Source organism: Sinohyriopsis cumingii, chromosome 8 (assembly GCF_028554795.1).
Source record: "Sinohyriopsis cumingii isolate HCF-2022 chromosome 8, ASM2855479v2, whole genome shotgun sequence".
Classification (NCBI taxonomy): Eukaryota; Metazoa; Mollusca; class Bivalvia; order Unionida; family Unionidae; genus Sinohyriopsis; species Sinohyriopsis cumingii.
This window is the reverse complement of record NC_142968.1, coordinates 32,834,382-32,906,470: the sequence shown is the minus strand read 5'-3', so window position 1 is coordinate 32,906,470 and position 72,089 is coordinate 32,834,382. Positions and strand designations below refer to the sequence as shown.

Genomic DNA, 72,089 nt, shown 5'->3' with positions numbered 1-72,089 from the left:
TGTATGGGAAAATATGAACTCGTTTTGTCGGAAGGATATACTGCACTCTCAAGTTCGTTCCATCCCAAAACTCGTTCATATTTTCCCATACAAATACAGTAACCTATAATAGCAAAATATTTCTGATTTCTAATTGCCTGATTTCATGAACAGGTCTCACACAATTGTGATACATCGTATGTATCTATCCTCATACAAATTACCTAATGTGCTGGTGTGGTCACATATTTAAGTAAGTGTACTAAAGTAACTACAGACAGGCGGGCGTTTGTTTCGCTGTTAAACATCATCGGTTATATTCTATTTCAGAGCATAATAAAACACTGTATTGAGTTCAAATAAGAAGTCTTGAATCAGTACACCTGTCGATAAGGACGTGTCACGACATTATAACGTCACATACATTTTATATTATGACCCCAGATTTATCAATATCGAGGAAAATTAAGTAGCGATGGCATTAAAAAGAGAGACAGAAAGATCGCGTGTTTAATAATGTAGACGTGTTTGCTAACATTAATGTGAAAAGATCTTGTAATCGATGCTAATTATACATGAAGAGCTTACAATAAGCAGGTAATTGACGTCCTACCTCTGGTGAACTTGTTGTTCAGGTACAGCTAACACGCACGATGTTCGCCCGCATGACAAATCTATGTATCTGCTTGAAATATCAGACAGTACACATCCAGTAAGTTTATAAATGTCAATGTGAAATGTATACTTTCACATATAAATACATGCCACGTAGGTTTGCAAATGTAAACGACTATTTGTAATCACACCAATGTGTGACCTTAACGATAGCTTATAGACCTCGAAGTCATTCAAACCATTCATAGGTCACGCCATTAGCTGAAGATAAAGACAATCTCGGCTTCGTCTTAAGCACTGTGATCAATAATAAATGTTGAGCAACTGATGGAAAATCAGAATTAAAACTTGTTTGACCACAACAAACTTACTGCTCATGTTTTGGCGATGTCCGGTTTCAAAATACCTGAGTCTGCGTGAGTGAAATTCCAATATTTCTAGCAATATATGGAACGTTCCTGGTTTCGTGTGATACGATTTCGGCATACAGACTGGTTAAAGGTTATTATCCTATCAACCATGCCACATGAGAGTTCTTTCCTCATTTGGCAATATTGTAAATAGGACTGCAAGTAGGATGGGCTATTGGTAATTAACCTATCATCCTTTATTAGCAATCCTTGTACCCTGGTATCGTCCACACAATTTGCAAGTACACACACACAATTTGCAAATATACACACGTATATTACTTAAGAATGAAATATAGAGATATTTTAACGAAATAATTTTCATATTTTTTCTTTCCTATATTTTTACATGTACAAAATATTTACTCATATTTTCACATGTTAAAATTATGTCCAGACACATTAACTAATGTGCCCCTTAACTGATCAGCCCACACGTATCTACTAATACCTAAATCAACTTAACAACGAAATATGCGTACGTACTATAACCCTGTAAACCGTTGGCATACATACATACATACATACCTACATACGTACGCACAAACTTTCACTCACAAATATATCCATTTGTTTATATTGTACTTTGGCATAGGTCCTAATACGACAAACATGCAGACAATGTGGAATACAATGCGTGTATACATAATGTATTATTTGTGTAGAAAATAATTCACTGTGACAATGAAGCTAAAATAAAATAAATAACCAGTGTTATACGTCTGAATTAAGGTTAACAATAACATATAATGTAAGACAGCTATCCCAAACATGTTATGAAAATAGATTAATATTTGAAGAAATATGAATATGGTTCCCACCTCCATAATAAACATAATGAAAAGAATACGATTCACACAATCATATGATACAGAGGAATAAGCATGACTACGATTTACAGAATCGTACGATACAACTAAAATATAAGTATGCTTCACACAACCATATAATACAAAGAAAAGTAAGTATGGCTCACACAACCAGATGATAAAAAGAAAATTTAGTATCGTTCACACAACCATATGATACAGAGAAAAATACGTATGGTTCACACAACCATGTGTCCTTGTAAGACACAGAATGATTCGGAATTCACATCGTTATTCCTCTGCCTTCTATAGAATCCAGAATTCCTATTCAACACTTCCTTTCAGGTAACAGATTCACTGTCAGTTGAAATGGCTTTGCTATCACACTACAGTTCATGGCCTCACCATTTTGGTTCATCCATGCATCCATCCATCTGTGCAAAAACCAACCCATCCACAGACCCATTGACGCATCCCTATTGCTGTAGAAAGACATTAGCATATTAACACTCCTTGACAAGATGCAAGTGTATATTGTCTTGCGAAAGACAATATGTCTCATATAAACATGGAAACAAATTACACGACCAATGGTAAAGTACCCCTGCACAACGTGCTATATGAGTATTTCGCCGCGAGCGACCTACGGCGAGATGCATGTATTGCCCAGTAAACAAAATAAAATAATTCGAAATATATGAACTACCTTAGGTTACGCTGTATGCGTCTAAGAAACAAATTACCGATGTTGTTCTAAGGCATTAACAAAATATTTTCTTTATTCCGTGACAAATGTGTGCTAGAACGTTTGTCCACAATTGAGGGAAGTGTTTCGGCCTACATGCCTAATGTCGTGCAGGGGAAACATGTTTGTTAGGCTTGAGTTCTAGACACAATCTTGATTCTGACCTAAGGATGTTCTAGAAACGAATTTTGTTCACCGTTTGATCTAATATTCCATTGCAATGGTCCTTATCCTGATCTTCGAATTACGTCTTTGATTTTAACATTAAAGTAGATTATATAAGAATTAATCATTCCATATCTTAACATTTGTTTCATTGGAATCTATTTAAACTGTGTTTCAGTTCATGTTTTGTAGAATGTATCTAATTACATTTTTGACTGGAATTCCACTTAGTTCAATAACACTTTGCAAATCAGATCACTATTTTGGGAATATTGCTAATTCATTTAAAGACACTTTTATTACCTCACTGAGATACACCAAGACTGTTAGCACATCGGTATTATTCCAGGATGGTACATCGGCACTTCAATTGCTGAATGCATGCAGAACACCACTGGAAATTGTTTTAAACCTTCTACGTTTTGGTCTTGTTATAGTACTTGTATGACTCTTATGATTTAATTCGAACAACTGCAATTTATTTCTAATTGTCACTTTTTATTCAAGGAAAATAAATTACTGGCTCGATTTAACAAGTCTTGCTGGTTTTCACTCGATACTGTTATTTAGTTTAAGACAATGTATATGCATTTTACATGATTATACACTGACTCATGTAGACAACAACTTTTCCTTGAACTATAAACAATCTTTAACAATCACTTTCACAGATTTCAATAGATATCTATTGAATATGACTAAATAAATCCAACACAAACGCCAATAAATCGGTGCAACTAGTTTTGCATTATACTGTTTGCTGCTTCAGGCACAAAATGTTTTGGAAGAAAATAATGACGTCTTAATATTTTAAATAACAGGTACGTCATTGTCAAAGCTTATTATCAGTTTTAAGGTGCAAATATTGCCAAAGTGTACTGTTCAATGACTTTTGTATAGAGTTACTTGCCCTCTTTTGTTTGACTCTTTATCTAGTGTAATCAGAATATGTTGATGCAAACATGTACAGCGGCCCGTATCACTACTTACAATTTACATATCAATGTGGTGTACGGAAGTGTATTGGAGGGGTTGCACCTCTGGTGGGGAACTGTCAGTCGTGCCTCCTTTGTGGGGTAACTTGCCTTCCTTTGGTCGCCACATGCACACAGCTCTCACCTGTGGCTCCCAAACGCTGTAAAATGCGCTGCAGAAAAACCCTGGTAAATCGCTGACACTGGCGGGCAAAATCAGGTGAGGGTAGGCAAACGGCTTTAAACCTTTGGTGAGTCAGGGCTTGCTTACCCATGCATGTGAAAACTGGTTTTGGCAGACTGCGCGGAAGAAACCAATAGCTAGTTCAACGGGCAGAAAGGCGATTCCCAACAGTGCGGTGTGGAGCGCAAAGAGAAGTACGAGGCATGTATGTAGCACTTGTCATCCACTGCATTCGATTCCATCTCCAGACGTATTGATATTGTCGTTCCGCTGGATCCAGACGGTCTTGGACAAGGGAGTGAGATAGATGACGCGGGACTCTACCTCACTTTAAACCAAGTCATCACGCAAGTCACTGATGCATCCTTCCCCCCAAAGGCCCGTGGCGACGGACAAGCGACGAAGTGGCAGCTGTGAATACACTGGCAGCCGTAGTTTTAAATCTGCACAGGCGGCTAAGGCCATATAGTAGTTCTTCACTGACACAAAGCAGCAGTGGAGGTCGGCAGCCCCCTGAGCAACTGAGGGGCCCTTTTAAGAATTCGCACTGATTACATCCATAGTATGAGGAAGGGGCTAGAAAGGGTACCCTAAAATTAACCTGCTCCATCTTTTCCAAACCAGCTAACCGCTGAAGCTAGCCAGATACAGCATCAATACTGTAGCCTGGAGTGATACCCGCCGTGCAGGAGAGGACGAGATTTCTGAAATGGTTGCTGGCTACACCATGTTTCGTGCCGAAGATGAAGTGAGGCACGACGTGAGGCTGGAGTACGGGTTGCACTGAATACAGATTTTATTAAGAAACTAGCTGGATTTTGAAAGTGTGTGATCGACAGGCTTATGAACTTGAAACTCACACTTTCGAATGGAAGAAAGCATGGCACGATCGTCAGTATCTAAGCTCCAACCGTGGCCAATTCAGATGAAACAAAGGACACATTTTATAAAGTACTCCAATATATCATAACATCTGTCCCGAAATCTGACACGCTCATCTTCCTTGGTGACCACAGTGCAAGAGTCAGCTCTGACAACATCTCCTATGAAAAGGTCATTAGAAAACAGAGCGTCGGCCGCTGAAACAGCAATGGACTTATGTTGCTTCAGATCTACACAGAGCATGAACTATTCATCACCAACACAGTTGTCCGCCTCCCTACCCGCAACAGGACGACATGTATGCATCCTCGATCTAGGCACTGGTATCTCATTGAATACATGATAGGAAGAGGAACAGGCAGAATGTACGGGTGACCATGTCCATGGGTGGTACAGACTGACAACCACCTTGTCTTCTTCAAGCTGAACATCTGTATCCATCTTAAAAGACGCCCTTCAGGCAAGAAGATTCCAAAGCGGCTGAACATCTCCAAGCAGATGAACTCGAACACCAAATCGACTTTTGTCTGCACTCTAGAACACCATCTTCAGTCCACCACTCTGTACACGCAGAATGTGGAAGCATCCTGGGCGACCCTTAGAGAGCTGGTCTGCTACACTGCCACGGAGATCTGAGGGCTTTCACCCAGAAAGGACAAGGACTGGTTTGATGAGAAATGCGAAAACATAAGCAGACGTTGGACGACAAGCATCGCCTCCACGAAGCATATGTAACTGATCCAAGGTCAACTTCAACAAAATATATTTTCAATATCATAATCATGACTTTTCAACAAAATCTCCGTCATATGCAGGGCTCCTGACTGAGCAACAAAGAACGCGAGATTCAAAGCCACGCTGTGAAGCATAATGTGAAAACGTTTTATAATGGCCTATCATCATGAGTTACATCCCCTCTCCACAGCGTGGATATGAACACATTGATCACAGACAAAAAGAAGATTCTCGAAAAGTGAGCTGAGCACTTCATCTGTGTCCTGAATCGCCAAACATCCATCAATGACGACGCCATTGATCGGCTGCCCCAACTGCCAGTCGATGAATCACTGGATGATCCACCAGACATACTAGAGACACATAAAGCAATACGTCTGCTCTCTAGTGGCAGGGCTCCTGTCTGAGACTCAATATCAGCAGAGATATACAAGGAAGGCGGTGAAAAGCTCCATCAGTTGTTTACTCTCATATGGCAATTAAGGATGATTCCACAGGAATCCAATGATGCTAATATTATACACCTGTATAAGCGCAAAGGAAATCTTCAAGCTTGTGACATCTACAGAGGTATCTCGATGCTCTCCATAGCGGGCAAGATACTCTCCAGGATTCTCCTCAGCAGTCCAAAATCACACCTTGACAATGGACTCCTACCAGAAAGCCAGTGTGGATTCCGAAAGGAGCATGGAACCATTAACATGGTGTTTCCAGCTAGGCAGATGCAAGAGAAAAGCCAAGAGCAGAAAATGGACCTTTTCTCTATCTATGCTGACCTGACCAAGGCCTTCGACACTGTTAGCAGAGAGGGCCCGTGGAAGACGATGGCCAAGTATAGATGTCCAATTAAATGTATCACCATGGTGCATCAATTCCACGATGGTATGGAAGCTATCGTCCAGAACGTTGGATCATAAGATCCATGTCCTGTCCCAAACGGAGTGAAAAAGGGCTGTGTACTGGCGGTAAAACTTTCAGTATCACGTTCTCAGCCATGCTCACCGATGCCTTTAGAGATGGCGTAATGTGAATCAGCATCAGATACCGAATTGATGACAAACTGGTAAACCTCAGGAGGCTCCAAGCAAACACTAAGGACACAACATGCATAATCAGAGACTTTATATTTGCTGACGAATGCGCTCTCAACGCTGGCTCTGAATCTAACATGCAATAAGCATCGACAAGTTCTCTGATGCTTGCACACATTTCCGTCCTACAATCAATACAAAGAAGACTGAAATAATGTATCAGCCAGCCGCAGGAAAACTGTATGCTTAGCCAAAACTCATGGTCACCGGCTACAATCTAAGCGCAGTGAAAGCTGTTTATGGATTTTTGGATCTCACAACATCATTCTCACAACATCATTATTAGGTTGTTTACCACCTAGTGTTCTTATTCTAATATAGTTCTCCTGTGAATCTCTCCTTTGTTAGGATGACTTTCCGATTATCACCTACGACCCCACACCCTTAATAGGTCATTCCAAGATTGCAGGCATACCCTTAGACGTCACAAAATTTTAAACTTAGAAATATAAGGAAAATAATACACCGTACGAACATCACAAAAGTGCTCTGACAAAATGTTTGGTTAAAGGCATTCACAGGCATTTATACTGAATTTAAACCTGGAATAATATTCATGTGTTTCAACAAGAGACTGTTGACACAAAAGCACTTCTCTGACGGTAACAGACACGTCATCGCCTTCAATTTTAGATCTTATCGAGATTTGAACTGAGTTTCATTCAGGACGTTTTATTACTAGGACTTGTGTATTTAATTTTTGATTATGTTTGGATTTAATTCGCAATACCGTAAGTTCTTTTTTATCATTTTCCACTTTTTTATTCTAAGGAAAAACGTTAGCTTTTAAATGTTGCTAAGCTTGTTGTCTTCAATCTGTTTTATACTTATTTTAAGATCATAAACTCGTAACAGTATAATGATTTCATCGAGTCGGATTTAAACCTTAAATACTACATTTTATTGAGTCGTGTTTAATGTTTACTCGTTACTAGGACACATACACCCAGTATTATGATTTTTTCTAGAAAATAAGTCCATTTAAAAATTCTGGTGGGATGCTGATGTATTTGGGGAGTTGTGTTGTAAAAACTAACGGGTTTTCATTAGTCTGTCAGTTAAGAATAAATGTTCAGTTAATATAAATAAACTGTGACCAATTTATTACAGATATAATGATTCTGAAGTGTATGTCCGTTACCTAATGCGTTCCGACCTATAACCTATACCCTAAATACTATAACCCCGAAAATGGCATATAGGTAATTTTCCTGTAGAACTACCTACAAGTTCAAGCCTAGATTCAGAATTACAAAGTTGACCAGAACATGTCAGTGCTTGGATCTGTTAAATATAGTTTGAGGTAACTATCTTGAATCGTTATATATTCGTGTAAAACACAATTGTACCAAATGTAATCCATTTTACTCACACCTGTATCTCAAATAGCTGTAGAATCCGGTTCGAAATATGTACAGAAAATGAAAATAATATCCTTCTTCTCAACCGTGGAGCTAGAACCTTAAAAAATGTGTCCCCTCTTTGAACAAAAACACAACGTTTACGTTTATAAGTTATCTTTTGCTCTTGTACACATATGTTTGTACTCTAATATATTGTTGTTTGTTACTTTCGATCCAGAAAGAACGATTATGACTCTACCTTAGAAATTAATGTAAACTGAACACTAGTGACCTCATCCAGGAAAGGCCTAGGAACTTTAGTAATCCCTTGACGTAAAGGAAGCATGTTTCGTCTGAGACAGTGAGAAGTGTTCTATAACTTTATATTAGCTTTAATGAAATTGTAAAATAATTACGCGTTAACATGAACGATCAATTATCAAGAACAGTCATTACCACTCTCATTAAATTCCATTTTTTTTCTCAATCTGGTTTACCAAAATTCATATGTCAAATATAAATCCACTGAACAGTTGCTCAGGTAATTTAATGTTTTTGTTCCTCAAGTAAGCCAGAATTATGTTGTCCTCAAATAATTGTTATGCTATTAACTTAAAGAATTAAATTCATCTGAACCGTTGCTGTTCTCCTGTGTTTTGTTCTTTTTGTACGGAACACTATAGCAAATAATGTATTACTGCTTTGTTTGTAATGTTGGTACTTTGCGCCTAAAATCAATAATTTATTCTGCAACGGAACCAAATTAGTTTAATCAGGAACTATTTCATCTGGCTGGTACTAACATTTAACTTATTGTATAATCTTGCAATTGTAACATAATCTCAACTCCACTTCTTCAAAGCCAAAGGTGTGATCTGAGCACAAATTTCTGCATAACTTTAATGCATTCAATGCTTGTCCATGCACCGTATTATACTGACTTAGATTTGGTAATATCACTTTCAGAGCTGTTGCTGGAATCTACAGACATAATGAATGAATTGATATTGATTATTCACAATTGTCATTTTGGTGGGAGATCTCCGTCTTTGCCTAGTTACGAAATGAGATTTTCTTCGTCGGATTGATATCATATCAAGATTGCTGTACCTGACTTTCGAGTTTAAATCAGCAGGCTCATATAATATTGTATCAGTAGTTTATGTTCCACGTCCGATATATTTTATCTTTACACTGGCATCCTGAAGTACGTATGATGTACTATAGTTGCGACCAGGGTACAGTTTTAATATTTCTTTCCAAGACACATACATATATTCCTCGAAAACGTCATAAAGAATCAATGTATAAATATATGCTCTTGAGTTATGCACATCTTCAAACGCGGTCAAGCTGAAATATCACATGACATTATAAACATTCTAGCAAATATCATTGAATCTATTTAAAACGTTAAGGAGTGAATACAACTTGTTTATCACAAACCTATTAAGTACAAAATCCTTCCTTGCTAACTCAAATATATTTATCTGGATCAATGTTTCAACATATACATGACTTTCGAAACCGATATACAAATAACGGCATGTGTATTTGCTATTTGTAATTTGTCTCGCATTTGCTATGTTGCTATGTGCATTTTGTTCTTACACATCTAATGTGCATTCGCTTTGTCGCCACAAAGTTTGTTTTAATTACGGATGTTATATATATATATATATATATATATATATATATATATATATATATATATATATATATATATATATATATATATATATATATATATTGCATTTTACAGCTGTTTCTCCATTATTATATTATAATTGTATTTTAGACTTGAACTTTTCCCAAATCAATTTCATTGTGTACCTGACCAATACCTTTTCTTTTGTAAACAAATAATTGATAGTTAATACTTCTCTAAGAACAAGGGTTAAATTTTAAGATCATTTGACCCTCATACTGGTTCTACTTATGTGTCTTATCTTTTTATAGAATGTTGTTTACTTGAATAATTACTTATTCTTGTATTTAACATCTGAAGCAGACTTAGTCTTATTGTTGTGTTTAGTACATTATATGGGTGGAATTATTTATTCAAATTCAATACAAAGTTCTCATCTATAATAGTCTTTCACTTGACCATTAAATGGGCACTATATTAACCTCAGAAAAGAACATTTATGGATTATATTAGTGTGATACATCCACATAATGTTAGCACACGGCCACACGACAGCCACTGGCAAATAAGCATATTCAAGACTACAGACACGTCAACACATTCAATACTGGAACGTATTTGGAAATACTATTGGAATTCATTTTGAACTCTATACATTTGAATTTGTGATAAATCATGTGAGTTTTCTCTAAGGCTAGTATCTGTATTTATTCCTACACTAGATCTTCAATCGTATCCATAGCGTCATGTAATACGTCCATACAGTGATATATTCTTTAAACTAATAGCATATATCTCTTGCGGATTCATTACAAATGCAAACAGAAGCCTGGTGGAATGTGTCCCGCTGTTCTAATTTCCTAGATTAAGGCTGAAGACTTCGTCTCTCTCTCTCTGACCAATACACACATTCGTCTCTCCATCTGACCAATACACACATCCGGTATGCCCTGACTTTGTTGCTGTTGTTGTTGTTATATGGTGTAACGCCATTTGTCTGAGTCACCAATGTCTAAGAACCAAATACACACTTTGCATTGGGCATGATTACAGCAATTATTTTACTTTGCACTCCGAATCCGATAAGATATCACCAAAAAAGCTACTAGAAACCCACAAACCTTTAAATTATGGTGACAGTTCCTGAATTTATAGGAACTTAAAGATTTTCTCACATGATATTTATGAAATGTATTTGAATTATAACAGTGTTTTGTGTCCTAAAGTTTTGTGCAATGATACCAAAATTTCGTTCGTTTGTTTTACAAACCATTGTTCACTTTTCATGCCTACTTCTGATGACAACAATTGTGAAAAAGCTTTTTCTAACACTTAACGGTAACTTTCATCATTGAAGTCATTAGGAACACCGCATTTAATTATGATTAAAATGTTCACATATACTTACTGCTTTATTAACCTTGCGAAGACATACTTTGAATAGTTTTGCTCTATATAACTGTATTCGCTTCCAATATGTCATAGAAATTAAAGAATATAGAAATGTATTATTCAAATTTGATAATCGTCTCTATTGTCAGCAGTATACAGAAAAAATATCTCACTTCTATATGGTATATACTTAAACTAGTCTGTACGTATATATAATTCTTGTATTTTGATGGTCTATCTACGTGATTGCTTGGCCTATTGATACACTCGCTATCACTTCAAAGAAACACTTACCGTCATTTTTGTCAAAATTTATTCAACGTTTGTGCTTCTCAATCCGTTAATGTACATATGAACATAAGTCAGTGAATGATATCTTGCTGCACTTCAGCAGAACCCAAATTTTCATACTGATGATCGTCTTCCAATATTTTTCAATGATTGAGATTTTGATGCAAACCATTAGTACTACTGCATATAAAACAGTACTCATTTATCTGAAATAATGTTAAAACATTTTAGGTATAATTCTCATTAAGCATTGCTTACTCATGGATCTAGTTCTTTTTTAATCTGGAAGACTGTTAGAAGGGGCTTGTACTTTTTCGAACTTGTCCTGATGTTGATGCAGAGTAATTATTTTATTTTTATATATTTATGTCTGGAAAGCTGAGGATCATTTTAGTCATCTTGATTTATGAAACATGTTCAGTATTATGCATGCATTTGTATTGAACTAATTAACCTTTATGCTTTTATCCCAATGGTTTGAGCAGGTCCGTTTGTATCCTCTGGTCTGTCAGTTCACAGGGTCTGTGATAGAACCACGAAAGTGTCTGCCCGTCACATGGAACGAATTTATCAAATTTATGTATGGTTACATTATAAGTTTCATAAGTCAGATTGACCGAGGTGTCGCTAAGTCACTTCAATTGGAACTTTTGGTCTAAAGTACATTATATATGCTCTCTAAATGAAATAATGTTGATCTATACGCTTGGCGTCAATTTATTTCGCATTCATTCCGCTCAGATGAAGCAACTACAGCAGGAAATTCGTCTCTACATGTGTGTCTCTAGTTCCTGATCGAATAAATTACCACTCATACAGTTGTTTTTTTGGGTTCTATAATGTATTTGCATATAAAGTACAATTCTGTTTGTAAATGTTTTACTTTATACTAAGTTTCAAAATATTAAAAAGACTTACTTGACGAAGATTCAACAACCAAGAACATTAATGTTAAATTACATGATAAAATTTACGTATTGATTCATAATATACTGTACATAATAGAAAACTGAAGATCTTGGAGCAAATGATTTGACACTTTAATAAAATGCATGCTATAATGAACGTTCTGATTTAATGGAATTTAGTAATATTTATAAGTCACGTGCATGCATGAGATTAATGTTGTGTTACTTTAAATCGCCAGTTTCCATCTATATAAGCATTACATAATACTATACGTGTAATTTTAAAGGTTAGTAATCAAAGTCAGTGGGTCACACATACAGGCTTATAATATCAAAGCTACACGCTTGCAGTTCTATACATGCTCTGAGAGAAATCCCATAGTTGCAGTTATTAAATTATTTGCCAGGCAATTCAACAAGACGCCAACTCTTAAAGGCATTCATGGTCTTGCAGACCAATCTGTATTTAATACACTTTAAATTATTTATTTTCTTTATTGCTTCCTGTTTTTCATGGTCTCCTCTCCGAAACAAAGGGATTCCGGACGAACATAATGTAGCGAGCTTAACGAGATGGTAATGCATAAACTATGAAAGGTGCAGAAATGTCGGCTCAAAAGGAGATCATTTTCTGGTGGAACGTCTTGTTCCTAAGCGAGATGACAATACATCACCATTAGACTCGAAGCTTAAATTTGTATACTTAGTTTTGAATCTCGCATCCATAACGAAAGACGTTAAAATGCGTTAAATTCTGTATTATTTGTATCTCGAAATATAAGCTTGAACAAACTATTATTCTGATATAGAAAACAACTAGCAGCATTTACTATGTTTGTATTTTAGAAAGAATATGCTTTTTCGCAAATATCTTTTAGTTTTCCCATGCATCGAAATACATTAGTTTACTTTAGGAAACATATAAATTATTTTGATGGTATGTCATTCTTCCATGCTAAAATTTGGGGCTTCTTGGGCTAACTATGTATGTATGTATGTATGTATGTATTCAACTACAAACGTACTGAGATTGATATCTATATCTCTTAATTAGTTTGCATTTTACAAGCGATATATCATTATGTTTTGTCCATGCAGATGTTTTACACATACATTTTCGTTCTCTCACATTGCTTTTATTGCCTTGAATATAATGTGAAAATATATTTTACTTCTGATTTTGCTGCACGTTTGTTTTCTTATTCTTTTGAGCGTTTACAGGAGCAGACCGTTAAATGTTTGATGTGAACTGACAGTGAATCTCACAGTGATGGCTGCAGGACGTACGATCTCATTGATATTCCAGAGAAATACCACATCCAGATCACGTTTGTGGGTACCATGACACGTCCGTCCATTTTATCGACAAGAATGTATATTTTTAAATGACAAGGCCGAAATATGTAAAACACATTAGATTGATAACCGTGACACTTGCCAGGAAATATGAAGACTGAATGTGTTGTTTTTTTTTTCAAAATAAAAAGTGTCTGAAATTGTAAGCGTTGACATCTGTCATCCGCAAACAATGACCTAATTTTTGGAAAACTTTGAATTCTTTCTCTTTCTAACAATGGCCTAGCACTTTCTAAACTTTAAATTCTTTCTTCTTTAAATAATAATCTAAATTTTGTAATGTTTCTGCGATGATATTTTAAATCAAACCACTGATATTATTTCGTGCAAGTGTTTAGAAAAATCATATTGTGTAATCAAATATGATGCCGTCAAACTTTGTAAACTTTGGCTGTATTTTATCTTCTGGAAACAATGGTATTACTCTTTGTAACCTTTGTCCATATTTTCTCTTATGCAGAGAATGGTGTAACCCTTTGTGCACTTTTCTGAGACGCTGTTTCAGATCAAACCACTGACATTGTCTCCTGCAATTGTTTAGAAGAATAATGCTTGCCTAATAAATAAGTAGCTGCCAGAATTTGGAATGTTAGAAGTACACAATAATGGAACCGTCCACAATATAGGTGATTTCAGTGTGATAGGATACAAAAGTTGCAAAGGAATGGGATGAAACGTCAGAAAATAGTTTCATAATACAATATGGCTACGTAAGGGGATACAAGTAATTATTAGGATCGTGATTTTTATAGATTGTGAACTACATGTATAAAACGTAAAGTTAATAACTAATACTTCAAAATTGAACTTAATAGTTTAAGGAAGTCATGTTCATAGTATAAAGTCGAGAACTGCAATTGATTATATTCTGTTTCAAAATGTCGTGTTATCGTATGTTTAAGTTTGTAAATTTGATCTATGTTGCGAGTTCTGTGATAAATATGCACTTGTAACCTATCCCACATCCCCTTAACGATGAATTAGACTCGTCTGATTCAATATGATACAGCTTTCAACACATTTAGAGTTTTAAATACCTTTGATTTCATCCGATAGTGAAAAATAGTCGTACATTTTAATCTCACATATCTCGAAAGTATAACAAAGGAGATGGAATGTTGGTAACAAATAATATTGTGGAGTGGGTGGCTGACTTTAAACATAATTTATTATATTGTGTTTTTACACGATTGCAATATTCCTATGAAAAAAATCTAATAGTTTCTCTACATAGTGAAAACGGTATGTTTAGCACAATGGTGATAATATTTAGGTCATGTTGTACATTACAGGATTCAAACTGTATAGTCACCATCGTTCAAACATTACCGTTGTGCTGATCATGCGTTTTGCATGAACAAGTTTGTTGGATAGAAATATATTCAGAGATAAGTTAGAGACGGCATTCATTTTCTCTACTTGGGTAAGTGTTATTTTATTTCTTGAAACATATGTGTCGCATTCTCTGGTCACAGAGTGAATTGTTTACTGCATCAGGGCTATGTACTGCTTTTGGCTATTTTATATTGACCCAGAAGTTTGCTGAATTATGTGTGCCACAATCATTGTTAAATGTACAAGAATAAGCGCCAATATTAGCCAGTGTCAATCCGTCTATGAAAATGGACCCGTTTCGTAATTCCACCACATTTGATGGGAGGGGTTGGCCGATTATCTGAAAATGATAATAACAGATATTGGAAATGGAAATATTAATGGTGGTAGTGATGATGTTGATCAAGTTATTAGTAGTGTCAAATGTTGTTTGTGGTGTCATTGTCATGACAGTTTTTATAAAATTAGTAATGGGTAAAGATGTAATAGGAACATTAATATTTGCAGCATCATTGGTAGTAGAAGCAACTGTAGGAATAGTCATGTAGCTTGCATGGTTAAAAAAGAGAAAGAGTAATAGCACTAGAAGAAATAAAGATATACATAAAAATGAAATCATAAAGTGTTATCATCATGTATAGTAGCAGTAGCTGATGATACATGTATCGTGTTTGTTACTTGCAAAATCATTCAAACTTTAAAGTCAAAGTCATACATATGTTCTTTGGTTCTGTTTGTTCTTCATCCATATTCTACTGAAGTGCGAAACCTTTACAGTAGTATAAGGAAAGAAATGTTGCTATAAATAAATCTTTCTTGTGCATATCTATATCGGAATTTGCAATCAGTGAATAATTAAATTACTTTTTTAAAACTATTTGATAACAAACAGAGGAATTCAACATTTTTTTATGAAGAGGTTTGACGCGCCAGTCTTAGAGCTTTAAGGGAATTTGTCAAATCATCTTTTAGTCTGAGAAAAATCATGCTTTGGCTGCCAAACATTTACCATATAAACTCCAATAATGTTATAGCAAAACGTTAGGATGCATGCTATGTTATGTATGTATGTATGGATGGATGGATGGATGGGTGAAGGAAATTTAATATAAAACTATAAAATAAAAGAATGAAGATTCCTAAAACTCGATTTGAATATCATTATATTGATATATACCGTGCATTACTTACTCATGTAAATATAGTTTGATATGGAAACACTGTTAGAACATAAAAGATGGTTTTAAGGAACACGCTGTATTCTAGTTGCACAAATTTTTAAGACCATTTTCTTTTTGAAATTTTAATTAATTAATTTTTGTACTGCAATAAATTGCCGTTTGCCCTGGTACAATTGAAACTGTGTATAATAGTCAAGCCTAAAGGTTTCCATGTTAATAAATCAGCAAAGACTAGTTTACATGTAAAATTTATTTATGGTACTTCGAGATACAAATATGTAGGAAGATGAAAGTTCACAAAATTGGTATGAAGATTATTTGAACAAGAACCAGAATATGATGGCAGCAACAGCATCCTCACGCATTCTATATTAGTCCCCGGAGGAATTGTTGCACCATTTACCTCCAGTTTGATGATGTAGACGTTTTGAACTTGAACACGGCATTCCGAAATAGTGAACCAGTCTAAAAGCTACGAAGAATACTCGTGTCTTCTAGCGGCGGATACAAAATGTGTATTTTCCGTTACTCTCTTTAATGGTCTTCTTTTTGGTGACATTCAGCAAACAGTGCTGTTCTCTTTTCTAACCACAGCCTCGATACCGAAAATGGCCGACACTTGGTTGTTCCATTCAATAGTGATTTACTCTTTTAGTTGGGGTCTGAATGCACAAGAGCACATTAACGGCTACATAGTGCCAAAGAAAACATTAGGCTTACCTAGGCATAATTAGAATGGAAGAACTTTGCTTGCGATTCATTTATCCTAACGACTGAAACACGGGGACTATAGTGGATAGGCTTCCGCTCACATCGTCACTGAAAGATAAACTCAAAGGTATACCTACCTGTGGAGCACTCCATATGACTTTCGGAACTTGTTCTTGTGGAGTACTGCCTAACACAAGACAGTCAATTACAATCCGAGAACCCAATGGCTTTGTAAAGTTCTGTACACTCCGTATAATTTGCGGACCTGAACAAAATATTACAACACTGTATATATTACAAGAGTTAATATCAGTCTGGACCGTTAACAATCTTGATTGTTGTTCGTACTTGTTACTGTAAAGAAGTTACAATCACATATTCTAATTGTGAATAAGCTTTACTAATCGTATGTCATACTCTGATGATATTTAGTGTACCTCCTTTCGATTCGTGATCTCTTTTGCTTTCAGATAATGTTATGAAATGTCCCAACATTACGACATGACGGCTATTTTCGCTACAAAAGTATTCCCAAATGTCCCAACATTACGACATAACGGCTATTTTCGCTTCAAAAGTATTCCCAAATGTCCCAACATTACGACATAACGACTATTTTCGCTACAAAAGTATTCCCAAATGTCACAACATTACGACATAACGGCTATTTTCGCTATAAAAGTATTCCCAAAGTATCGCATATGAGAGTCTGAAATGACGTAAACCTATTATTATCTGATTAATTTAATTTTATCAAGGTTATTCAGAAATTGTCTTTATTAGTGTATTTTCAAGGCGTATTCTGAGTTTAGGTGTAATCTCATAAAAAATATACAGGGTTATTATGTATATTTAATTTAATTGTTTGTTTGTTACTTTTATGTTTTTATGTCGTTACATGCTATTGTCATTTAACATAGTATGCTGAACTTAACCTTGCCCAAAACTGAGTTCAGTTCTGCTTGATCTGATTAACTTTATTTTATTTTGTGCAAACAACTAAACCATAGCTAAATTAGTCTCTCTGTGTTTGGGCTTAATATCAGTATTAGTATGAATACAATAAGCAAATATATTTATTTGTGTCAACGTTTTGGCATTTCCTACGTGTAATCCAGGTTATGGTGTTGATTTTGTGAATATCCGGAACATTCTAGAAGGACCTTGTCCAGTAGATAATGATTTCCTTTTACAGAAAATGCTACATGTGATCCGGGGTAAAGTAAAGAATTATATGATCTTGCAATCTTGCAATTGCCAGGACCGGATCATTTTTTCTAATTCAAGTGATTATTTTCTCTGGAAATAGAAAAGTGCTCTAATAAAATGCTTGGATACAAACATTCACTGGTAATTCTACTGAATTCAAAAATTTAATTATATTGACGGGATAAAAGACTGTTGACACATCAACACCCTATAAGCTGTCACAGACACCTCGTCGCCTGAGTTTTATTCATGACTTTACATTATTAGGACTTGCGTCTGCAGTTCTTGGATTATTTTGAGATTTAATTCGGAAAGGTATTAAAAGTAAATTACAAATCGGAATTACAGTTAAGTTTGCTTGAGCTTCAGAAATAGAAAAAGAACAAACAAATGCAATAGGAAAGAGACGAGAGAGAGACAAACGTAGTTACAGAAAGGAGAAAGACGAATGTTATTAGAGAAAGAGGAAAGAGAGAATCAAATGCAAATAAAAAAGAAACGAGGAAAGATAACTGCAATTCAGACTAGTAGCAATAGAGCTGGCGAGCGAAAATCATATACCATTTAACTCACAAACTCAAGTTTTGATATTACTAAGAATTTTAATTAGCACCCTTTTAAGAGTAGAAGAAGTAAATATATATTTACCTCATTTTGTTTTAAAAAGTGCTGACATTTCGAAATAACCTATAGAGAATTGGACTCTACAATTACAATGTGGACGTTTGGGCAAAGTCCGATACATCTAGCTTCCCTGTCAGTACCGTAAAGTGCTGACTCTGATCTCGTTAAAGCGTTACAAGTCTGTCACTGAAGCTTATCGGCAAAAGTTAGGGAACTATAAAAGAGAAGCTGGACAAATTCATGTTGCATTTACAAGAGAAAAAGAGTAGGTATTTGATAGGCGGTGTTTAGCCAATATGTACACAAAGATTTCAAAAAAATTAGAGAATTGAAGAGTTCAGGAATTGCGTCCATAGTGACGTTTAGACCTATCTTGATGAGCATAAGTTCGAACCTTTAGAAAATGCTGCTCGTACTCCTGACGAGTATTCCTTAGCGCTTAACACTTCTTTTATAAGAAAGTCTTCCACTCATGAGTATTCCGGTAAAAAAAATTATTTCACCCTAGTAGGAGCCCTTCCAAATCTCAATCTGGTACAGGTTTAAGAGATCATGTTTCTGATAAAAATTGTTCAGATGTCCTTATTTTTGATTGCTTCAAATTGAAAACTAAGCATAAGAATGAAAACTGACCTATTCCAAATGTTCTTATTTCTAAGAGGTTTAGATAATGATCATTTATTGAAAGCAATACATTTTTGATGCCTAATAAACCAAAGTCTGATTTTATTTTGCCGAATTATGAACAATTCACATCGTATGGTTCTCTATCACTTATGAGTGATTCGGCCAATCCTATCCATATTACAATTTTAAGGGACACAGGACCTTCTCAGAGTCTTTTATTAACAGGTACTTTGCCTTTTTCTGAGAAATCTTCTTCTAATGAGAGTGTTGTTTTCAGGGAGTAGAATGTGGCTTTGGTCAATGTTCCTCTCCATTATGTACATTTCTCATCAGACATAGTCTCAGGACCCGTGACAGTTAGAACTGTGTTTTCTGTATCCATTGAGGGCATTCATTTATTGCTAGGCAATGACCTAGCTGGACATAGAGCTGTGAAGACGATTTCGATCTGGTGAGTTCTGGCTCTCTTGCCCGTACCATTATATCTTATTCAGGCCTAGTATTATGGTCTTTACGCAGTTGAAAATAAGGTAAATTAAATTAAATTATATCATCTATTCTCCTCGTAGGCGAAAACAAAAGCAACTTTGCCATATAGATATGTTAAAGAAGTATGCTGAGAGAGAAACAAATAATGAGATTGTGGGGTATGATAGATACTATCGGAACTTTTGTTCCGATATTTCCGTAACTGCTGAACTGGCAGGAGGCTTTTTATAAGCTAAATGCCATACTTAAGAATGCACCAGTTCTTAAGATTGCACCAGTTCTTAAAAGATCACTGATTCTTACAGTTCCAATTTTCAATCAATCAATTTAAATGTTGATGCAAGTGATGTCTGGGTTTGATCAGTATTGACTCAAGAAGACGAAAATGATGTAGATAATCCAGTATGATATGTTTCCAGGAAATTAAATAAACACCAGAAAAATTATTCCACAATCGAGAAGGAATTTTTAGCATTGTAACTGGAATCACAATAGTTTAAAGTCTATATTAGTTCAGCTCCTTCTCTGATTATTGTATTTAGTGATCTCAACCCCCTTACTTTCATCGGCAAGAGTAAACAAATCTGAAATTATTACGGTAGAGTTTGATGTTGCAGGAATATATGATTGGCTTCAGGCACGTAAAAGGAAAAGACAATTTAATACCAAATGCACTTTCAAGTGTATGGAAATATATTGTTTCATGTATACTTTGTATCATTCATATGATTTCATCTTATGTATTGTGTTTTATCACATGTTTATTGGACTTAATGTAATAAGAAAGCTGTCTTTCATAATTTTTTAGGGGCCCCGAGTGCCCTAGTGGTCTAAAACGCTCTCCGTTACTGATCATTGCCATCTGACCTCTGTCTGCGTGGGTTCGAGTCTCGGATTCGGCCAAGATGGGTATGTGAGAAAGCATGCCAGTAGCTTCTCTTGGGTCGGTGGTTTTTTCCGGGGTTTTCCGGGGTTCTTCCTCCACCATTAATACTGGCCGCCATGTATAGCCTATCGTGTGCTGAAAAATGGCGTTAAACCACACAACACCATACAAAAAATCTATGAGGGGAAGTGTTATGTATATTTAATTTAATTGTTTGTTTGTTAGTTTTAGCTTTTGTCTGCGGCATGATGCCCCAGTGCTAGACATCACTATTGACTGCCACGCTGCAGACATCGCACAGACTTGACTGAAAACAATTTAAGGCTACTTTAAAAATCCAAGTCACACACACTCTTAGTCCCGTGTAAAGATGCACTTCTTTTACATCGATTGGAAAATGCAATAAACTTGTTTCAGCTGCATCGACTTTAAGACAAAATGTTCCTTAGAATGACAAGAAAAGCTAAATGATTAGAAAGATATAGCATCATTCCAACTCATAGCTTCGAAAATCAGGCCAGATAAGATAACTCGAGATGTTTGTTCGAGATACAAGGCAATATAATTCTAAGCAAAAGTCTCATCACATGGGTTGTTATACATCCAGCTAGCAATGAATATCTAGAAAGCGGCCGTTTTCTTGTAGGATATGGCCTCCATTACACTCACTGTGTAAGTTCGATACAAAAATAATCGTTTTTGGTTAGATTTTAGCATTTCGTTTTTATTTATTAACCGTAATTTTACACAAAGCGTGACGCGTGGGAGTCACATTCTTCTAACAGAAACACATATTTATTTCAGGATCACCTTATTTTATCATTTCGTACATGTTACAATTGACCTGAATGGCAAATGCCGAAAGCAGTGTTGTCGGCCTAACAATCGGTTCTTAAGTTCTGTCAGCAAGGAACTTATTTTCACGCTGCACAACATGTTTATATGTTATTAGCAGCGATTTATATGGATTCTACATCAAGCTAAGAAATGTTGCTTCTAAACTGGTTATAACTGATAACTATATTTTCTGCCGCACAGAATCGTGGATGAAATGTTCGTCTGTAGCTCAGTTTATTTTCAAGATTGAATAATTAAATTAACGTAAAGTAATAATTCGTTTCGCTCACCAAGCATTTCAACAAAGCTCAAATTGACATAGAGTGTTACACGTTACGTATCTCATTTAAATACATGCTGAAACGGTGGTCTGTTTAAAGCAGGTTTTTCAGCGCCGTTGCGGTATTTGAGATATTGATCTTTATTACAAATTTGTTGCAGTCTTAATATTAGGCGATATTATAATTTCCTCTCTTGATTTATTTATAGTATCAAATATGGACCGTTCAAGAGCTCAGTAAGAACACGACAGATTAGATGTACACATACCAGTCTTTTTCAGAGTGACCGGAGTTGCAATGTATGTCAATATGAATGTTGTGTATGTCAATTGTGTTTCAATTATTCGAGCACGAATCGAATTTCAGGCATATTTCGTGAAACTGACGCTAAAAACAAAATTGTATTATATAGCGACAGTTTATATACATTATAAGGTTGTCGTTTTCAATGAAATCTCACCAATCTGCCAAAATATAATGTCATTAATGTCATGTCAAATTTCTGTGATAATATATATTAATAAACGTAAGATCACTAATGTAGGCAGGACAATTATCAAGATGACGCTTTTCGGTATAAAGTACACACCAAATAAAGCCGAACGCAAAAAATGAAGTTCCAACAATTATGTGATATAGCTGCATGTAACTGTGTCAACTTAATCGTAGCTGAGTATCACAAAAAGGTGGTTACCTTATACAGTTTGCTTACCATTCAGTCCTGCGCAATGGAGAATTTCGTTTGACTGTCCAATACAGTCTTTACCATTAGACGAAGGTCTTGGGTTATCACAACTGCGTTGCCTACTGGTTATGCCTGCTCCACATGTCTCACTGCAAACACTCCACGTCGTCCATAAAGACCACTGGCCATCAACTACAAATATAAATATACTGAAATAAACTGGTTTATTGAACATAATATTTGCATCAACACAGGCCGCCAAAGCAAAGCACAACAGTTGTTCTGGTCGTAAAATATACACTGCTTGGTCGTCAAAAGTACAAAAATAATCTATTGTTTCAATGGACGATAAACCTGCTAAGAAGATAAGGTTGACAAAAATTGTATGCATACTGCAATTTATCCTGGCATGTAAAACAATCACAGTCTTCCAGATCCAAAGTAGGAAATATTTTCTGACACAACACGAAGTCAGAAACAATTGTGCATCATGTATACAGCTTTAAATATTAGTTGTTTCCGAAGGCGAGAGGCATCAAGTAAATATATCCTTGGATGACCTTAATGTCCCTGAAAAGTACCTGAAATCAACGAGGATTGTTTTTAAGAAGAGCTTTGCGTTTATTGTCTAATATAACAAAAAATGTATGGATAATGAATTTCAAAAATTATATAATTACGCAGAATTTTTGGATGATAAGTCTGCATTAACAGCACGAACATTTTATAGAATTCGACCCTGACACATTCGCACTAACATATTTTTTTACCTTTAGTTCTGTATACTCTTAGATCAAAACCGCAGTAAAAATACCCGATCACAATTATAAATCCGTGGTACATATTTGTCAATGCCTTGACTCAAATGATGAGTGCGTTCTGTTTCTTGAAATATCTTAGGAAGAGGAATGATGACGCCACATCACTACAGCGCACTCACGTTAGAATGTACGTGCAAGAACATTTTGTCATATATCATCCTCCTGTCGTAGCTTGCCATTTTTATATATTCATGATCATGGTGAGGTTTGCGTCAAAATTTCTTAGTACAAATTGCTTTATTAATTGACAACGACAGATTATTTTGCATGCGGTTTAATAAGTCCATATTATTCTTTCCGTACTAATGTGGACAATTTCAATCGAACTCTTTCCGAAAAGGGCCAAAGCTAGTGTACCGCAAATAATGCCTCGCTATTGCTCAATGGATTTGTTCTACTCAGATGTGCAGACTCCACATTCCTAGCTGATTTCCAGACAAGAACTATTTCAGTAATTTATCTTGAACAGTTCTATAAAGTTATGAAACATAATATATATATATATATATATATATATATATATATATATATATATATATATATATATATATATATATATATATATATATATATGACTGGTTATGTCAACCCAATCCTAGCGTTTTGTTAAGTCGCTTATTGTATATGATCCGGCTAGGAAAGTAGGTAAATTTACGAAAAAGAAGTGCATTTTTGTGCCGAAGTCAGTATAATCTTGTAAACGTCGATTCTGCGACACGTTAGTTATATACTTAAAAAAAAATATGTTCCTTTATTAATACAGGTTATTTTCACCTTGTGATACCAGAAACCACTATATTTTAACTCGTGAATTCAATGCTTGCTACGATATCTTGTTTGGGTAAAACATGAAATATATGATATTGCAGTTGGAAAGGAGCATATATATTATTTCTGTTTCTTTGCGCTTATAGTCACTGATTTTTAAAACTTTTAGTTATGAGCAAATACATTGTGTCAGACGTTCTTAGCGCTTAATGAATGTCTAAAAGAAATTTTTATTCTAATTTGACGCTGGTTAAAGCAACTTCGTGCAAGTTAAGAAATAATATTATACACCTTAACCACTTTCAAAACATGTTGTTGAGAATTTGGGGTAGTAGTTTTCTTTCCTGTAGAAAATATATTACCTATGCCTTGTCAAATAATTGATACAAAAAAGAATGTACAAAATACTGTAATTTTTTGGATAATTTCTACACTTTCCTCCGCCTTTGTGGATAGGTACCAAATGGCCTTCTTTCCAGACACGATGTATATGAGAGCCTATTGGTATGGCGTTAACTTGATGCATGGTCATTTCTATCCATTTCCTACCAGCATTTCGTATAATTTTCGTTATGAACCCCAGCTATTACATGCACTTTAGGAAATCTAATTAATTTTATGACGATTATATTTAATTAGAAAATGAGTCTTTATAATCAGATAATTTATTTCCTAGACAGATTGCGAATGACGCATTTTCTTGAGAGCGTAGATGTTTAAAGTATCGTTGGGAATTAGATATCATTTATTGCAAGGTATTCTTCAAAATTAGCCTCAATATATCAATTGTAGTTTTGACATGCAATGTGTAATTTGTGCATTGTCATATTAGTATCTTACAAAAGATATATTGTATTCCTAATTATATTTCAACAACATATTATTCGCATGTGATATGAATTATTTTTATATGTGATTAAACCGTTTTGAGGAGCCCAGTCAAATTGTTTTTAAATTACTCAATATCACCTTAGGAAATTCTTTTTAAAGTCACTCAATACCGCCTTAGGTGTATAAGTACTGTTATCAAGAATAGCAATTTAAATAATATTATAGTCAATAATACTGAACCGATTGAATCTAGTCTCGGCAAGCCTTCGTTTGGATGTCATTTGTTCATCTTCCTACTCTTGATTTTGCTGCCCGTCTGCCCACGAACAAGGAAATCAACTCCAAGTCGGTGGTTAAAGCCTCTCTCTCTCTCTCTCTCTCTCTCTCTCTCTAGATATATATATGTGTGTGTGTGTGTGTGTGTGTGTGTCCCATTAGATTCATCAGTTAAAAATATTATATAAATTACCTGGACATGCGCCTAGGTTGCATGACTCTGAATCTGACGATGTGCCCATACAGTTGGCCCCTCCTGGTGATGGGGATGGATTGGTGCACGTTCTTGATCGGCTTCTGGTAACGGAGGAACCACAATTGGCCGCGCATGCGGACCAATGCCCCCAGTCTGACCAATTGCCGTCGACTAGTTAAAGGCATAGTACTAGTTTTAATATATTATTCTAATGTATCTATCATTATTTTCTATAGATTTTCAAACAAATCAGGTGCATATTTATGGTGTGCACTGTTGATCCTTAATTAATCAATTAATTTGTATTTCCTAGTTTGGAAGACAGCGAAGAGCATCAAGGTAATTTAGCAATTTATAAGAACGATGTCATTACGAAATTACATATAAAATTCAATATATAAATTCCGGGAGTTAAGAACCAAGACACATATTCATTCCAAAGTATCATAATATTAAATAGGTAAATAAAGTAAGAATGACCTGTTCAAAATCATCAGCAATATAGACAAAGATTTATATCTACCAGGCGTTTTAATAATACAGATAACATTCTTAAATGTGTATAGATCATCATTATATTCTTATACCTGCTTGTGTCTGAATGATTATTCTTGTGAATATGAATAATGTACGTTTTTGCCCTGAATAAAAAAAAAATACAGATTTAAATTAAACATTCACCTGTATCAGTACAGTTAGTTGTTGTTGTTGTTGTGGGGTTCAACGCCATTTTTCAGCACACGATAGGCTATGTATGGCGGCCAGTATTAATGGTGGAGGAAGAACCCGGGAAAACACCGGGAAGAACCACCGACCCACGAGAAGCTACTGGCAAGCTTTCTCACATACCCACATTGGTCGAATCCTAGACTCGAACCCACGCAGACAGAGGTGAGATGGCAGTGATCCGTAACGGAGAACGCTTTAGACCACTCGGCCACTCGGGGCCCCCAGTACAAATAGTACGATACCAACAGTGTACACAAATGAAACAAAACAACCTTACGTTAAAGCAGTCACTGCAACTAATACATTTGCATTGAACATAGCGATATAATTAACTTTCCCTAATTCATAACGACCTTGAGAACTAGAGAACTAGACCTGAGCGACATAATTGTTGTGTGCCTTTAATATCAACACGAATTTCTTGGGGATCTCATTGGTTAACAATATCCATGGTCACCATTTAGGAAAGAGCCGGTTGTTCTGAATAGTGGACATTTTCGTCGACTTTCATTGAACTTGGACAAGAAAGAAATGTTTTCCAGCTTCATTACGTTTGGACCAATCCATGTTTTCCTATGTTCATGACTGGGTTTGCATTATTTATTCCATTCCATCCAACTTTAGTGGGTGGGTTGGGTCTCGTACTAACGTAGTGTATCTCATGTTTTAAGCTGTACTTGCATTGATTATGCATGAATGATCCAGATTTTCGCATATATGTTTAGGGAATTTACCCTGGTATGTAATGTTATATTTGTCTGATTATTAGCACATGGGTTAAGCGATGAGTGTGAAATAAGCATACCAATCTATGAATCAAGAGAAGAAATATATCTTAGTGTATGACACCTCTTCCCATATGCTTTCCATATTTTCGCTTCTCTAGAGGAGTACCTTTGTGAGGCGCTTTTGTATCGTTAATGACTTTTGAGACACCTTAACTTAAGTTTGCTAAGCAGTTTATAGATTTACAGTATTTCTAGATGCTCACTTAGGTTTTTTTATTTGCTTCACTTAGAGCATGAATTCTGCGAGACAGATTTCTTCAAAACATCATGCACTATGTGATGAAAAGTGTACTTCGGGTATCTTAACTATTGATGTTTTACAAAGGGTCTTTCGTGTCCCTTAATTAAAAATGTTTCGCATTTAAAAAGAATAGTGCTTGGATTTGATCCCATCTTTCTTTATCTGTGTGTTGGTGGTGATACATTCTAATCCACCTTATATATGTGTTCCATGCCTGTGACGTAAACCGATATAATTATTTGAGAAACCAACCGGATTCAGGTAGCTCATTATTGCTTCATGTAGACATTTTTAAGTATTATAATTCAGAGTCGCGGGTTCGATAGCTATACGTTTCAACAGTAAAGAACCGGTTATGAATATCCTCTTCCATTCTTAGGCTTGGATGATATGTGTACATGTTCCTACACTTGCTTGAGCAGTCTCATTCTTAATACCAGCAAGGAAACGAACACACAGACAGTGGCAGAGGTTTGTTATATGTTGAGGTTATTTTTTATTCCTTAGTTAGCGGGAACTCTACACTATAATAGATATATACCGTTCATCTGCAACTCAAATAAATGAGGCTAGAAACCGTTGGAACCTCCTGGTTTCAATCAAGAAATATCAAACACCATTTCATGTTTTTAAATGCTTCAAATAAACAAACAAAACCCATTCAGTCTACTAAGAGGGAGCTAGTACCAAGACATATTTATTGCAGAATTTCCAATGTTCTTCGGAATATACAGCAATACCGATTATCTATATATCTATGTATATATCATAACATCCACCATGGAAACACTCTCATACTCATTACCTGGGCATGCGCCTAGGTTGCATGAATCTGATTCTGACGCTATGCCTATGCAATTGGCCCCTCCAGGGGATGGAGTGGGATTGGTGCACGTCCTTGATCGGCTTCTAGTAACGGAGGAACCACAAGTCGCCAAGCATGCGGACCAATGTCCCCAGTTTGACCAGTTCCCATCAACTAGGTAAAGAGGCATAATACAATTTTTGCATAGTGTTATCCTATATGCCACGTTATTTTCTATAACGTAATACATTTAGAAACCATTAGGTTCCGGTTTGCCAGCTGCAATCGTCCATTGTAAATGCCATGCTGTATGTATCATCTTAATCGCGAAGGCGAGTAAATAGTTATTTTTTTTTTGTGTCCTCATTTCAGAGATTAAACAAAGAGTAAAAGTCATTACATGCCCCAGTACGCAAGAGCAATTATATATGTTCGCATTTTACCCTGAAATGAACCCCTATACTGTCCACAGATTAAATCAATAAACTGTATTTTTAGAGTCCATTTCACGTTTGTAAATGCTGCAAATAAACAAACAAAACCCATTCAGTCTCCCAAGAGGGAGCTAGTACCTTGACATATTTATTGCAGAAGTTCCAATATTCTTCGGAATTTTCAGCAACACCGATGATCTATCTATATATCTATCTATCTATCATCTATCTATCTATCTATCTATCTATCTATCTATCTATCTCATAACATTCACCATGCAAAAACTCCCATACTTATTACCTGGGCATGCGCCTAGGTTGCATGAAACTGATTCTGACGCTATGCCTGTGCAATTGGCCCCTCCTTGGGATGGGGTGGGATTGGTGCACGATCTTGATCGGCTTCTAGAAACGGATGAGCCACAAGTCGCCAAGCATGAGGACCAATGTCCCCAGTCTGACCAATTCCCGTCAACTAGGGAAAAAGGCACAATAATAATTTTTGAATAGTGTTATAGCATATGTCTCGTTATTTTCCATAACGTAATAAATTTAGAAACCATTAGGTTGCGGTTTGCAAGCTGTAATCGTCCATTGTAAATGCCATGCTGTATGTATCATCTTAATAGCGAAGGCAAGTAAATTTTTATTTTTGTGTCCTCATTTCAGAGATTAAACATGCAAATAATACAAATAAAATGCAATATATAGTTTCCACGGTAAAGAAACATTAAAATATTATATCAAAATTTTGATAACTTTATATATATATATATATATATATATATATATATATATATATATATATATAATGTTCAAATATAATAAAGAGGAAAGGTGTCATTACGCCAATTACAATTACATGCTCCAGAACGCAAGAGTAATCGCACGTATATATATATTTAAAGAGAGAGAGAGAGAGAGAGGAGCATCGTGAATCTGGTCATCTTCTTTCTCAGTGAATATGTCCGGATTAACGAGTTTTCCGGATAATTGAATCATGCATGTTTTTATTTTACGATGTAATCATACCGTAAACATGTATATGTAAATGCTAGCTGTAAATGTACTGTATATTCAATAATGGTTGAAAAAAATAATGAATACACCTATTGATTTGTGCTTTTGGGGATCTTCTTTGCGCTGGCAAATTTTTTTATCCTGGCCTGTATTTCTACTCGTCTACGCTTGCTTGATGATGTCGCCATAATATACATGTATGTAAAAAGTACAACGAATACAAACTGATATGTCGCAGTTAAATGCGTTATGGTAAACTAATAAAAGCAGTCATTTTGATAAGTCGTATTTTACAGCTGTTATGGCTGCTAATGAGCTGATAATTGACGTCCCCATTTTACTCTGAAATGAACCCCTATACTGTCCACAGATTAAATCAATCAACTGTATGTGTACTGTCGTCATGAAACTGTGATTGCTACATACAATTGGTAAACAACAAATTGGCGTAATGACACATTTAATTTATTAACCATATGATATGTCAAAAAGCGTGGACGATTTGATTTTAGTGTGTTTATTTAATTATTAATACCCCCTCAGCAACTATAAAAAACCGACATTACTTATGCAATCTGATTAAAATATGGTCACGCTACTTATTTTTTCCACATACAAGAGCAGTTGATTAATGGACCACTAGAATTTGACCAATCAGAGACTGATAAAATGACACACACCCTAATTTGCTTATTGGAATCTTTGTTATCCGACTGACTGTATTTGCATATATGATTTTTCGAATTTTCTTACCTAAAACAGATTATTTCCGAATAATCGAGACAAGTTTTATAGTAAATTTACACTTTGGTCCCGTATTTTGATTTCCGTATCCGGAACTCGGACTTCTCGTTTAACGAAGCAAACTAACGTTTATAATTTCGTTTCCTTTGAATTATGTCCAAATAGCGAGATTTCCGGGTAAACGGAGTCCGGATTAACCATGTAAAGATAAATAATAAATACCCTTGTAACTAAAGCCGACGTCTTTACAGATATTAAGATTACTAAAAATACACTAATATATAAAAAATGTAAAGGAATTCGTACATTAAATACAGTCACTGCAGTTATATATTTAAATTGTGCATAGCGACATAATTTCATACGTTCATTTATTCTTGTATCTTCAATATCGTGACGGAAGCCGATATTTTATTTTCATCATATAACAATCTACAACAGGTCAACAAAAACACCCATCACGTTCTGTAATGCTTTACTTAAAGGTCTGGATATTCTCTGTACGGAACATTGGTATTGAAGGGGAATACTCGTTTGTTTTCAAATTGGGTCCTCGTTTCCGACCGTGTACATGTACTATTTACGTTTTCAAGGAAAATATGTTGATGTTTACAGCAAGGATATACTATAATGTGTTATCTACCCATTGCATCAAGCAAGGATACACTATAATATGTTATCTACCCATTGCATCACAGTTGGTCTAATCCATGTTTCTTCTCTTTGTGCTTTTATTTGTCTATTTCTTCATCATAAGTTTACATCTTGTAAAGTGTAGTTTTCCTGCCTGTTTTTGTCTTTCTTTTTGAGAACTAATTATGTCAGGACTTTTGTGTTCCATTCAAACTAACGCTAGAGTGTGGGTTGGGTCCAAGGTTTATTTTTACGTCACTCCTGTTTCAAACTGTAGTTGCATCGATTATGTATGCATGCACCGGTCTTTCCTTATAATTTAAGGGAAGTTTTCTGGATATATAGTAATAAGTAATAGTATATTTTGCCTAACTGTTATCACTTGAGATCATCGGTGAGTTTCCGGAGAATTATATGTTGCTTCAATCATTTGGACGCACTAGTTGTTAGTCGGGTTAATAATTTTAGCGTATGCCAGCTTTTGCCATCTGCTTGAGAATAGGACCTGTTTCACGTAGTTTGTTTCACTGGTTTCGTCATTTGTTCGGGACGTTTTGTCATTAATGATCTTTGAGACACATTAACGTACGGTTTCTAAATGATATTTTGAAATAAATACTAGACGCGAACTAGCGCATTTTATATTTGCTTCACTTCGACCATGACTTCTGCTAGACGCCGATTTCTTCCAAACATCAAGCACTGTAACGTTTATGTCAAACTCAGCTCCAAATGTTTAAAAGATAGATTGGTTTTGCAGTGTGCATTTCTGGTACATTTGCTTACGTTGTTTAACAAACTAACTCATATTCCCCTTTAATTACAACCTTTCCACATCTAACCAAAATTGTTCGAGCATTTAATGGCAGGTCTCTAGAACTGCCAGTTGGTACTGATCTATTGGAATGCACTTATATTTGTTCCATTCCAGGCCCTGAACGTATCCAGGTATGATTATGTAGCCCAACAATTATTTTCCCGTTGCTAAATCTTGCCTTAGTCAGGGATTTGTATGCATTATAACTCAGAATAATAATGAGGTTTTCAATGGTACCGCACAGGTTATAACTATCCTAGTCCAGTCGCCGAATCGGATAGTTTTTTGTATGTTCCGACCCAACAATGACCTGACCTAATCGTATCACGAGGAAGAATATGAATTGACAGACATTGGCCGAATTTCTTGATATATTTTAGCTTTAAGACTGTTCGTGTTAAGTTTGTGGTCTAGGTCAATTTTCAAATGGATCCATCTTTGTTTCTTTTTTCTTGGTTACTGGGAGCTCAACACTATAATAGACATATACCGTTCATTTGCATTTGTATCGGTTCTAACAAAGGTTGCAGCCTTCCGGCTTTAATCTTCAAGAAATATTATCATTAATCCATTTTACTTTTTAAATGCAGCAATTCAGCAAACATAACGCAGACAGGAGTTAGTAATTTTGCCTCAGTTTTGAAAAAGTTCAAATATTCCTCAGGGCACATCCCACCACTGCTTATCTATATATATCTATATCGATTGAAAGAGTCAGCTTGGTAGAAATATGATATTTATTACCTGGACATGCGCCTAGGTTACATAACTCTGAATCTGACGCCGTGCCCATACAGTTAGCTCCTCCTGTGGATGGGGCGGGATTGGTGCACGTTCTTGATCGACTTCTAGTAACGGAGGAACCACAAGTGGCGATGCATGCGGACCAATGCCCCCAGGCTGACCAATTCCCATCGACTCGGTAAATAGATGATAAATCTTTTTATCTTGTTCTAGTATGTGTCTCAGTATTTACCACATATTTTCACACTATGTAGGTGCTATGGGTGGCAGAATGCTTATGTTATGTACTGCAAATTGGTGATGCTTCTGTTTACTTCTTTAGGAGGTATCAAACAGTTTTAACATAAAAAGCCCAAATAAACATATGAGAAGAACGATGGCAGTTTCAACGTAATTCTATCCATTATGGTACAGATTATTTGGTGATTGGAGCAGTCTCACCGTCATGAGAAAATAGCGATATATTCACTCCTTAATCTGGAATTTATTTTACGAATTACACGACAACGGATTCATTTGAACAACATAAAATAATTTGAAACCACCAGGTTCCGCTTTTCAAGTTGCAAGTTCAATGCAAATGTCATGTGTTGACAAGTTTTATATTATCATAATCTTGATGGCGAGTAAATCATTTATTTATTAATTTGTGTCCTCCTTTCAGAAATTAGGTATGCAACTTTTAACAAGAAATTGCAAATGGTCATGCTTTCGACTCTTTAATGAGACTTTTTCAAAGGCAAATACAAAACATAGACAAAATAAACGGTTATGTTTGCGAAACTTTACATGAATGTTTCTACAGGAATTCAACCTTTTAACTATTATAGGTGACAACTATTTTTTCAGCATGTTGCTGATATTGGAAAACAATTGTATTGACCAATAAATTGATGAGCCACAACAACACCTGTTTTTTATTTAAATTTATGTGAACGCATATTATATCCCCGATATTTCATTGTTAATGTAGTCTCAGTGGTCGACTTATGTGTAATGTTTAAGCTTTACGACTGTTCTGTTAAGTGTCGTGTCTAGTTCAGTGATAATTGAAGACATCTTTGTTTCTTATGTATTGGTTACTTGGAGATCTACCCTATAATGGACATATACCGTTCAATTTCATCTGAATTTAGTTTAGAAAAAGTTGGAGGTTCCGGCTCTGATCTTCAAACATTGCACACATAATCCATTTTACCTTTTACATACAGCAAATCAACAAACATGACGCATACAGGAGTTAATACGTGTACATAATTATTGCAGAAATTTAAAATATTCTTCAGAGCACATCCCAACACATCTCTATTTATCTATAGAGCGATTATTAGAGCCACCTTTGTTATAAATCTGATATTACATACCTGGACATGCGCCTAGGTTGCATGACTCTGAATCTGACGCCGTGCCCATACAGTTAGCTCCTCCTGTGGATGGGGCGGGATTGGTGCACGTTCTTGATCGACTTCTAGTAACGGAGGAACCACAAGTGGCAGTGCATGCGAACCAGTTCCCCCAATCTGACCAATTCCCGTCGACTAAGTAAAAGCATACTAATTATTTTAATATCTTGTTCTATTAAATGTCTCATTTCTTTTCATGTATTTGCAGAGTATATAGTTTCTATACTTGACAGAACATTTATGTTGTGTACTGTAATTCTTCTATTTTTTCCTTCTTTAGTAGCTATATGGCAACATTAAGGTTAAAAAGCTAAAAAGAAACTACGAGACGAACGATGGCATGCGCATAATTGGCTAGCTAAACGTATTTAAAATTGATATGTTCCACCCGGTGCGGATATACCATTCCAACGTCAATTTATAAGATAGGATACTCTGTGACCGCTGATGTCACCCCTTCATGCAGGAAAGACGATATGATCACTAAATAATCGGGACCTTGATTTTCCTAACTACATCGTAACAGATTGAATAACTCAATAAATTTAGAAGGCATTAGATTCCGTATTTTAACGTACAATTGGCTATCGTAAATGTCAATTCTGATAACTGTTTTATCTGAATCTTGAAGCTACCTAAATCATTTGTTTGTAAATTTATCACATCTCAGAGAGAAAAAAGCTAAAAAATACACTTAAAATGCAATACTAAATGTCCAGGTTAAAGAATTGACATATATTACCGCCAATGCATGTTAAAGTTATATATCTATCTATCTATCTATCTATCTATATATATATATATATATATATATATATATATATATATATATATATATATATATATATAAGAATGAACCGTTCAATATATGCAAAACAAGATAAAGGTCATTCAGTTATCTAATGTCTAAAGCATTAGCTTGTTTATCTGTATATCTATCTGTCTTTCTCTCTCTTACCCATATATATATATATATATATATATATATATATATATATATATATATATATATATATATATTCATATGTATGTATGTATGTGTGTGTATGGATCTGCATGTGTCTATGTGTATGTATATCACATTAATCATTTTGTGAATATGCATAAAACCCAGCCTGGTCATTAACACATTTAGACTGGTTTGATGAAAACAACCAAGAAATTGAAGAACTGTTTGCCAAAAAGAAATCAGCGTACCAAGCCCACGTCGCTCAGCCACCCTGTCCACAGAAGAAAGCAGCCATCCGCCTTATCTGCAGCTCCCTCCAGTGCAGTCTCCGAGACATACAAAATTAATGGTGGACAAAGCTTGCAGAACGAAAACAGCTGTAGGCTGAAACTGGTGACTACAAGGGGTTATATGAAGCGTTGAAAGCAGTGTATATTCCTTCGTTCCAAATAGAGAGCGCCGTACGCACTGCAGATTGACAAGAGCTACTCATTAACAGGGGATCTATCAAGAACCGCTGGTCAGAGCACTTCCACACACTCTTCAGCACTAGCCGTACGATCCAGGGGAAAGCTATTTATCGCATCCCACAACAGCCAACAAAGATGGAACTCGGTGAGGCTAACACACTGCAAGAGACTGTAAAAGCCATAAAACAGCTAAAAACTGGAACAGCTCTGCAGAAAAATAATGTATCCCACCAGAGATATGGAAGAGAGGAGACCCAGCATTGCACACCAAACTCCACGAGTTCTTCGTTTGATGCTGCGAACGAGGAAAACTACCACAAGACCTCCGAGATGCAGTCATCATCACCTTGTACAAAAACAAGGTGAAACGTCTGGCTGTTGAAATTACTGTGGGATAACTCTGCTCTCCAATGAAGGCAAACTTTCACTTGAACGCGATTATTAGGTCATTAGCACGCATATGAATCGTTGATGAAAGCTAAGAGGTCTCACACAATGGATAAAGCGCCTTTCGTTCTTCATAGCGGCGCTAAAACAATGAAGTAATACGAACAATTGGTTTAAAACCATTTGATGCGATTCGACAAAAGACAATAACATTTACTCAGAATATAGTCTTACAAGCCACTGCTGCAGACACCGCTTCAGCCACTCGGAAACATTTTTATTTCATATCTGTATGCACCTGGAGAGTTGGTCTACCGATATATCTACGATTTTGTAAATGATTGATTGTCCAAGATAACCAACACGTTATAGTTTGAGGCCTATTAATGAACATTCAGCAATCCTACCAAGCCGAGCATTTGTGTGAGCGGGATTGCACATTTTTCCAGTAAATATGGAACTGCTGCTATGATATGTGTTAACACGTTAAAGTGCATTGGTTTAAGCAGATTAACAACAGTATGATGGCTAAGCGTGTAGGTGGTTATTACACATGGGAGCATCTCTCTCTTGTTGTTAATTGGAGACACACTCATTATAGTGAATTTAAAAACACCCATTAGATGTTTCTGGCGCAGTATCATAATTGTTGTTGTATGAATTCATGTTGGTCTCGAAGACATTCCATGGACATGTCTGTCGTGCCAAAGATCATTTTGCACAATAATCTGTAGAACACCTTTTTCCATTCTAATGTTATTGGAGCCATTAACAACAATCGAGTACATTTTAGGTCCCAGACCTACATACTCATCGACTAATTTACTCAAACATTCTTCGTTGAACATACTTTTTTGTTGGTGTTACTCAACAACGGATATTCTTTAGGATGATCAATGGTATCCAAAACATTGGCCAAACATGATTATGCCACATTCATCCACACATCATTAGTTATAATGTGCATCAGCAACGAGTCAGTGTTGGTGTGCAGCGTCTTGACCCAGTCCTCATCAAACCGTTTGATCCTGATTGTAAAACTCATACATTAAAAGATTTTACACGTACATCATGGTCTAACAAACGAAAATTGGTTTTGTTAGCTTGAGGTTTGATGTTTTACTGTGAATGACATCTAGTCAACCATCTATGATTTTCTGATTTCAAAGGCCGGATCAGCGATGGGTTTGTCTTGTTCACTATCACAGAGCAGATCTACTCGGATTCCTTATGCAGATTCTCCATGGTTTTTCCAAACACTTCTTTGTTCACATGTTTGAAAGGTTATTCTAACAACTCATTTATGGTTGCTGTTCTTATATTGAAGTTTATCTTGATATTCGGTGCCATGCAAGCCTGTTGGCGAAATTCAAGCACTCAATGGATCTTTTCACTTGCCATTTTGACACTCGTACCCAATCACATTTACAGCTGGCGGTAACATATTTGCAGTTTATAATTGTGTTTCTTCCTAGGACATGGGACAACCTTGGGCCATTCAGTGTATTTAGGTCAGATTCATCAACGATCTGGCACTGATACTGAGAGACCCACGAACTAGGTACCGACAACCCTTCTGTTGGCAGCAGATATTCGTTGTGAAACCATGTAAATGTTCTTGGCAGTCTAGATCAATTTCATACAAGTATACGTATCATATGTTGATGTTACAATCATTTTTGTGTTTTTGTGTGCCAATCTTTCAGTGTCAATCTTTGCTGATTTAGTCCACTGAAACCTGTCATCCGGAAGCGGCTGTATCATTGTCCAATCATAGAGGTTATATTAAGCATGATCCATGATGTAACCGTTAGGGGCGGCGGGGTCATACCCGTCTATTTTTGGGTTATATGTGACTCTCCATAGAAAACCAGCCAAGAAGTGATTCTCCGATGAACATATGCTGCTCAATGTAAGTGAGCAGTGCAAAATCGATTTAAGGTGTGAACAAAAGCTCATCCCAAGAGATAACTGAGATGCGAAGAAATATACGGAATCTCGCTTGTACACGTATACAACATCGTACCGAACTGTCTCAAACGCATCAGCAAGTAACAACACGTCAGTACGCAGATACAGATAGACAGTCACCCATGTTTTGACATTCAAATGTGGACCAAATATTGTTTGCTTGATCGCTTCTATGGTTAGTAACTGAGTTTCAGTAAATTTGTCCCAGTCACTCGTGCACTCATAAGGATAAAAACCTTTCTTGTAAATACAGTAAATTACGAGTGATTGCAAAGTTCTACTCCATTTGATTGATTACAGAGAGGAATTCAGAACCTGCAGCAGATCGATGAGCTGCAGTTGTCCCACACAAAAGTCAAGTATTTTTCCATGTTGTTGGGGAGCACGTTCCTTGGTGATTTTGATGCTGTAGCTACTACTTGCGTTAGCGAGTGACCATCGTACATACGCAGGTCATGAAACACAACAGGGAATTTTGTTTTATTTGGCTAAATTTGCGGTTGCATGCGTTGCGTTGCATGCGTTGAGTGTCGTTCCACTGTACAAGCCAGTGATATGACTGTGATCATATACTTTAGAGCTTCCAGTAGAAGACCTTTGCCTTTTACCACAGAAACCAACACAGATCAAACAAAGAGTGGCTGCAGAAAATTGCTTTCATTGAATCTATTTCGTTGTAACTTCATTCGAGTTAAGCAACTAATCAACGGAATCCTTGCCACGATACAACATCGGTGGTTCGGTATGCCCATCACTACCGTCACTACCAATTGCTGTAGTATAACAAAGCTCGCACGGGAGTTGTTCAGTGATATGATTTGCGTTTTCGTGTTGGAATAAGAGCCTTCCACTGAAACACTGAGACATTCAAATTCCGCGTCGATATTATAAGGGACTGGCATATGTCTTTGCACTAATTTGAGAATGGTTTGCCTGGTTCTGACATTATTATCCGCTGCGATTTGTTACTAATAACACCACCGTGAAAGGCATCGTAGGTTAGAAGTTGTTGGTTGTTAAACATACGAATACAACGTCTTCTTCAGTACATTTTTGATCTTGCATTTGCTGTCTAGTTAAAGCAACAACAAATCAATCCATGTAGGGACAAAAGCCAAGCGGACAAAAGCCTGTTTCATAAGTGAACAACATTAACAGCGATACATGGGTTAAGTTTTTCAAATTTTCACTAGTGATATATATTGCCGTCGAAATTGCCCATTCAGATCGTCACAAACGTTTACTTTACCACTCACTTTGGCGGGACCCATTCTGATGTTGGTATGTAGTTGGATCCAGGAAATGATTGATATGGAAATATATGTACCCCGACTGCCGCACAAATTTCAAGGGTCATACCCGATCTAGACTTTATATAGTTCCCCAACTTCTCGACAATATTTTCAATACCCTTATCAGTTTCGTCATTTGCGGATCTGGTGTCGTTACGGTTCAGGATTGTACAAGCACCGATGTGAATCCACTATTTAATAGTTTTAAAACATGCCTTGTCGCGACCTAGCGGCATAACCAGTGGCGCACTAAGGACAATATCTTCTTCAACTCCAGAATGGTCAAAGTTTTGTAACAGTGATATGATTCCCAATAATCATGTTTGTTAGCAGTTGACGAGCGTCTATACTAATTTGAAAATCCACATCGCTAGGCTCACAATCATTTCTGTCCTTTCCACCAGATTGGGTATCGATACCACTCGCCTTTGGTTTATCTCTTCATGCACATCAACTGATAGTGATGTCATTTCGCAACTTCATGGTAACTCGAAACTTTAAGTTTAAAGGTTCATTTTGCTTTTGCATCTACAGAAAATATTGCCAAAGTTGCATAAACTCGTCTGCAAACACGGATACATTCCAAAAGCTGGTAAATTTCCTGAATAGTTCTTGGGTCATTGCATTTAGTATTATATCCCGAACTTTGTTCTTTACTTGCGTCTCTCTTCTTCTGCTTGTTTGTAAGATTAATGAGTTCATATACGATACCTATACATTACCCCAAAAACATATCTTTTTTGATGGGCTCTTGAGTCTTTACCATTCCAGAGAGAACATTAGCTAACATCATTAAACTTTCCACTCGCTTTATACGTTTCAGACGAAGTGGGCGATTTAGTTTGAGATTCAAAGTTTTCTTACACCATACTATATAACTTATTCTTTATTTTATTTATCTTATGCCTGTTCTATTATATTCTGTTCTATTTATAAGGTCATTCCCAAGTTAAATAATTTATCGATGTGCTTCAGTTATGTCTCTAAAAATGTATATTACATTAGGTTGTCTTAATTGAAAAACATACATGATTCATTAAAACAATGGAAAAATCAATGTTTCTCTCCCACTATTTTATATTCCATTGATTTGACAAATTGATACCATTTTAGTGACCGCCATACAATCCGCTAGGATATTTTGGTAGTCAATCTGACTTGTTACATTGTATACCAATTGACCATTTAATATATAATAATAATCTCCGTCGAAGCTATGAAGTTTTCGCACGTGCCTAATTGGAGTCTATATCAGTTGCAGGTACGATTCAAAGATTATGCGTGCCACGTATCAATTACTGAAGTCGAATTTACTGCATCAAATTAGCTTTCCCTTCTCACATTGCATCCGCTAGACTAGGCAGTCCCCTACTTATTAAGAAAAACGTTTCTTTGAAACTCGTACAACAACCAGAAATGGTGTCTTTGATAGCTCGAAGCTTCAGCTCTCGCGGCCACTGTTATGTGTGGAGCGAATAATCGACAACCATGCATTTCTGGACAAGAAATTGTTTAACTCCTTCCACAATGAGCTAATATCTAAAATAGTCAAATTAAACTAATATTCACAAACTTAATATGCACATTCACACATAGCTCAGTGTAATGGTAAGCACCTGTAGTCACGAAATAATAATTTTTAGGTCAAATTGATATGTCGACATCGTAATCATAGAAGCAATGCAGTACTTTTTGATTTAGCAAAACCGATTTTGCTATAGCTCCCTGTAGATATCATGCTTGCATCACCTTTCTTTTAATTAGGCACGCCAAAACAAATTTACAGCTAAATAAATTAAATGAGTCATATAATATTCAGCTGCACCAAGTTAAAACTGATTAATTTATTATAGAGATCTATAGCTTGGTCACGTATTGATCGATTCAGCACTGCTGTTTGCCATACCGTATACAGCCGAGACAACGTGTCTGTATCTTGGTCACTTTCGTGGATCATTAATGTGTATAGTCCAATGTTTGCACTATGTATGTGGTTTTATGTCCAAGCCATGGTTGGTTGATTTCGGCTGCGGAGCCTAGTCTGGACACAATGGATCAAGAAACTAAGATCCCAAGTCAGTAAAAAAAAGCCCGTGATATGTTTCATCTTAAGGACTTTACATCATAAATTTCCACTTGAGTTCAGTGATAGATGAAGATATTCTTTGTTTCTTATTTCTTGGTTACTGGCAACTCAAAACAATAAGGGACATACAACATTTGTCTACATATGAAAAAAGGTTAGAAGCAGTTAGAGCTTACTTGTTTTTAATTCTGAAGAAATATCAACCATAATCTATATCGCCTTTTAAACACAGCAAAGTAACAACCATAAAACATGCAATCTGACACGAAGAAGGACATGCAATTACCTGTTTATATCAGAACTTTTCAATATTCTGCAGAGCACACCGCCACAACGATTCACTACATATTATATATATATATATATATATATATATATATATATATATATATATATATATATATATATCTGCCTTAGAAACAAGCCTGATATCCATTACCTGGACATGCGTTTAGGTGGCATGCCTCTGCATCTGACGCCATGCCAATGCAGTTATCTCCTCCTGAAGAGGGGGTGGGATGGATGCATGTTCTTGTTCGGAGTTTAGTAGCAGACGAACCACAAGTGGCAGTGCATAAGGACCAAAGTCCCCAATCTGACCACTTCGCGTGGACTAGGTAAAAGCATAATAATATATTTTATTTGCAGTTCTACTATACCGTTACCTATTTCCGATATATTTAAAAAGAATGTAGATTCTATAGTTCACATAGTATTTTTGTCGTGCACTGTTAATCTGTAAATCATCTGTATTTCCTTTTGTGGGTGATATCAAATAAAATTGGGAGATGAAATAAAATATGAAATATAAGTAACATCTAGACCTTATCTTGACCATGTGTGAAGGCAGTTTTGTGGGCCAGATGCAATTTGACCGCTTTTTTCAGAAGTATTCAACGCTAATGTATATTTTCTCACCTACCGTACTCTCACAAACCTATGGGAAATTTGATTATACCAGGTACGTTCATTATATCAAATACAGTGACTGATATTTTTCAAGTGCAACACTAATTGTATTGTCAAGGGATATATTTAGTTTTAAATCTTATATCTATGACACAGAGTGGCTGTTTTACAGAAAGGTCATGTTTGATAACCAGAGTGAAAATCGGCATGTTCACGAAATTTTCAATTAATTATTATTTTAAATCATATAAACTTCTACATTGTACGTTAAGCTATGTGTAAGGCGTCTGATCCAGCTCATCTACACATTCATGGTGTCCAGTGGGAGACGCATGTCCTAAACCTCAGATGCTATTTTCTTTCTGTGTTCGGTCTATTGATGATATTGTATTCATTTCTATAATTCATAAGTGGAACTAAAGGAGTTTCCTAATGTATTCAATACCCACGACACGGCAACTAAATAATTATTAACATTATTAAGAACAATGTAGATTTAACAATCTACAGGGGACAAAACTTATAAAAGTAGATGCTCTCTGTATTCTAGCATATTTTGTAAATATATACCAGTCCGTTTATCTATTCTGACATTACTGACTCAGCTGAAGCGGCGGCAGTGGTGGTTCAGATTATGTTTGGGCATTTAGAAAATGAATGTTCGAACCAAAAATAATGTGTCACTTACCTGTACATGGTTGATCATTACAAGATTGCGTTTCTCTGTTTGTGCCAATACATGAAGCTCCACCATTTGCGGGAGTAGGATTGTTACAAACGCGAGCTCTGAATTGTTGGCCTCCACCACAAGTCAGGCTGCAAATATTCCAATGAGACCAAGTACTCCATCCACCATTCACTGCAAATTTGCCATATATACGCTAAGAACAATTTTCCCCTGCATTTGAAAGGAGCTAGAAGTTTGTGTACATATAATCATATGGGTTAGTTTTATTCTGAATAATAAATGCAGTGACAGATAAGATTATGCATGTAAACAGAAAATACAATGTACACGGTGCCAAAACACGGTTTTGTTGAATTTAGATGCTCCCATTCTCAAATGAAAATTCCTTTTTGTGCTATATTGTAACTTTGAAATCACTATGGTATCAATAAGTGATTGTTCAAAAATAGATGTCTCATCATGTACATTATGGACAAAAGAAAACAAAATAGCAAAAAATAATTATCAGGATTTTATTCTCTTAAAAATTAAGCCATATTGACTCCTGGTTTATGTATGTGTGTTTATATTGTTAGTGAAGACAATATAACTCCTGTGAACTGTTACTTCAATTTTTACTATTCACAAATATTTTAGCATTTGTTGTTTTTATTATTGCGGCTGGAAATGCTTATCAGAGTTAACGGTCAACATTTTCTGAAATTGTACTAAACGGCTGGTAAAATAAAATTGTCCATTTTCTTAAATGTCTCCAAACAGTTTTTGTTTTATTTCATTCATTAAGTCTGTACTGTTCCATCTATGTATAAATACAGAGTTTGTGAGATTTTCTGTAATTACGTCAACTGTAGTTTTTATGTCGTTATCGTTTGTCATTGTGTGTTTTTGTTATGTTTCATTCTTTGTTCAGTGTTGTTTTGTAGATAAAATCTCTGTAACCATGCTGTCAGTTTAAAACATGTTATTGTCATCATCAATTTAGTTTATAAATCTCTAAATTTAGTGATATTTTATGTGATGCTATCTCAATCTATTGTCTACTTATTTCTTTTGTATAGTTATATTATGTGTAGTATGATTCATGATTAAAGTTAATAGGGATTATTTCGATAATAATATTTAAGATATTAATGTTCAGCAATGACCGCAAGATTGCACTTAGGAAATAATATCTAGATAAACGTGTTAGTTTCAAGGCTGAGTAGAACTCCAGGTCAACATAAGGGGGTGTGAATGGGTGACATAGGGTTTTGACAGGCAAGGCTGGCCTAATTCTTGATCAGCTAGCGAAACCCACGTGCCCTGATTGTTGTCGTGATTGTGAATGTACGACGCTATTTGTTGCATGTTGGTAATCTATATTGAAGAGTGTTTGCTTAGAAATAGGCATTCCTAGAAGCAAATACCAGTCGTAGAAGATATTCGGTTATACTAGGAGTAATGATGTTTTTATTTAATTTAGTCACTCATTAGACTTACAGTGCTCAAAATATTCAAATTAATTGGACCAATAGCTGTCATGAAAATACTATGAACTCACTGAATGACGATTTTGGATTATATCAAAGTGATTGTTGTGAATGTTTGCTTCATCCGTACAATGCAGACATAATTCGGTCTTCCTTTGGAACGCATCCTTTTTAATCGATAAATTTGAGCCCGATAGAAAATGCAAGACTATCTTGGTTGATGCCGACATAAAATATAAATTTATTTGTAAGTTAATGTCGGAGTATTTTCGATACGGTTTTGTTAACATTCTCTCTAATTATGCATGTCCTATTTTCATAGTTGCAACACATATCAAAGGTGGTTGTAATTACTATCTTCTTGTTTTGGTATTGACTCGTCCAATAGAAACGCGAAACATGAAAATGAATAAAGATTTGTAATGACTGAATCATAAGTGTAGGATTCATCAAATAAATAGTTCAAGAGTATACAGAAACAAGATGTATTGTATAAGCAAACTATAGTGCAATATAATGTGCACTACCTAATATAAAAATATTCACATCACCTACGACTATTTCTTTAGGATTAGATTCTACATATTAAACACGGAATGCATGATAGTTTCAAGTTTGGCCATATCTGTACTATCGTTTTGTTGTGTTGTTGGGTTTTTTCTCTCGTTGTTTTTGTGTTCTTTGGGGTTGTTTTTTTTTTTTGGTTTTGTTGTTGTTGTTGTTGCAACAAATGGATTTGAATTTCCCTCACAAACATAATGTTTTAATGTTTGAACTTGGAAAATTCTCACCTTACTTTTAACTCAGTAATAAACCTTGTGTATGAACGAAGGCATTCTCACATCAACATCAATTTTAGTGTAAACATCTTCTATCCTAGTATGATCTCTGACCAATATGAAGTACATCTTGAACGTTTATATTTTAAGAGGGTAAAGTGTTTCGTTTCTGGGGCTCAGTACATATGAGTTAAAGCTAGATACCACTGCACATATCAGTTTTTAAATAATGCATCAATAATTCAATAATTGTCTTTGGTCAAAAATATTGAGAACCAAAGAAAATTACATTTTTCATTAGTATGGATCGATTGCTCTCTTTTTTGGAGACATAACATCCAGTGTTAATTATATAAATTAAACCATGCATTCCCAGTTGGCCGAGAGTATGTAAGGCAAAATAGATAATCGAATAAAGACAGGAATGAAGGAACAATGTCCCCATTCTATGTTTAAGAAGACAAAGCCAGGAAAAATGGAAAGAAACGAAAAGATAAAGAGACTGCAAACCATATAACAAAATCACCGAAAATGCTAGCAAACCACTGCAGAGCAAAGGAAGAAATATCGGGACCAAGAACACTTTGTCCTAACCTGTGCATGGTTGATAATTGCAAGCTTGTGTTTCCATCTTTGAACCACTACACAAAGCTCCACCATTGGCTGGAGTAGGATTGTCACAAATGCGAACTCTATAATGTTGGCCGCCTCCACATGTCACGCTGCAAATATTCCAATGAGACCAAGTACTCCATCCTCCGTTCACTGGAATGGAACAAAATATGCAGTTCAAACGAGTAGGAAATAGTATATGTCATCATCTTACTCACGTTTATTCTAACTAATTAATAAAAGAGCAGATGATACAATGCAGTTAAATAGAATACGCAATAGACACAATGCCTGAAAAATGTTATTAAAATTCAAATGCTATCAGTGTCACGGAAGTGTACAATTTTAATGTTTATGCGTTATACTGAAATGAAATAAGCTGGGATTTTGTTTCTACGTAAAGTGTTACTCGAGACTGGTTTATTCACATCATACATTATTTAAAAACACAGAGTTCGGTTCACAGGATCCTGCACGGGCAAAGTCCATGCAATAAGAAAACCGATAAACGTTTTACAACTGAACCAATGCAATTGAATTTATTTACATGTTGCATGTATTAAAGGATGAGAAAATGTATGAAGTGTTATAATTCTTTAAGATCATTCTTCTTGGATACAGATTCAAATACGAATCTGTTTACTCTAATAATTTTGTAAAGAAGTTCCAAAGAACTGATTAAGTATGTAACAATCAACTTTACGTGTGCACATGCGTAAAGTATATACTAATAATTATAACGAGGACTTTCTATCGCGCCTCATCTTTAGAAGCTCTAAGCGTTTTACAACATTAGACAACGCCTATAAGATAAATAAAACCATATAATGATATGATTACAAAAACAAACACCATGAAATGAGAAAACATTAAAAAAAACATGCTGAGAATATTTAAGTTAGGAAAGGTTATTTGGTCTTTAAGTTTGGTCTTGCATTCGAAATACGTGAGTTTTGAGAACACTCTTGAATATGATAATCGTGGCTTTGTGTCTAAGTTCAGTGGGGAATTCATTCCACGTTGCTAGGCCCTTGCATGCAAAAGAACGCTGTCCATTTGACTTTGTTTTCATACTGGGAATAATGAGCAGACGATTGTCAGAAGAGGGGTGTAAGTATCTTGCTGGTGTATACACATCGGTGAGGTCGGATAGGTATATTGTACTAGAGCCCGACGGTGAAACGTAGCACAGAGAACAAATTTTATGTTTGATTCTGGATCGAATGGATAGCCAGTGTAGGGCACAGAGCAGCGGGGAGGTGTGCTCTGATCGTGGTACTCTAAGCAGGATCCGAGCAGTTGTGTTTTTAACTTTTTGAAGTTTATGGCGCAGATATTGAGATGAACCAGACATAATTGAGTTACAATAGTCCAGTCTGGAAAATATTAATAAACACACAAGTGTTTTAGTGGCATCAACTGAAAGATATTTGCGAATGAAGCTGATGCGTCTCAGCTCAAGATATGCAGCCTCGCATATGTTTATGTTTGTGTTGGTGCAATGTGAGAGTACTGTCCAGAGTAACACCTAGGTTTCGTACTGATTGTGTGACTTTAATGTTAGTGTTGCTGATATTTATTGTTTGATGTAAGGGATGTGAATGAGAAAGTCTTTATTTTGTTATCAGAATAGCCTCAGTTTTATCATCATTCATTTGCAGCTTGTTACATGTCATCCATGATTTCACATCGGAAACGCACCTCTCTACACCTTGGATGGTAGCATCAACTTCAGTTGGGTGGCTAGATTTGTATAGTTGGGTGTCATCAGCTTACAATTGGTGAGACACTGGATGATGATCTAGGACACTTGAGAGCGACTGAGTGTACAGAATACAGAATGAAGAGAACAGATCCAAAAACAGATCCACGTGGAACACCACAACATATATCAACTGGGCTGGAGTGTAGATCAAATGTGTGTCATGTTGACCAAGTAGGACTTGAACCACAATATTGCTGTATCATGAATGTCAAATACATGCTGGAGACGGTGAAGTAATATATCATGGTCTATTGTGTAAAATGCTGCAGACAAATTAAGGAGGATGAGGACTGTAATTTTTCCGCTATCCAACGCAGAGAGAATGTCATTAACTACGTTTAGAAGATTAGCTTCACTATTGTGGCAAGGGCGATATGCAGATTGTACATTGCTAAAATAAATGTTTGAATTTAGATGAGATACAAGCTGGGCTAGAACAACCTTTTCTAAGATTTGTTATATAAATGGGAGATTAGAAGCTGGGTGGTAGTTCTTTAAATCGTTATGGTCTTGTGTTGGTTTCTTCAGCAGAGGCTTTACAATGGCAGTTTTGAAAAATGATGTGAGAGGTATTAATATCATCAGTTAGTGAAGGCAACACTGGATCAAAGCACTCAAGCAGCAGTGAGGGTGGATTTGGATCAAGTTCACATGACTTTGATTGTTGTGGTATCATTTAATTTGTATATGGCTAACTAGTGTACTACACGGATTTAGTCATTATATTTTCAACTATTTGAATTTAATTTGGATGGGAAGGGTGATTATGTAATATGACTATCATATTAATTTCTCATTACTTAATTATCAATTATTGTTCTCCTCACTATATATGAATATATATCGCAGGCAATACTATTATTGTAATATGTACTTTGCTGTGTAGAAACTGTTCTTTGTAAAATATTGCCAACAAGAGCTTAATCAGTAATACATTTTATAGCAATACTTGCTATTAAAAAACACTAACTGAAACACTAATATAAAGTGGTGTTGCTGACTGCTAGCATCATGGTGGTAATCAAAATATTCATATCGTTTGGCCGCTGGTTAACTAGGCTAAAGAAAAAGACAGATTTTGTTCTGGCCTCGTGTGTGTGCTGCTCATACATGTATGAGTAACTTCACATATAGGGATTTTTTTAATTGTTTTTAAATATGGTGTTTTGAGCTAGGAAATACAGAGCTTCAGTACTGCTGTTGGGTAATTACCATACTTAAAAAGGCTACTTAAACGACATGTAGAAACGCGAAAATACAATTAACATTTCTTCCGTCGTTCACTATCAAATAAGTGAGATAGCGATCAAGTATGATCATTTAGGAAGACTGGCAAAAAGAAAAGTACATACCTTAGCATGTACCGTAAAATCTGCATATTTTGAATACTTTAATGGGCAAATGTTAACTCTCAAACATCGAAATAAGGTCAGAAAATATTACAATAAAATAAATTTCCTAAGCTACCTAGGTCCTTACTTCTGTCTATAGGCACACTAGTGATCAAGCGCATGTTTAAGAACATATATAATTAAAGTATAGGCAACTAGTTCGATCATTAAATAATGTGATGACACAAACAGACCACGATGAGATAAAATGTATAGGTATAATGTAACAAGACAAAGAGAGAAAAGAGAAGTAAAGAAAACCAGGAAGAAAGACAGGAAGAAATGAAATATGGCCCATACTACTTAAAATCGTAAGAAAATGTATACGTAAACAGTGGTTTGCAAAACAAAGTTCCTGTTTTAAATATCAGAAGGATACTAGTATATATAGAAATATACCTGGTGCTAATGTTGTGGTCCCCTGTGTTGTCAGTGTTGTGGTCGGAAATGTAGTTGGTGGATACGTTAACGAAGTACAATTGTCCGAGTTACATAGGTTTTTGGAGCAGCATTTGTTACATGTTGCGCTTCTTTCGAATCTACTGATCACATCAGCTTCTCTTCGGCCTACAAGTTGATAAGCTCCTATATCAAGAACTCCAAGCTGTTGGCATTCCTTAGCAACAGAAAACAGTTAAATTGAAGACTACTCGAACAAACGGCTGCGGCGAACTGATACATGTATTAAGAAATTTTAATGTGGTGCTCTCTCTCTGTCTCTCTCACGCACACACACAGTTACGTATATATATATATATATATATATATATATATAGAGAGAGAGAGAGAGAGAGAGAGAGAGAGAGAGGTATATACAAATATATACGAAGGCGGAGAGCAATAACCACATTTCTTAAAGGAGAATGCGTGTTAATATGAAATTAAATTTTATTTAGGAGAATTAAAATTGCTGTTCAGGTTAGAGAGTTTTGTTGTGTTTTCTCCAGTTCGTTCCTACTGAGATTCCAACCACTTTCCGTTCTGTATGGTATGTAGTTGTAGCTGTTAATATTAACTTCATTCAGCCTTGGTGCTGTGTATATGTGAGCCTCTCTCTGTGTGTGTGTGTGTGTGTGTGTGTGTGTGTGTGTGTGTGTGGATATGTGTGTATCTGTCTGTGTGTGTGTGTGTGTCTGGAAGGGGATTCTGATGATTGGTGTCTTCATCGGTCTCAACAGTTGTTTCAGCAAAAAAGAAATAAGCAAACAAACGCCGATTTTAAAGTAGAGAATAATTGCCATTCAAATGATTCAACGCTTACAGAATTGTATCTAGCTACAATTTTTATTATAAAAAGGCAGAATTTTGAAAAAGATCAATTTCATGTCTTGGGAAACAACATTCTCAACACGTCAGTATAAAAATTACATATGTTCTGAGGGCAGATGTAGGAAAATTGCACGCATTAATACTTACATATGTGTGTACACAGTCGCTCTTATAAACAAAATCCACACCGACTCTTCTCATTGAAAGACGACAAGACTATATGAATAACGCAAACAAAATAATGAAATACGTTAGTTAAGACATCAAATTATTATTATGTTTCATTTGTGGCTTGATTTATTCACTTTCTTTGTCCATTTTAAGAGTACCAAATAAACATGTATACAATCCTAAATATAATGCTATCATACGATTCACCGTTTCAGCTGAATATAAAAAATGTCATTATGTATACATTTTGTCAATTCCTAAATGGAAACTACGAGTTTGTTACAGAGGAACTAGAAAGCATTTCTAATTTTATTAATCAACTTTTGAACTGAGATAATAAACATAGACCAGTATACTTGATTGCTCCCACAGGGTAGAAACGTTCTATTGTGCTCTTTAAACAATCGTATTTCCAACTTTGTTTATTTACATTTTTGTATTTGTCCTACATTCCTCTTTATGGTCATATTTTAGTTGGTCCTTGGTAGTTATGAGACATATTAACAAACTGCAACTTCCTGGCACATATTACAAGTTGTTCCATACATATATCAGATATTAAGATATAGTTTTGTTCAAAGAAATGATTACTTACGTTGTCAGATCCACACAGTGTAATCTTATTACATTTGTTCGGAGCAAGTTCTTGTTCGCATGCATAACATAATGGTCCACTGTTTGGCGGCAAACCTATCAACGCCAACAAAATTAGATAAGGTAGGGGAGTATGAAACATAATCTAACTGTAGCGGTCAGGAATGAAACCTGACCCGTTTGTCTTGCACTAGACTCACACACCCATGACACTAAAAGATCCAGACCAGCTAGGATGGTTAGAAAGTGGTCTCATAAATCTAGACCATTAAAATCAACACCTACCTTGGATTCGTCCGGAAATGTCATCCAGATTCACCTCTCGAAGCTGTAAGAAGCCATTCTCAATCGGGTTATTAGCTACTGAGCATAGATGAGACACTAAATATGACGAGGAGAAATAGGTGGTAGGGAGCACATACCGTTAAACGAACAGGTCCGAACCAACTGGAGGGTGGTAATAAAGGGCATCAGATAGCTAGACTGCTGCAATGATTCATTTATACGTTACTAGCTACAGTGATCTTAAAAGATTACAAGATGAGAAACAGGTGGTAGGGCGCACATACCGTTCAACTAACAGCTCTGAACCTGCTTTGGTGGTTAATAAGGGGCATATATACCTGTTACAATAATTCAATTATGCGTTATAAATTGTCCCATTTCGTCAGGAAACAATCATTTCAGCGCGTGAAATACTTGTCTTATTACTGTACCTTACATTACTATAAAGATTCACATATAATTGGTGACGCAATTGCATGCACAGAAATAAGTACCTGCTTTGTTGCTAGATGGATATAGTGTAGGTCGACATCAAGACTATCAGGCCGAGGCGTAATTTTCATCTAAACAACGAGCAGACGTTTATTTTCATTGATGCGTTAAATCAATAGTTATATAAACAGAACTTTCTGTTGTATATGTGTTAAGATGCATCTCGAAGACGCCGGCGTTTTAATGTATTTTTAGGGGTGGGAAACATAATATAAATATGAAACTAAACTTCTTACAATGCTTTCACAAACAATGAGTGATTAACATCAGATCAGAGTCATTGTTACGAACCAGTGAAAGACAGACCTGACCTTATTCGAGGTGCAGCTTACATATCAGAAGTAGCTCTAATTGTAAAAGTAGTGGTGGCCTTCCCAACAGTCGGAATACGGGCGGTGAGCATGTTCTGTGTAAGTAAATTGAAATTGTAGAAGGAATTTTACAGAATATAAATAGAACAAATCTACAATTGGTCAACAATTTGCAATCTATTGCACAGTTAACTGTATGCCGTATTCATTGGTTTCTCCTATGCAATGTGTTAGCACTCCTATGAAACATCTGACGTGTCAGGAAACATTCAATGTTCGACATATGATATATACGTAATTTGGTATGATATAACGAGTTAGTCCCCACCTAGTTCACCACATCCTTTGATATTACATAGCTCAGTATCACAGCACTCAGTACACAATAACACGTCTTTTGGATCAGCAAGCTCCTCAAGAACGGAGCCAAAGTCATTTGTCTGTTGAATTTTGTTGAGGAGAGTGGCGTTGAGAACAGCTCTTTTTCTTCCAGCAGCCGCACATTTCTGTAACAGTAGGCAAGTTTTACCATTTTAAATTGTTGTAGGAACCAGTACATCTTTAGAGTACCTACCGTAATAAAAGTTTCACAAACCTTGCAACTAATACCTAGATGTAAACAGTTTATTTAGTTAGGAAATATTTATGTAACATACCTGTGAAGACAAATTAAAAATGTGCTTTCATAATATGTATTATGTCTATTTTCATTTTCTCGATTTAGTCCCTTGGTACCTTACAAATATTTTGTATATAAATAAAAGCAACTTTCTATGATTCCACTTGCGAGTTGGGGGATTTGGTGGTGGCGGGTGACATCAGATTCTCCTTCAGCCACGTTGTATGAGACGGCTAATGGAGTGAACCTGCTTGCTGTTCTATGTATAATATGATGAATTTTTTCTGCGAGTCTTTGCAACATTTGTTCATTTTATTTGCTTGAAGTGATTTGTCTTCCTGTTAGGAAACCTTTGGACGTCTCTATTTGTGCTTAAACGCATTTACATGACAAGATTCGGCAAGACTGTGGGGATATACCATTGCACCCTATCCATGCATGCATAAAGAATACATACAATTACACAATGTATTTGAAAAAGATACAAATTAAGTTGTCAATAGCGACTTTCAGGTGGCAGTCATCATTAGTGATTAGTTACAATTATCCAGGCAAACTTGCTAGTAATTGCAACACTTAAGATCGATAAAGCAATGCCTTGCATAAAGATCTTAGTTGATAGTTAGATAAATTGGTGTACATCTATCGTCTCCTGTTCCTGTGTCATTTTTGTCTTTTACTAAATTTAAGTGATAATCAACTTGAATAATACAACTGATACAGGTAGCAGAGACTAATTTCAACATAACCATATTACAGTTGTGGATAGGCTGATGCTTATAGCAATTGTTTAGTTGATGTTTTAGTTTGTGCTATTTTTGTGCTTTATGGTTTTTTAATTTCTTCTGCTTCTGCTCTGTTTTTAGTTGGGTTTTAAAAAAAATAGTATATGGACAGGAAAGAATGTTAAATTAAAATTAAAAAATACATCAACTCCTAATGATTTTTCAGATCAAAACCAAATCAGACAAGTTTAATACAGTACTCTACCAAAAGCAATTCAAAGTAATACATGGTATGCATTCTGTTCAAATAAATTACTTCTTCTGTTAGATTAGTCGATACAATATTTTACCCATGCCACTTTTGAATGGCAAACAAATTACTTTGGGATGCAGGCTATGAATTAGACAATTAAGAGGACGTGTAAATTCCTTTACATGTATATTTAACTATAGTTGCAATCAATATATTGCTACATTATGTGTTTATGATTATTATACCATTTGTAAATATGCTGCACACAGTACAAAATGGAACGTATCGTGCATAAAATGTTATAATTGTAGTTTTGAATTTAGAGAAAATCTGCAGTAGCCATATTAATAAGCGTCAAGTAGTAAAGAGACAGTCTACCATATGATATTTGGTCATGTATTTACTTGTCAAAAACTAAAACAGAATTGGACAATTTCAAAAGTGCAAGTTAAGAAGTAAAAGTCAATCTGTAAAGAAAAATAACATAATTCACCTTTATTTCGTGGACTAAAAACGGGTCCGGATGCCTCAAAGAGTTGTTGGGGAAAACATGCGTACTTACACGAAGCACTTACTATGAGATGCCTCGAAAAACATCTTGATAGAAAACACGTGTGTAAATAAACCACATAATAATACCTCAAGATAATAATATAATAATAATTAGGACTTTGTATAGCGCCTAATCTTTAGAAGCTCTAATCGTTTTGCAACATTAGACAACATCTTTAAGAGAAAAAACATATTATAATATTATTACAAAAACAAATACCATAAAATTAGATAAACAAAAAACATGCTGAGAATATATCAGGTAGAAACATTATAAGGTCTTTAAGTTTGTTCTTGCAGTCGAAATAAGTGAATTTTGAGAGCCCTCTTGAATGTGATCACTGTGTCTTTGTGTCTACGTTCAGTAGGCAATCCATTCCATGTTGCTCGGCCCTGGTACGCAAAAGAAAGCCATCCATATGACTGTCTTAATAGTGGGAATAATGAGCATACGATTGTCAGAAGGGGAGCGTAGGTATCTTGCTGGTGTGTACACATCGGTGAGGTCGGATAGGTATGCTGGACTAGAGTCCGACAGTCAAACGTAGCACAGAGAACAAATTTTGTGTTTGATTCTGGATCGAATGGATAGCCAGTGTATGGTACAGAGCAGCGGGGAAGTGTGCTCTGATCGTATACTCTAAGTATGATCCGAGCAGCTGTGTTTTGAACATTTTGAAGTTTCTGGAGCAGATATTGAGATGAACCAGTAATAATTGAGTTACAATTTTCCAGTCTTCAAAGTAATAATGAATACACAAGTGTTTTAGTGGCATCAACTGAAAGATATTTGCAAACTGAGCTGATGCGCCTTAGCTCAAGATATGCAGCCTTGCATATGTTCATGACATCTTGCTGCTATATGAGAGTACTGTCCGGAGTAACACCTAGATTTCGTACTGATTTTGTGAATTTAATGTTGGTGTTGCTCATATTTAGTTTTGAGGTAAAGGATGTGAATGATAAAGTCTTTTGTTGTGATTAGAATGTCCTCAGTTTTATCATCATTCATCTGCAGCTTGTTACATGTCATCCATGATTTCACATCGGAAATGCACCTCTCTACACCTTGGATGGTAGCACCAACTTCAGTTGGGTGTCTAGATTTGTATATTTGGGTGTCATCAGCATACAATTGGTGCGATACTGGATGATGATATATGGCACTTGAGAGCAACCAAGTTTATATAATGAAGAAAACAGGTTCAAGAACAGACCCCTGTGGAACACCACAACATAGATCAACTGGGCTGTAGTGTATTCCATTTGCAGATACAAGTTGTGTGCTGTTGACCAAGTAGGACTTGAACTACAGAAGGCTGTATCATGAATGCCAAATAGATGCTGGAGACGCTGAAGTAATATATCATGGTCTATTGTGTCAAATGCTGCAGACAAATCAAGGAGGGTGAGGACTGTAATCTTTCCGCTATCCAACGCAGAGAGAATGTCATTAACTAGAATAGTTTCAGTAATGTGGCAAGGGCGATATGCAGATTGTACATTGCTAAAAAGACTGTTTGAATTTAGATGAGATACAAGCTGGAATAGAACAACGTTTTCTAAGAATTTTTATATGAATGGGATATTAGAAACTGGGCGGTAGTTCTTTAAATCGTTATGGTCTAGTGTTGGTTTCTTCAGCAGAGGCTTTACAATGGATGTTTTGAAAAATGATAGGAATTTCCCTGAAGAGAGACAGGTATTAATGACATCAGTTAGTTAAGGCAATACTGGATCTAAGCACTCAAGCAGCAGTGATGATGGAATTGGATCAAGTTCACATGACTTTGGTGCACTCTTCATCACAATTGTACATACGAAATCCACAGAGACAGGTTCAAATGCTGCGAATGGTTACCGCTCAAATTCTGTATCCCAACTGTATGGTGACGACGAGTCAATTGAACTTGTCTTGTCAAGCTTATATATAATGGTTTGTACTTTGTCATGGAAGAAATGTGCAAACATGTCTGGTAGGTCGACTGGATAGAAGGTAGTTGGAAGTGGTGTTGATTTGTTCCTTGACATTAGCTGGTTAGTAATCTGGAAGAGCTCTTTGCAGCTGGAACTTTCCATGACCTTAGTAGTGTAGTGGGCTGATTTCGCTGCATGGACTATATTTGTGACATTCTTCATAGCGACTTCATACATTTGCTTATGAATAGTGAGTCTGGTGGAAAGCCAGAGCCTCTCAGCTTTACGGCGGTCTTTTTTAGCATTGCGAAGCTGGTCCCTACACTGCTATACCATGGAGAACACTTCTGAATCGATATACTGCGCTTGGTAGCTGGGGCAAGTTTGTCAAGTAATGAACGCAGACAGTTATCGAGTTGTTCTGCGGTATGAGGTAAGCAAGTTGTTAGGTTAACTTGGATGTCGTGTATTAGTTTGGTTCTATTTATCATACGGAGGTTTCTCTTAGTAGCAGATAAAGGTGGAAGGTTAGGGACTGATACGAATGGCATATAATGCAGAGGTGATCTGATGCAAGGTCATGGGATACCAGGGAGGACCGTAGAATGTTATCATCAGGTCTATGAAGAATCCAGTCTAAAATGTGACCATGTTTATGGGTAGGTTGGTGAACTGACTGTTGAGGTTGAAAACTTGAATGGAATCTATGAGTTTTGATGTATTTGAGTTTCCAGGACAGTCAAAGTGAAGGCTGAAATTTCCAAGAATAATCAGGTTGCCACTTATCGAATTTCCATAGTCCAGGAGATTCGGAAACTGCTCCAAAAAGAGAGAGTCAGCCAGCTTGTTTTTTCTACTAGGAGGAGGGCGATATAGACAGAACAAATGGACTGACCTTTGCTCCAGTGTGAGTGTGGTTTCGACTAGTTCAAACGATGTGTGGTCGAAACTGAATGTTGTGGTGTAGTTAAGACGTTTTATCATGGAGTTCTTTGTCATGACAGCAATTCCACCTCCGCGAGATTTACGGGGGAAGGACTTGATGGAATAATCAGTGGGTGTTAGATCCGCACACTTGGGCTCATCTCCTGATGTCTTTAGCAATATTTCTGTCAAGAAAAATATGCAGCATTTTGGTCTTTGATAAAATTAACTATTTCTGTGCACTTTTCCGGTGGTCCTACTGAATGGGCATTGAATAATGCAATGCGCAGAGGTATTTCTTGGTTATTTGAGACAAAGGTTAACGAATTAATAGGGATTTGAATTAGGTTATCCAAATTAACGGTCGAACTTTTTTAAATGGTTGTGCCGAAATAAGGGAGATAACTGGGATTCTTCTTCCTGTTCTACGCCCGCCATCTTTGAAACAAAGTTTCTTTTTTCGCTTCTGTTTACATTTAGGTAATGATGAATGTAGTCCGTGTTCGTTTAGTCTAGAGCACAATGTAGTGTGGAGAGCCAAGGAGTTATCATTTAAAGCAATTAATGAGGGTCCGTGATAGCATAAACGGGTTGACTGGCGAGTATCACGTGATGGCGGTTTGTTCAAAAGCAGTGGAGCAAGACAGCTGAGAAAAAGTCTAATTATTCTCGTTTCCAAAACAAGGAGATGAAGAAACACATACGAATTTAAGAGCCAATACATAATGAACACAATAACGAAGACGAAAACAGGCAACAAGCACAAATATCATGAACACGGTACAAAAAAAACGGAACAGCTGCTTCAAGCCGGTTAAGCGATAGCGGCCATCTTGTTTTTTCTTACGCCAGTCCTTTTTACCAAGCTAATTTTTATCGAATGTCACTCCGGGATTGGTTGCTTAGTCTGAGTCCAGGATGTTTGGCTAAACATTTTTTCTAATGCAAACTATTATCAGAGGGCACGTGAATTTATTGTGCATGCCAAATTTGCAGATTTCTTTATATATTTCCCAATAACCACAGACTGACTTACTTCCAGAGCTCCTAGTTTTCGTTTCGAATTAGAGCTACCAATGATGATTAAATTCATGTGTGCATTTGAAAAGATTCAGTGGTATCCCATTTGCATGAAGTAGCACATCCATTCGTCAACACTACGAATGCAGAACATTCACAATGTTCATATGGCCATGGCCACGGAAGTTAAGGCAGAGAATGTGAGATTTCATTGAAGGAAAAGAACTTATGAAACTACTCCACAGCTCGTACAAGGAACTGGTTAAGAGCAATGCCGCTCTGCAGTGTGATATTGTTATGCAGACCTCTTACTTACAATACAAAGAATAACAAGTTTGCTTTCTCCATAATGATTTCCTAATGAAAATGTTTAAACCCCCATCCAGAGTAACATCTTTCATTCTCGTCCTTTACAACCTGTAACAGCATCCCCCTTGTTTCAGTCAAATTTAACTTTTTTCATAACAAAGTATTATAATATTAATAAACAAGTTCGCGTTTAATCTTACAATTTTATATTCATGCAATGGTAATTTTGGAATCCTCTTGTTTTGTTATCACTAGTTTGCGTATTCACGTTTTCTAAAGCTCCTAATCGTGTCCTCTCAAACATTCTATTATACTTCGTTTGTTCTTTTGTTCACTCTTTTACCTACCCAATCATCTGAATCTACCTCTCTCTGCTTGCTTCAATTAATTAAAATATCGACATCATTCAGTATTTAATATGATTTTGAAAAATATAAACTCGTCAGAAAACTCTTACGCCATGGATTTCCAAATATGTTATGCATTTTTGAAAATGTATACCATGCTGTTATCTGAGTCATAGACTTGCTGTCACAAATTAATTGTTGCTTTAAGTTTTAGTAATGTCTAATACTGTCAACATAGACTACGTAAGAGAATTACGAGTGCCAGCCAGCATGCTGACCATATAAGTCCATATTACCTCATCTGTTAATCCGATATCTTGGAAAACAATTTCCATCTGGTAGGTTCATTTTAGTCTACTATACAATTAATTTTATTAACTCTCGATGTTTTTCAATATTCAACGAAACCTTTACAGGCATGTAACTTCAGAGATAATTTAATTTACCCAAAACCTATTGTTATAGTATGTTGTTTTTCTGGTCCCTTGTCGATGATGTATTTTTATAGTCAGTAATAGTGGCGAGTTATTTTAAAATTGTTGCAGGTATATTGTTTCCGATCTTTCTTATTGCTATTTGATTTCAATGTATCTGATTAACAGATAAATGTATATTACTTTTACGTTTTGCATATATGGATATAGAATCGGCATGTTCTTAAGACTGTATTTAACTTGAGTAGGAAATCACACGCGTCCTTTATTCCATTTCTAATATTCAGATCAGTTGAATCTGCCAAAATAGTATGCCACTTTATGCGCTCTGTCTTTTGATTGAGTCGTTATTGTCCAAACATTTTGCGTAATGATCGACACTCTTTCAGGGCCTATATAAGAAAGAGTTGCAGTGCAATAACATTGTATTGTCGCTAAATAAAACATAGTTTAAGCTGTAAGCATTCAAAGTTTTAGTTTTGCTAGAAAATGTGTCACTTCAAATCCTCTCACATAATTAAGTTTATAATTCTCCAATTCAGGATTTCTCTTTAAACATTGTGCATGTTATCTTCTTTCTCGTTTTAAAATTCCAATATTATGTTAAGGAAACATAGGAGTGTCCAGTGCGCTTTGTTGTTGTTTTTATAGGAATTAACGCCATCTTTCAGCACAAGATAGGCCATACATGGCGCGGTCAGTATAAATATTAGGGGGAAAACCCGGGAAAACCCCGTAAAAAAACCCACCGATTAACGAGAAGCTATCAGCAAGCTTTCGCACTCAAATATGTTTAAATCCATCGTTCTAAATCTATGCCAACAATAAGTTCCTTAGCTATAAACAATTGGAACATGTCTTCAATCCTCTCTAATCTATGAAAATTCATATTTATGTCAGCATTTATCATTATAGAAGATAATATATCGGCTACATCTGCGGCTGCTTAATTACGATGTGTTGATTTAAATCCAAATGTATTCATAACAAATTATATGCTTTTACTGTTCAAGGCAGACTTATAAAATTTAAAGGAAAATACTTCTTCTAGACAGAATAACAAAATTTGAACGACAAGCAAGTTGTACTGAGCATTTAGCTGAATTTCTATTTGTGCATTTAATCATACGAAATACCTCACTTATTCCTTCATCACATTACACACTTTTGATCCTATTGCAATCATGGTTTATGTTACTCTTCGTGTGATCACCATTCAATGTAAACTCTGGAAGTCAATACATTTTCTAAGCCCTGAGAGTGTATGTCTTTACGTCGGTGATCATCAAAGTATTACTTTTACCCACTAACCTTTTGAGCACGAAACTCAAGCTTAATCTCAAAGTCCCAAAACATGGACAGTATGCAATTAAATAACGTGTAATGTTGAAATCATATATCATTATGCATAGCCTCAAGTCAAATTCTAGACTTCTAAGCTTATCCACTCCAGATGTTCTCCACTCCTCAAATCTGTTTTCGAGGTTTAGAGCTTGAGATTCAGTTTTCATGGGGACATGTTTTGCAAAGTGGCAATGAAGCATTTGTTTTTCATATCTTCCAGTGGCAGGGATCAATCTTCTAACTGGAAAATCACACCTTACGTTTCGTGCACTTTTTAAAACCTCTTCTTGTATAATGTGGCGTTTATCGGTTCCCAATCATAGTTTTGGCTTTCTCTGACAAAAGAGTCCTCCTGAACCGAAAATGTTCTTCTGGCAAACATAATTGCAGTCTAGCCTTTTGTCAATCCGTATGCAAAATTGATTTTACTTCAAACGAAATATATTTTAAATTTAGAATATACTTACCAATCCATCCATACAGCCAACATTGTATATAATGTAACCATTTGTCGTCACATATGATTCTATGGAACATTTCTGTAGAAAAAAGAAGCTAATAAACGTAATAGATAAAGAATCTTAGTCCAGTGTCCATGGGGTCTGAGCATTTTGTAACAAGTTGAATAATAATGTTTGCTATGGCCGGCTTCCAAAATTAACATATTATATTATTCGTCTAATTTCATGTATGTATCAAAAATAAGAGTTTAATTTATGTGAATCAAATATCAGAATATCCAATGATCACTTTTATTATCTATGAAAGTCCAACATCGATGAGTTTCACATAGGTCAACAACTCAAATAAGTTTCCAATTAACACGATTTTCATATGTATGTGTACAATTAGCACCACTCTGAGACTTTATGTATCACACAACCGACTCGCATCTTACATTTTCTGTCAACAATTGATGTGTTCAACATTTTCTCAGAAACCAAACGTGGCTGAGAGCTAACATAAAAAGTGCTCTGAATACAAACAACTAATGCATATCCGCTATTAATTAATACCAACGTAGCTAACCAAAAAAAACGAATACAAACAAAAAATAAATTTAAACAACTATTTTTCAAACACCACTGAAGAGCAGTTAACCAAATTAGCTGGAACAAATCTTCACATATATACCTCTCATACTGGCATATATGTCGATGAGCCACGATACAAAGGTTGTATATGCTGTAAAACTATAAAAACAGTCGGAAGAATTTTCAAAACCAACTAAAAATGACTCTGTTGAATTTATACAAATACCACTGATATGATATCAAATGAGGCCGCAGTTATCCAACACAGAAGCATTTTAAAACAATTCTTCCCGCAAGCCGAATTTGACCAAAGTGGATCCATTTGCTAGTAAAGGTCCCTTAAAACTTCTATAAAGTTACCGATCTCCAATAGTTTTGAGGCAGCCGGCAGCAAAGAAAAAACAACAGGCTGTTTCGCTAAAACAACGCAGGGCAAATATCACGGTGTTCTAGAAGTTAATGAGTACAATAGGGCTTTATGTATAATGCACCAAGATACAACATCATTTGGTGGGGTAAGATTGGCTCACTATGTTGATTTGTCTTACAAAGGACTAAACACTAACAGGTTCTTTTCTAACCCGAGTAGATTCTTGATTATTAGGTTGTATTGATATTGCGAAGCCATGGAGTCTCACATAAGTCACTTATCAAGTCATTAATCAAAGCATTACCATGAACATTACCTGAATTTTGAAACTTAAACATCTAACTGTCCAAGACATAGATGCAGATAAAGGTTATACAACAATGTGACCAAGTTATCTCAGAAAAATTGAAGCAATTAAAAGATATTACAAAGTTATAATGAAAATGACAAACCTTGAAGTTTCATAAAAGCGAATTATATATTCAGAAACTGAGATTAAACGTGGATTCACTAGCAATAACAACAAAATACAAATAAGCAAAGGATAGATAAGTGAGAGAGAGAAAGAAAGAGGGTGAGGGGGAACGAATGAAAACAAATTCGTGACCATATGTTGTTTTTTTTTTTGGGGGGGGGGCATATATAACAAGTTACAGGACAATTCTCACTATACAGTACTTAAAGAGTTAATAATAAACAGTTTATCTGATATTTCGGGTCTCAAACAATTCAGTAATTGTAATAATAAATAAACTCCAATCCAAACAAAACAAACTGATAGCAACGGTATTATAATAAATTAGGGGTACGCGCATTTGGTTATAGCGCTCCGTTTTAAGGAATTCTAAAATCTGTGTGATTATTTGTTTGATTATGTGAACTCGGTCCTGTGACAATATCCCTCAGCCCGAATAAAATAGCGTTATTAGTAGCAAACGTCACGGTGTGGAGTGTTAGTGAGTTTCCATGACACCATGGTTTACTTTTGGTGAATTCAGGTCAGAGCCGCATGAATGTCCCTGGAGTTTCATAGTCCCTATTACAATCTGTTTGAGTATATTGATCGTGTGACTCCAGGTGCAGTATTTAAGATTGGAGACTTGTATGATTAATAATGAAATAAACGAGAAGAGACTGTTCCGTCGTCAGGAGGTACCGTTATTGTTGCCATGGTGGCAACTGTTACGTAAATTTACGGGCGAAATGTAGCTTAAAACCTTGGTTTCGCTGGCCTAATGTAGCGTAGCATCAGTAGTTCCCTGAACTGGGCAGTGTATAGTTTTATGGCGTAAAATGCTGACGGTACGTTTGGCAAAGTTAACGACGGGCAACCATGCAGAGGTATGATTGATAGTCAATTGGGAAGTTATGAAATATGTGGTCTTTTGTTAATTATAGTAAAATTATTACAGAATGGACACGTTGAACCTTCTAGTTTACAGCAGTAGTTGTATGGAAGTCTTTGGAAATAGGGGAGACTTGTGACATCAGACGTAAATACGCCTGGACTTTACATCGCTCGGTCAAGTAAAACCCTTGGATTGTAAGAGTATAATGACAGGAAATATGTTTACAGTAATTTCATTTATTAAATCTAGCATTAGTTATGTCCCACAGACCATTCCGGCGAGGGATTTGTAAGGATGGGAATCACAGAGAAAAGCCTCGTCAAATAAAGAAGCCTTCTCTAATAATGTGGGACATTATTACCACAACAATACCCAACTTGATTTAAATATAGAGCAATGGTACTGGAACCATTTTTAAGATTTCGCTCCTTCAGCCCAGCATCAGGGAGAGGTCTGAGCTAGAAACTAAATACGTGTTATGCCCATTTACACCATGGGATAATTTTTCTATCATGTTAATGGACGTTTGTCTAGACTAGTTTGTCAACTTGATGAGATGACGGACGCACAGGAAGAGGTTATCAAATCATGGTATTTAAAACCTGTCTGGATAATGACGCTGTAAAGTATAGTTGCAAAGTTATGTCATTGTGTGGTATAATAATTTTAATGATATGATGTCATTAATCTATTAGCGAGATATTCATAAGAAAATTGAATTTGTCCGAATAACGAGAAACGTGCTTAATTTATGGTTTTACTAGTAAAGTATTGTAATTCTATATATTTTTTTTTATTTGCTTTCTAGAGGGTTTATTGTAACTTAGCCTGTCAAAAGTGGAACCATTATTATTCTGGAGTTTAGAACAGAAAGAAAATGTTTACTGCGGTTGTGAACCAAGTCCTTATGTGAAATAATTTGATTTTGTCCCTTTTTTCTTCTTATTCTTTCTTTTCTTGTGGTAGGGGTCATTGATTAAACTACTATTCCTTTTTCAGAACTCTCAATTTATTTTGTCATCAAATAAGTCATTGGTTATTATTGTTCATAGCCGTATACAATACAAAACTGGCAAGACTTTTGACTCAAGTCACTGTCGCATTATATATTATACACGTAGTTGTACGATACCTCATGACTGCCACATTCCTGTACGTATTCACAATCACGTGGTCTGGCAGAATCTGTGCAGCTAAGGCATGTTAAGGCGACTGAAATTTACAAACAGAATTAAAAGCAAATGTTAAATGGTTTTTGACAATAAATTTAGCAATGTCCTTATAGTAAATATCATGTTGGTTCAACTACTTTTCTATGAATAGTTAGATGATGATAACATTTCTGAATGGCCAGTGATACGCTGGTTCCCATTATAAGACATTCCGTATTGAACAATCATAATTATGCTTTTCAACTGAAGCTTTAGAGGGAATTGCGCGAGAAAACTATTACATTTTAATATTTATATTTAGGTTTCGCTTGCATTTTTGCGCAGTTTTAAAGTAAATCCTAGGCAGGCAAATGTACACTGTTTGTTCGTACTTATCTTCATGGAGACAGAAAGTCATAGATATGTTATTTTCAGATTCTCCTTTACGTTCGAATGTATTTTATAGAGTGGGTATTTCTCAAACAAAGATATTTTAAACATAGTTTTACACGTTACCCGTACAAGAAGAAACAAGTAAAGATTCATATTCGTAATGATATATTTTTCTCTGTTGATTAGCTCCTAAAATATAAATAATGTAGGCATTATATGACCAATTGCAATCAAATTCTGTCAAATTTCGAGCCCGAAAAAGTACACTTGTATATACGATACATCAGGATTAGGTTGTGCTGATATTTAGAGAGGCGTTACGTCTAATATGATATAGATTATACTGATGTTACAGCATTGTGATGAATATGAGGGATATAGCATTCCATCCAATATGATATAGAATATACTGATGTTACAGTATTGTGATGTGTATGAGGGATATAGTATTCCATCCAATATGATATAGAATATACTGATGTTACAACACTGTGATGTGTATGAGGGATATAGTATTCCATCCAATATGATATAGAATATACCGATGTTATAGCATTGTGATGTGTATGAGGGATATAGTATTCCATCCAATATGATATAGAATATACTGATGTTACAACACTGTGATGAATATGAGGGATATAGCATTCCATCCAATATGATATAGAATATACTGATGTTACAGTATTGTGATGTGTATGAGGGATATAGTATTCCATCCAATATGATATAGAATATACTGATGTTACAACACTGTGATGTGTATGAGGGATATAGTATTCCATCCAATATGATATAGAATATACTGATGTTATAGCATTGTGATGTGTATGAGGGATATAGTATTCCATCCAATATGATATAGAATATACTGATGTTACAACACTGTGATGTGTATGAGGGATATAGTATTCCATCCAATATGATATAGAATATACTGATGTTATAGCATTGTGATGTGTATGAGGGATATAGTATTCCATCCAATATGATATAGAATATACTGATGTTACAACACTGTGATGTGTATGAGGGATATAGTATTCCATCCAATATGATATAGAATATACTGATGTTATAGCATTGTGATGTGTATGAGGGATATAGTATTCCATCCAATATGATATAGAATATACTGATGTTACAGCACTGTGTGGTATATGAGTGATATAGTATTCCATCCAATATAATATAGAATATACTGATGTTACAGCACTGTGTGGTATATGAGGGATATAGTATTCCATCCAATATAATATAGAATATACTGATGTTACAGCATTGTGATGTGTATGAGGGATATAGTATTCCATCCAATATAATATAGAATATACTGATGTTATAGCATTGTATGGAATATGAGGGATATAGCATTCCATCCAATATGATATAGAATACGCTGTTGATATAGTATTCATTCCAATGTGACAAGGAATATATTGATTATAATTCCATCCATTGTGATATGAAAAAAATAAATGTTTCTTTAATATATGAAACGAAAAGAAATTAAGACTGTTCATACTGTAAACGATCATCACCAACATTATAAATCAGATGATCGTTTCCACAATAAACTAAATTCGTAATTATTTTAAATGTGACTAAGATGGTCCTAGAGGCGATGGAAACATGTTGGCCTGAATGAAAACAGATCTGTGCTAGTGAAACATAGATGAGAAGGATAATTCTAGAAAACCTGATTTTGAGCGGTGTTAGTCATCTATATGCAGTATATAGTTAGAGTTATATTTTACCCAAACCTTCATTTCGACACAAAGATTCCATATAGAAGCATATATTAATCCTACTGGTTTATTACGAGTTTATGCAGTACCAAACTTCAATTGAAAGAAATTAACCATAACAAGCAAACAACGGTATCCAAATATAGACATAAGCATGTACACTAGGGTATACATAGTTATGGTAATGTACATCATCAACAGCTGGCTAATAATAATAAAAGAGGTGGAAATTAACAGACAGTATATTTAAAGCTTAGATGACATTGTCCTCAAACCCACTATTTCGAGCTTGTATAGGTGTGTAGATGCTTTTTTACATCCCATTTCCTAAATAAGTATCATTTGTCTGAAATATTTACTAAGCAGATTCTAATGTTTAAGAACAAACCTATATATTGTTTATTTAATAATTAAGTTGCATTTTTTAATAATGTCATTAAAACTTTTCAGAAAGGTAAGTCTAGATTCTTTGCATCAAATCTTAATAGGTAAGTTTAATCCCGTGCTTGTGCAGGACACCCAAGTGAACAGACTAAAAGGAGAGAATGTGTGCATAATTTGGGGAGATTAAGTGATGTTCAAATTGGAAAATTAAAAGAATTTTATTTTCCAATGGACTTCCCATGAAAAGTATATATGCTATATTCACATATTTATTTATTTATTTATTTATTTTGAAAACCTACTAAGTATACTTCTGTTGAATGTATAAAATTGCCACTGTTGTGATATGAAATGTTGATCCAGCATCAGCTTTGTTCAAACATAATTGCGCGAAAAAAGTCAGACATTTTCATTCATTTGTCGACCTACAGAGGGCTTTGCTTCATGATTCTAACAAGGATTTTGTTAAAAATTAGTAGAAGTCCACAAAGATAAAATGTGATAAAAATAATTAATAAATAAACAAATTCATTGAATTATCAGTAACTTTGTTCAGGTCATTTACAAACAAATGAAAATAAAAGATTATAAATTGCACTGTTCTATCTCAAGCGTGTATGCTTAATCCTGCTAAAAGTCTTTTAATTTTGTATGTGAAATTCTAAACAGTTTCAAAATGTGTAAAACATTATAGATTGTTCTCAAGGCCTGAAACTCCGATCGGGTTAAATATATATGCATACAAGATGCGAATGAGTATTCATTTGTGCACGTTGAAAATTTGTTACCCAATTTGGCCAAAATCTTCTCGAGACAGACGTACAACCGTATGTAAGCACGTATGGACTACAGCATACCTCATGGATTGGCGCAGGCACGTGACGCTCGCGTAACTTCTTTATATGTTTATGTTCCTGATTCGATCATTTTGTTTTTCTTTAGTTATTTTGAAAACTTTGTTATTGTACGGCAGACGTACTTTACGAACAGAAATGTTTTCTAAAGTTGATCATGCAGTACATTTCAGAGACTCTGTAGAGCATAGTACATACCATGAAAAGCATGATACAAGGATTCGTTGTTTAAATGCATCTGAACCTAATAATTGGAGACATTAAACACATTGCTCATATAACTGCATCTCTTTCATCCATGTATTATGAAGCAAATAGTTTTTTATACATGATATGTAGTTAGAAATGTTGACCTGATATGGTGACTGACACTTCGTTCTTGGTGATGAGAGAATGTGTGTGTGTGTGTGTGTGTGTGTGTGTGTGTGTGTTAGAAAGCGTTCATTTTGGGTCGATGCCTGATCTATACAAACTGATCTGCATCACGCCCAACTGAGCACATGTAGCTGAATTCATCCAGCATATCATGCAGGACTGCTGGTTTTATCGTTGGAAACGACAGCCTGAGGAAATTAAAATGCGTCCATATATTCGAACGAAATAACTATCGATAAATAAAGTGATGTGATTTAGTAACCATTTTGATATAGATAAATAAATGGACATGACATGTTTACATGAAGAAGAAAGTTAAATAACATATATATTTATCAACTCGTCGCTCAACACTCGCTCTCTCTCAACACACACACAAACACACACCCGCAGACAACCATGCCGACGGGCTGTCCATTAGACATATAAGGCAGCTGCCTAGAACTGTAAAACTTTCAGGGGGACGGCAAATTTTAAAGTATAGACATATGGTATCATTTATTGTGTAGAAAAGATGCAGTAGTTAAATTTTTTTTATTCTTTGAAGACATGAGTGTTTTAAGACTTTGGTTTATACACAAAGGGGGGGGGGTTTGCAGTAATTATGCAGTAATTATGACAGTTCCTAGCGGTAGTAATATTATAAATGTTTCATTGCGGGCAGACACAGAAAAGAACACTACATTCTGCAATGAGAAATGCTACCTATATGTCATTCAAAATGGACAAGACATTTTAGCCCGATATTATTTTGGACGCTATGTTATAGTTTCTCTTGTCGTCGCCCTCTTTGTGACCGTATGTAACAGTATGAATTTGTAAATTTGTAAGATCTTATGGCAATGCATAACTGAGACAGCTTATTGAGCGGACAGTTTGATTCGTAAAAAGTAAAGTGTCAAGTCGGTTTAGGTACCGTATTAAGTCCCTAGGCTGTGATGTTTAGAGTCACTGGCTTGAAACCTTTATGATGTTTAATTAGAGTCCATTGATAACGGTCAGAAAAATGGACGAGACAATGTTAATTTGGGGATTTTAGCATCGAAATATGACATAGTTCAAACGATGCAGAGACAATGTTTGTATCAGTTGAAATATCTGTCTGTGGGTGAGACTTACCGGTAATTGGTTTATGAGGAAAAGTAAAAAATATGAGGTTTTACGATTATATGCTCTTAAAACTGCATGGAAAAAGAGCGAAAAGCAACAAGCTTTGAACATAATCGACAAATGTTTTATTTCCCTAGAATACAAAGGGAAAATAAAAATAATCAACTTACGGTATTGCGAATTAAATCACATGATAATCCTAGACTTACAGACATAAGTCCTAATAATGTAAAGTTTTGAATAAACTTTAGTAGAAGTCTAAAATAAGCCCAACGCTAAAGTGATGATGTGCCTGTATCAGCATGTATTGTGTTCTTGTTGTACCAGCGATCGTTTCTTGAAACGTTGTAATATAATTTTAAGTTTGCATAAACTATAAATCACAGTGAAAAACTCTGTACAAGAATACTATTTTTTATAAACACTCTGTATTTGCATAGAATATTCACTTGACTTGAACAATTTGAAGAAATAAATTCCAGCCCGAACGAACTGTGGAACGCAACAACAATACAATCTGATTCTGCTAGATCGTAAGAACGAATGAATAAATGTTCCAGCGACAAGATATGTTCTTGTACCTGACCTAAGGTCGCAACTAGCACTTTATATAAAGAAAAGTAATGGAAAAAAACATTACTAGACTGCTAGAATAGAAGCTAGAGAGTCTAGAAAGCACGAGGTGTGTGCATCAATTTCATGGAACTTTGTTTTTATGAGCGTATCACACAAGAGTAGATTATATGAAAGTTTTTCTCACACGTTCGAAATTTTGATACGGATATCTTTGTGAAAAGATGCTTACAAAATATAGTAAGATTAGCTTATGCGTAAACCATACTAGGTTACTTCATGAGACGGCAAGGTGGACAACAATATATAAAGCTATTGTAACATTGGTTGTGTTGGTAATGTTGTATGTGTGACGAATTTGAATCGCACGAAATGGATTACATTCCCTTAAAGTGTATCGTCTACTTGAAGATAGCCATACAGACATGAGAAACTGATGGCTTGACCACACCTTGATAAGAGTAGAATTTAATTTATACGTTATAGGTCATGTTACAACAACACTGGTGCATACACGTAATCAATAAAATACGGATTCTTCATAAAAAGGAAACAAGAACAGTTCTGATAAGTTTTGTTTATGAATCAGGATATTAAAATAAGTTGGGATAATCGACAATGTTCCTTATCGACGGCAGAATTATAAATGATAGCATATGGAAATTTAAATAGAATGATAACTGATTAATAAAATGTCAATTATATTATAACGACTATTTAAGATTCACGTTATTATTTGAGAAAGAAATATTTATGTCACTTACCAGTTCTTGAAACTACAACGCAGATAAAAGCTGCCAAACTTACTGGCGTACCTGTAATTAGATCATGAAAGTCCGTACAATTTAGGTCTGTATCAATGTGTTGTGTGTGTCTCTGTGTGTGTGTGTGTGAGAGAGAGAGAGAGAGAGAGAGAGAGAGAGAGAGAGAGAGAGAGAGATTGAAAGGGATAAATAATGAAGCTGTATGACTATATTGTTACTTTTATTATGCTGGTTCTCTAACACTGTCTGTCTTATGCTGTTTTGGTTGACACATATTTTGTCGGGTAAACACGTTAGGCCATTTTATATTCATAATAGAATATATGATGTATTTGGTCTAGAACTGTGTACCACGACAAAATTTTGTACTGAGGTATTTCTGAACATCACCGGATACTTTCAAGTTATAATGATAATATACAACGTACCAACAACTCAATGTTATGTGTCAGTGGAATGACATTACTTTGGGTTCTTTTGTTTGTTTGGGCTGTTTGGGTTTTAAAAAAAATTATTTCTGTCAATTAGCTGCTAATATGTATCTATATCTATATCATTATCTTCACAATAGCACCATATTATACTCATTAAATAAAATAAATGTCTTGTTATGAAAAAGAAATAGAAATCACAGTTCCAAAGAAAATCGCTGCCGAGCACAGGAAAAGAAATTATCAGTACCTTATAAGAACTTAACTTTATAATGTGTTAGTTGTTGTATATATTGTAATAATGTCTAGAGACAATGTACTGACATAAGAGATTGTTGATACAAGTAGGATAATTTAGTGACTTGAGAAATTACGTAAAGTTAAAACAAAAAAGAACTACTCTCCTGACAATCTCGGAAAGATTCGCAGTCCTAAGAGGGAATAGATGTACTTAACAAATTAACGCACGCATATGATTAAAAATGAATCGGCACAAATATTATTCACAACTTCCCATTTAGCCTCCATATTGACATGCATGACACGTCAGACACATGTGACTAAAGGATTTTACAAATAATTACAGTTGTCCTATTCAAAATGAATTTATGACAAATATAACTCTTTGTAAAAGAAATAATAATAATAATAATAATAATAATAATAATATCTTGTCATGAAAGATGAACACTCGCTATTAATATCATCCAGTTTGTAACAAGATGATTTGGAAATTTATTGAAATTGCTTGCTAACGGAAACTACCGTGTTAACGATACAGTGCACAAGTATATACGTACTATCCCAAAAATATCGCGTTATAGAGGACTATCAGTAATAACGCGCACCTCTTCGACATACCAAATTATGCATATACAGCTGCGTACGAGGGATTGAGGCGCCGAGGCGTGGGGTACTCTATAGTGGTCCCTCTAATATGGTACAAAAAGCAGTTTTTATTTTAGGGCCCATCCATCTTCTCCATCTGCAAATAAACATTTTGTCAAAAATAACACACACATTATCACGACTGAACAACACCGTCCCTCTACTCCAGGCGTCCGGAGTCAATTGTCCAACCCCTTCCCTTCGTACCTCTACTATATATGTATATATATATGAAGAAACTGAAGAATAATCAAGATTATAACTAGTTTGATCAAATCAAACTTACAGTTCATTGCTTGGTTCTGTCAGTTTATCAAACAGTCGTTCTTACGCGAGTAAAATTCCTAATAGTTCATTCAATACAAGGAAGTCTTTGCAGTATATATGATAAGACTAGCCTTATCGTTTAAACCAACTTTGAAGAAAGAGATCTCGTCATTTAACAGGATTGTACATAGGAATACTGTTAGGATGGGCTATAGGTAATACACCTGTCGTGTAAATCCCATATTAATAGTCCTCTTACCCTGGTATCATCCAAAACATTTGCAAGGGATGATCATATTTGAACCTGCGAAAATATTTGCACCAGTGCAAAGATAGATACTTATGTAGTTGAAAATATGTGATGTATTTTCTAAATGGGTTAGAAGAAAAATACTAGTATGCAGATGAGATATATCCAAGTA

General features: G+C 35.5%; 1 protein-coding gene and 1 long non-coding RNA gene across 8 annotated transcripts in view; both read right to left on the bottom strand.

Annotated features, from left to right (window-relative positions):
* Positions 1-777, bottom strand: part of LOC149793254 (uncharacterized) — a 4,191-nt gene extending 3,414 nt beyond the window's left edge. The window contains exon 1 of the long non-coding RNA XR_016422731.1: positions 593-777. This is a non-coding gene — a long non-coding RNA (uncharacterized LOC149793254). The remainder of the gene's footprint in view (positions 1-592) is intronic.
* A 14,155-nt stretch (positions 778-14,932) lies between these two features.
* LOC149793253 (coadhesin-like) lies at positions 14,933-71,816 on the bottom strand. Of its 7 annotated transcripts, XM_089967220.1 has the most exons (19): positions 71,687-71,816; positions 70,082-70,132; positions 63,862-63,941; positions 60,444-60,515; positions 51,861-52,038; positions 50,446-50,540; positions 49,827-49,895; positions 48,810-49,026; positions 45,237-45,407; positions 42,395-42,565; positions 41,237-41,410; positions 33,604-33,777; positions 32,240-32,413; positions 28,583-28,756; positions 27,848-28,021; positions 25,282-25,455; positions 22,420-22,584; positions 16,892-17,019; positions 14,933-15,202 (listed from the first exon to the last, which is right to left on the bottom strand). In XM_089967220.1, exons 1-19 carry the CDS (start codon positions 71,691-71,693, stop codon positions 15,044-15,046), a joined length of 2,607 nt encoding a protein of 868 aa, XP_089823346.1. In that variant the 5' UTR covers positions 71,694-71,816; the 3' UTR covers positions 14,933-15,043. The 7 variants fall into 7 exon arrangements, with proteins under 7 accessions (XP_089823346.1, XP_089823351.1, XP_089823349.1 ...); XM_089967225.1 differs by lacking the exon at positions 25,282-25,455; XM_089967223.1 differs by lacking the exon at positions 27,848-28,021.
* Between the last annotated feature and the right edge of the window lie 273 nt (positions 71,817-72,089).

What these genes read in the sequence shown, in the direction of transcription:
- LOC149793253 (XM_089967220.1), bottom strand. An exon ending in CCACCTAAACGCATGTCCAG is followed by an intron (nt 33,778 to 41,236) that starts GTAATGGATATC and finishes GCTTTTACTTAG; the next exon opens with TCGACGGGAATTGGTCAGAT. An exon ending in CAACCTAGGCGCATGTCCAG is followed by an intron (nt 22,585 to 25,281) that starts GTAATTTATATA and finishes TTATATTTGTAG; the next exon opens with TTGATGGCCAGTGGTCTTTA.